This window comes from Somniosus microcephalus, chromosome 4 (genome assembly GCF_052327205.1).
Source record: "Somniosus microcephalus isolate GS21.2 chromosome 4, FLI_Smic_1.0, whole genome shotgun sequence".
In the NCBI taxonomy this organism is placed as follows: domain Eukaryota; kingdom Metazoa; phylum Chordata; class Chondrichthyes; order Squaliformes; family Somniosidae; genus Somniosus; species Somniosus microcephalus.
Genome location: NC_140990.1, coordinates 324,931,301 through 325,003,389, shown reverse-complemented (window position 1 = coordinate 325,003,389; position 72,089 = coordinate 324,931,301).

Here is a 72,089-nt window from a genome sequence, read left to right as displayed (position 1 = left end):
TACCGCAAGGATCGGTCCTTGGACCCCAGCTGTTCACAATATATATTAATGATCTGGACGAGGGAATTGGATGTAATATCTCCAAATTTGCAGACGACACAAAGCTGGGTGGGAGGGTAAGCTGTGAGGAGGATGTCGTGAAACTCCAGTACGATTTGGACAGGTTGGGTGATTGGGCAGAAACATGGCAAATGCACTATAATGTGGATAAATGTGAGGTTATCCACTTTGGTGGCAAAAACAGGAAGGCAGATTATTATTTGAATGGCAACAGATTGAGAGAAGGGGAAGTGCAAAGAGACCTGGGTGTTATTGTGCACCAGTCGCTGAAGGTAAGCATGCAGGTGCAGCAGGCAGTTAAGAAGGCAAATGGTATGTTGGCCTTCATAGCAAGAGGGTTCGAGTACAGGAACAAGGATGTCTTGCTGCAGTTGTACAGGGCCTTGGTGAGACCGCACCTTGAGTATTGTGTGCAGTTTTGGTCACCTTACCTGAGGAAGGATGTTCTTGCCATGGAGGGAGTGCAGCGAAGATTCACCAGGCTGATACCTGGGATGGCAGGAATGACGGATGAGGAGAGATTGTGTCGACTGGGCTTATACTCACTGGAGTTTAGAAGATTGAGAGGGGATCTCATCGAAACCTATAAAATTCTGGCAGGTCTGGACAGACTAGATGCAGGAAGGATGTTTCTGATGGCCGGGGAGTCCAGAACCAGGGGTCATAGTCTAAGGATAAGGGGTGAGCCATTTAGGACTGAAATGAGGAGGAATTTCTTCACCCAGAGAGTGGTGAACCTGTGGAATTCTTTGCCACAGAGGGCGGTGGAGGCCAGTTCATTAAATATATTCAAGAAAGAGTTGGATTTATTTCTTGAGGCTAAAGGGATCAAGGGATATGGGGAGAAGGCAGGGCCAGGGTACTGAAATTGGATGATCAGCCATGATCTCATTGAATGGCGGAGCAGGCTCGAGGGCCGAATGGCCTGCTCCTGCTCCTATCTTCTATGAATCTATGAATCTATGAAGGCCTGCAGTACCGCAGCACGACGTGCCGCAGCGTGTGGCGCTGCGGCACGTTGCGCTATGATATTCAGTGGCAGCGCCCCAAGAGGGATGCGGGGCGCCTCTAGTAGCGCCGCGCTTCCCTCTGGGGCGCTCCAACTGAATTTCCGGCGGGCGGCTGCGACTGCTTCCAAGGCGCTACTTTTAGCGCCCTGGCGAGGCTGGCGCCCCAAACGGGGCTATAGTGAATTTCTAGGCCAGAGTGTTGTATGATTTTTTTACCTTTGGGACCAGCCCAATGGGCTACAATGGTGTCCTCTGTTCTCTTTATGTTTCTGTACATCACTACCCAAGCTGTGATTAGCTAACTCAGTACAGACAATGGGTGGATTTAGTGCACTCATCAAATCCTACTTTTTTTTTCCCTTTCAGCTTTAGAAATTATGAAAAAGACTCCCATTACTCAAAAGGTAATACAGTAAAAGCATTAAGCAATTAGCTGCAATTTAACTTATAATGGCAGGTATGCCTTTCACAAGTTATATAAATAACATACCGAAAAGTATGACCATTATAGGCTAAGTGTCTTCTTTTGTTGCTGCACATATCACTACTTGTAACTGCCTGAGGGTATGTGCTATTTGCATAAGTAAGGGTTCTGTTTACTTGATATGGAGTGCACACTCTCTCCCCTTCGGAGAAATCCAGACTACACTGTCTAGAATCTATATCCTGGCTTTCTCTGCACACAACAACCACGCATTCTTGACCCTAGAAAATAGCAAAAGCACACTTGTGGCAGCTATTAAATCGATTAATAAACTTCTTGTAAGCAAAACCATAGATGCACACCTATGATTGCTGTTACTGGATAAAAGATTTCACTCCACTGAGGACAATTTGTTGCCATTTTAGGCATACCTACGTTCCATATCGCGGCGCTACGTGCAACAGCGCCACGGTACTACAGGTCTCCCTCCCCGCTGAGCAGGGTGCCGGGTAAACAGCCCGGCACTCAAGAGGAGTGCCGGGCTGACCGATTGCGGCCGGCAGCCCGCAGGAGGAAGCGAAAGGGGGCAGGTGCAGGCAGGCGGCCCAATAAAAAATGGCCGCCTGGCATCCACCCTTTAAATTGCGCCACTGCAGCAGCAGAAACGCCACCCTCACCCTGTCGGACATATCGTCTGGCGGTAGGTCAGGGGGCGCAACTGAGGTTTGCGGCCAGGGGCACGGGCGGGGCGCTGCGCAATGCGATGATGTCATCGCCGGAGGTGCAGCGCCATGGGGCGGTACCGGCTACCGCCGCCACTAGCCTCCTGCTGAATTTCACGGGAGGCGTTAGCGGTACTGCGCCCAAGCGCTAGGGGCTTTGCGCCCCGCAGCACTAACGGGAGGCGTAAAGCAACCCAATTTTTCCCCCATTATCTGGTCATTATCACACTGCTATTTATGGGATCTTGCTGTGTGCAAAATTGGCTGCCGCGCTTCCTACATTGCAACAGTGGCTACACTTCAAAAAGTACCTAATTGGATGTGAAGCGCTTTGAGATGCCCTGAGGTCGTGAAAGGTGCTGTATAAATGCAAGTCCTTTCTTTCTTTGCATTGTCTGAGGTGCCATAATTCAGATGAATCTTTACAGCAAGATTCCATCTACCTGCTCAGGTGGTCGTTGTAAAGATCCTGTGTCGAGCAGGCAGATCTCCTGGGTTCCGGGCCAATATTCCTCTCTCAACCGTCATCACCAAAAATCAAATTAACTGGCCATTCATCTGTTTTATAAATAAAGAGTAAGAGGATAACTAAAGAAAGGGTAGGGCCTATTAGAGATCATGAGGGTGATCTGTGTGTGGAGGTGGGAGACGTCAGTAGGGTTCTTAATGAATACTTTGCGTCTATTTTCACAAAGGAGAGGGGCGAAGCAGGCATTGCTATCAGGGGGTGGAGTGTGAAATATTAGATGAAATAAACATAGTGAGAGAGGAAGTATTAAGCGGTTTAGCAGCTTTAAAAGTGGATAAATATCCAGGCCCAGATGAAATGTATCCCAGGCTGTTAAGCGAAGCAAAAGAGGAAACTGCAGAGGCCCTGGCCATAATTTTTCAATCCTCTCTGGCTTCAGGTGTGGTGCCGGACGACTGCTAATGTGGTACCCTTGTTTAAAAAGGGAGAAAAGGATAGACCGAGTAATTACAGGCCAGTCAGCCTAACCTTGGTGGTGGGAAAATTATTGGAAAGAATTCTGAAGGACAGGATAAATCTTCATTTAGAAAGACACGGATTAATCAAGGATAGTCAGCACAGATTTGTTAAGGGAAGGTCGTGTCTGACAAACTTGATTGAATTTTTTGAGGAGGTAACAAGGAGGGTAGATCAGGGTAGTGTATTTGATGTAGTGTATATGGACTTTAGCAAGGCTTTTGATAAGGTTCTACATGGCAGACTGGTCACGCAGTTAAAAGCCCATGGGATCCAGGGCAAAGTGTCAAGTTGGATTCAAAACTGGCTTGGAGACAGGAAGCAGAGGGTAATGGTTGATGGGTATTTTTGTGACTGGAAGGCTGTTTCCAGTGGGGTTCCGCAGGGCTCAGTACTAGGTCCCTTGCTTTTTGTGGTATATATCAACGATCTAGACTTGAATATAGGGGTTATGATTAAGAAGTTTGCAGATGATACTAAAATCGGCTGTGTGGTTGATACTGAAGAAAGAAGCTGTAGACTGCAGGAAGATATCAATAAATTGGTCAGGTGGGCAGAACAGTGGCAAATGGAATTCAATCTGGAGAAGTGTGAGGTAATGCATTTGGAGAGGGGCTAACAAGGAAAGGGAATACACATTAAATGGTAGGACACTGAGTAGTGTAGAGGAACAAAGAGTGCATGTCCACAGATCCCTGAAGGTAGCAGGCCTGGTAGATAAGGTGGTTAAGAAGGCATTGCCTTTATTGGCCATGGCATAGAATACAAGAGCAGGGGGGTTATGTTTCAACTGTATAAAACACTAGTTAGGCCTCAGCTAGAGTACTGTGTGCAGTTCTGGTCACCACATTACAGGAAAGATGAGATTGCACTAGAGAGGGTACAGAGGAGATTTACAAGGATGTTGCCAGGAGTAGAGAATCTTAGCTATGAGGAAAGACTGGAAAGGCTGGGTTTGTTTTCCTTGGAACAGAGGAGGCTGAGGGGAGACCTTATTGAGGTGTATAAAATTATGAGGGGCATAGATAAAGTGGATAGAAAGGACCTATTTCCCTTAGCAGAGAGGTCACAAACCAGGGGGCACAGATTTAAAGTAATTGGTGGAAGGTTTAGAGGGGATTTGAGGGGAAATTTCTTCACCCAGAAGGTTGTGGGGGTCTGGAACTCACGGCCTGAAAGGGTGGTAGAGGCAGGAACCCTAACCACATTTAAAAAGTACTTGGATGTGCACTTGGGATGCTGTAACCTGCAGGGCTACGGACCAAGAGCTGGGAAGTGGGATTAGGCTGGATAGCTCTCTGTTGGTCGGCGCGGACACAATGGGCCGAAATGGCCTCCTTCCGTGCTGTAACTTTCTATGATTCTATGGTTTGCCAATTGTGCAATGTTGCTGGCAGAGAATGGCTGCTGTACTTGAAAAGTCATTTTCAGTGTCATGATAAGGAGCTATATCTAACGGAGGTATATCTATTCCATTTATATTAACCAAAGGTTTAGCTATTTTGAAGCCAGTCCTGTGTAAAAAGGCCAATAAAACTGTGATTGCTTATTCTCTTGTGGGCTAAGAATCATGACATCAGAAATGTTGGGCTGCGATTGTATGAAACAGGCCATAATAAAGGTTTTCTCACAAGTGAGCCAATACGCATGATATACCGTCAGTCTCCAATGAGCTATTCTAGTTATATAGTGGGTTTCGATTGTTTTGATAGATGGTCGTTCCCTCCAAAGAAGGCTTGAAGAGATGGTTTTTTTAACTGTTCTCAAATATTATGGTCAGCTGGCAGCCGTTCAGTGATAATTGAATTGAGCATATTATCATTTAATTTTTCATTCCAGTGAGTTATTTCTTGTCAGGACTGCCAAACAACATTCTTGCCCGGGCAAAGTAAAGCGCATCGAGGAAAGTCCTTAAGAATTCAACTATTGGATCTTTCAGCAAATGCCAAAGGAAATTCTTGTGTTGTAGCTTAGCTGATGCCCAACCCATCCTGTTAGAAACAGTCTCTTGCAATCTGTCATTTAGAGCATGTGTTTCTATTCAATGTTGGCGGTATCGCTCAATGGCTTATGGATTGCATTAAGATCTTCAATCAAGCAAGCCTGAAGGAATAATGATGAATACCTTTACATTCCTGAACCGAATACTAAACAGCAACGTCTTTATAAAGAGTTACCATATCACGAGTCTCTCAATTTAGAAGAAGGTGGTTATTTTCTCTTGTAAACCTCCAAACTTCTGAAAACGCATCTCATAGCATTGGCCTTGAAGCTGCGCTGTGCGATAACAATGTACCAACAATCTTTCCCTGATACTGTTCATTCATACAAATATATCGAAAGGAGGGCAGGAACAGGTCATCAGGATGTTCATGCTTCCCCCATTCAGACACAGAACAACCACTCTTCTTCTTAGGCAGTCCCTCGGAACCGAGGATGACTTTCTTCCACATTAAAAATGAGTTCTCAGGTGACTGATGAGTCCAATGCGGGACCTACAGTCTCTGTCACAGGTGGGGCAGACGGTGGTTGAAGGGGCGGGTGGGTGGGGTGCTTGGGTTGACGTGCGCTCCTTGCACTGCCTGCGCTTGGCTTCCGCTTACTCCCTGCGAAGAGACTCGAGGTGTTCGGCGCCTTCCCGGATGCTTCTCCTCCGCTTTGTGCGGTCTTGGGCCAGTGATCCCCAGGTGTCAGTGGGGATGTTACACTTTTTCAAGGAGCTTTGAGGGTGTCCTTGAAGCATTTCCTCTGCCCACCTGGGGCTCTCTTGCCGTGCCAGAGCTCTGAGCAGAGCGCTTGTTTTGGGAGTCTCGCATCGGGCATGCGGACAATGTGACCCGTCCATCGGAGCTGATTGAGCGTGGTCAAAGCTTCGATGCTGGGGATGTTGGCCTGAGCAAGAACACTGACGTTGGTGCGCCTATCCTGCCAATGGATTTGCAGGATCTTGCGGAGGCAGCGTTGGTGGCACCTCTCCAGTGCTTTGAGCTGCCTGCTGTACATGGTGCTGTGTTTCCTACAATACAACAGTGACTACACTTCAAAAATACTTCATTGGCTGAAAAGCTCTTTAGGATGATGTGAAAGGAACTATATGAGTGCAAATCTTTCTTTCTTTTTATAGTGAATCCATACTAACTGAAAATTTTGGTAGTCTCTAAACCAAATATTTGGTTATGGATTTTATAGCCATGACCTCAAGTCCTCAAATCCCTATCCATCTACCCAACTGGAAAGTATCCAATCTGCTCAATTCACCAAGGTTACTTTGACAGTACTGACCAACTCCACAACCTCTACCACCGAGAGGGCAAAAGCAACAATATCATTGAAATACCATCAGCTGCATGTTCCTCTCCAAGTCAAAAACTATCCTGACTTTGACATATACCACTGTTCCTTCATTGTAACTGGGTCAAAATCCTGGAATTCCCGACCCAACACTATCATGAGAGCACCATCATTATAAGGCCTACAGTGGTTGACGGGGAAGGCCCACCACCACCTTCTCAGGGCAACGGTGTTTGGGTATTAAATGCAGCCTCGTCAGCATGGCCCACGTCCTGAGAACGAGTAAAAAGAACTTTTTAAGAATGTTAATCCTGCAATACTGTAAATCGCCTTAATTCGAAGAGTCGATTCCTGATTAAGCAGGAGCTCCAAGATTTGGTATCATTTTGTATCCTCTCCACAGCCTCGATATCCTTCACTATGTGTACGAACCAAAACTGGGCATAATACTCCGGTGCAGGACTACTAAAACCTTATACAGCCCAAGTATGTTTGAATATCCTTGCAATACAACCAAAACTCTATTTGCTTTCCATTTGGCCACATCAAAGTGCTTGTGAAAAGAAAAGAAACAAAGACGTGTATTTATATAGCGCCTTTCTTCAGGACATAAGAACATAAGAAATAGGAGCAGGAGTAGACCATTCGGCCCTTCGAGCCTGCTCCACCATTCAATGAGATCATGGCTGATCTTCTGCCTCAACTCCATTCACCGGCCCTATCGCCATATCCCTTGATGCCTTTACTAGTCAGAAATCTATCGACTTCTGTTTTGAATATACCCAATGACTGAGCCTCCACAGCCCTCTGGGCATCTCAAAGTGCTTTACAGCCAATGAAGCACGTTTGAAGTGTAGGGACTTTTGTAATGTAGGAAACGCAGCAGCCAATTAATGCACAGCAAGCTCCCACAAACAGCAATATGATAATGACCAGAGAGTCTGCTTTTTTGTGATGTTGATTGAGGGTCGAATATTGGCCAGGACACCGAGGATAGTTCTGCTGCTCTTCTTCGAAATAGTGCCGCGGGATCTTTGACATCCATCTGAGAGAGCAGACGGGGCCTCGGTTTAACATCTCATCCGAAAGACCTTTAATAAATTATCAACTATTGTCCCTGGGTCTCCTCTTGATCCGTTACCTTTACCAGGTATGTTGTGTTCTTATTTCCTATCTTAATTTCTTCAAGAACATTTGGAATAACTTCAGGTTTTAGTCAAAAAAGCAAAAGATTTAGATAAATTCACCGGTCTGGTCAGTGAAAAAAACTCTTCTAACTACTCTCTTTGTTCTCCTAGTGATAATCATAATCTATGTCCCCTTGTGACAGATCCACCAACCAGTGGAATCAACCTTTCGCTATTTACCTTCTCAAATCCTTTCATAATTTTAAAAAACTCTATTAGGTGCTCGCTTAACCTTCTCTGTCCCAGTGAAATAAAAGACCCAATTCTTTTTTCTCTAAATTTTTCCATTGAAGAATATATGAATAAAATTAGGGTAAAATGAATAAGGTGATGTAACGGCACCAGGTCAAGTCATTGTGTGGCCCATTTAAAAACGTACTCTGAAATTGAAGCCAGCTCATGTAGTTGAGTGGGCCTTAAAGAAAAAGCACTCTGAAATTGCTGCTCCTACACAGTAAAACAGGCTCACAGCAGAGTTAATGCACTTCCTTCAATCTACAGCCCAAGATCGAGAACTACAGTAGCTGCATAGCATGGTGACTCCCATAAATCAACCCTCGCTTCACTTCAGGACGAGGACAGTGAGAAAGGTAATAATTCAACGGAATAAGACACAAGCTCAGTGCAGGGAAAGCACAGCGACTTTCTCCTGCACAAAATAATCTTCTTGTTTTGAGGTAATGCAGTCTGAATGAACAGTGGCAGCAATATATTTAAAAATAAATTCAAATCTATGTACGCTACATAAAAGCACTCCCTGTCAAATTAGTGCAGTCCATCTTCCTCTCTCTGGAATGAATGTTTTGTTTCTACATAGCAGCGACCACACTGTTTCCACATGTATCCAGATCAATCCAGCGACCTGCCTATTTAAACATATTTATCTGTACACAGCGGAAGAAAGCATATACTTTTGTAATATACACAAGAGCTTTGATGTATGTGTAATGGATGTTTTCGATGAAGAATTAGGAAATGTGCGGGATACGATTATGCTTTCTCCCCATTGTCCTGGCCGACATCTATCCCTCAACCAACATCACTAAAACAGATAATCTGATCATTATCTCAATGCTGTTTGTGGGACCTTGCTGTTTACAAATTGCCTGTCGTCTTTCCAACAGTGACTGCATTTCAAACATACTTCATTGGCTGTAAAACGCTTTGGGACATTGTGAGGTTGTTTTTTAAAAATTTATTTGTTCATGGGATGTGGGCGTCACTGGCAAGGCCAGCATTTATTGCCCACCCTAATTGCTCTTGAGAAGGTGGTGGTGAGTCGCCTTATACAACTGAGTGGCTTGCTAGGTCATTTCAGACAGCAGTTAAGAGTCAACCACATTACTGTGGGTCTGGAGTCACATATAGGCCAGACCGGGTAAGGACGGCAGATTTCCTTCCCTAAAGGACATTAGTGAACCAGATGGGTTTTTAACAACAATCCGATAGTTTCATGGTCACCATTACTGATACTAGTTTTTTATTCCAGATTTTTAAAAAAAATTAACTAACTGAATTTAACTTCCCCAGCTGTCGTGGTGGGATTTTTTTTTAAAATTCGTTTATGGGATGTGGGCGTCGCTGGCAAGGCCAGCATTTATTGCCCATCCCTAATTGCCCTTGAGAAGGTGGTGGTGAGCCACCTTCTTGAACCGCTGCAGTCCGTGTGGTGAAGGTGCTCCCACCGTGCTGTTAGGGAGGGAGTTCCAGGATTTTGACCCAGCGACGATGAAGGCGGTGACGATTTGAACTCATGTTTCCCCAGATCATTAAGTCCAGGCCTTTGGCTTACTAGTCCAGTAAAACAACCACTTTGCTACCGTACCCGAGTTGCGAAAGTCGCTATATAAATGCAAGTCTTTCTTTTCTGATTGGCAAGAAATTACGCAAGGCAATACTAGCATACAAATATTTGACAGGTTCATATGAAATCAATTTACAAATAGAATGTACTGGTGAGTCAAGTAGTGGAGATGAAGAGCCTGAAATTACTGGAATACTAATGGGAGGGCTGTGGAATGTTTCCAGCTGCATGAACTAAGATTGAACAAATTGTTCTTCTTCATCCAATTTACCTTGTGACCTTGTGAATGCCGGCCCAATTGTTTTATTAGATGTTAATGCCTATTAAAGTAGTGGATAGCACACTATACATTTATAACCTAACATCACATAGGGCCATTTCAAGCCCCAGATCGCTCGTTGTCCATATACACATCCAATTGCCTCTTGAGCCCATTTAGAAAATTTGCTTCAATATTCTTCCCTGGTAATTTATTTCAAATGTCTACACACACATTGTGCGAAATATTTCAGCCGGAATTCCCTCTTAAATTTGAACAGATGCATCCTAACTTTTATAACCATCGCACAAACCGATGAACATACAAAAAGGAGGATGCAAAAGGATCGTCAACTGTGTAATCTCCTGTCCCATTCAACCATTTCCTAACCATGATAACTCCAAGGAGAGACAGAAGAGAAATAAAATCTCTGAAAAACTCAGAAAAAAACTTAAGTACATAACAAATAGGAGCAGGAGTCGTCCATTCGGCCCTTCGAGCCTGCTCCACCATTCAATAAGATCATGGCTGATATTTTAGCTCAGCTCCACCTAGGTGGGGATAGACTGATTTTTGCAAGATAAGGGAGTGAAGGGTTATGGGGAGCGGGCAGGGAAGTGGCTTTGAGCCCAAGATCAGCCATGATCTTATTGAATGGCGGAGCAGGCTCGAGGGGCCAAGTGGTCTATTCCTGCTGCTATTTCTTATGTTGTTCCCGCACTATCCCCATACCCCTTGCTTCCCTTCGTATCCAAAAATCTATCATTCTCTGTCTTGAATATACTCAACGACTGAGCCTCCACAGCCGTCTGGGGTAGATAATTCCAAAGATTCACCACCCTCTGAGTGAAGAAATTTCTCCTCATCTCAGTCCTAAATGGCAGACCCCTTATCCTGAGACTATGACCCCTAGTTCTGGGCTCCCCAGCCAGGGGAAACATCCTCCCAGCATCCACCCTGTCACGCCCTTTAAGAATTTTATAAGTTTCAACGAGATCACATCTCATTCTTCTAAACTCTAGGGAATATAGGCCTAGTTGACTCAATCTTACCTCATGGGGAAATCCCCTCAAAGCAGGAATCAGTCGTGAAACTTTGTTGCTGTAATGTACTATCACATGGTTTATTACATAGGAGATACGGCACAGAAACAGGCCATTCGGCCCAACCAGTCCATGCCGGTGTTTATTCTCCACACGAGCCTCCTCCCATCTTTCCTCATCTAAATCTATCAGCATAACCCTCTATTCCCATTTCCTTCATATGCTTGTCTAGCTTCCCCTTAAATGCATCTGCACTATTCGCTTCAACCACTCCCTGCGGTAGCGAGTTCCACATTCTCACCACTCTCTGGGTAAAGAAGTTTCTTCTGAATTCCCTATTGGATTTCTTGGTGGCTATCTTATATTGATGGCCTCTAGTTATGCTCTTCCCCACAAGTGGAAACATTGGCCCCGATTTTCGGGCAGCTGTCGGGCGGCTTTTCATGCGGCCGTGGTCCGAAAATCGTGGAAAAAGCGGGTCGGGACCCCCCCTGCCTAATTCCCCGCCCCGTCCGACTTTCGGACCGCCGTTTCCACGCGCCCCGCTTCAGTCCCGCCCGCCGCTGGCGGGATTGCTCGTCAGCACACTAATCACCAATGATCACCTTGTTAAGGACGATTTTCCCGTGCTGTTGCGACTTTGGGGCTTTCCCCACCTGAAACCCGCCTGCGGGGAACCCCGCCGATAAGAGCTGGCGTGAAAACAGCTGGCTTGCTTGCTTGCAGCAGCAGGTCGCTGAGGGCTGAAGAGATTTAAAGAGGCAGCATTTGCAGGCTGCAGGACCTTGTTGATCAAGGCTTGGGGGAACTATTTGAAGCCTTAGGAGCAGCTGCAGAAAGTTGGAGCCTCACACACTTCTTCAGTGTGAGCTCCTGGGAAGCCCCTCTCACCACCCTAACTCAGGACCTCCTCAACCGAGGCATCTGCTAGAAGCATGGGAGGCCTTTGGCACCTTCCCTTCCTGGCATTAGAGGATCTCCAACAGCAGAGGTGGCAGCAGCAGAACCAGGAACAGCAGGATGATTACCAGGAGCACCAGGCTGCTGCTCACTCACCTGAAGCTGCACAAGCCAGAAGGGGCCAGCGCTTGGAAGTGGCTTGAGAGCACCTTGCTGCGCTTTAGGGGGCCAGTGGGACCCGTTTCTGCACTGGCAGTCCTACTCAGAAGGACTTCCATGAAGATCTGGTTTCTCTGTTCAACAGATGGCCAACGCTCCTCAAGAGATGTCATTCTCTTATGAGCACTCACCATGTTTTCCGTATGCTGGCGAGTTATCTCCTCCATGGAGGTTGCCAACCTTTCCATGGTGCTGCATTCATGCACCAATGACTCCACAGAGGCTCTGCTCATGGTCGCTATGGACTCCTCCATTCGCTCCACACTCGCAGCGATCCAGGAGACAAAACCTGCCAGAGACTCCTGCATCTGTGCATGGAGATCCATCACCTCTTCTCTTGCGGATGGACCCAGAGGCAGAGGGTCGAGATGCAGCGCAGCTGAGCTGAGCTGGCAGAGCCCTGCGCCCTCCGATGAGGACTCTCCACTGCTGTCCCTGTCTCCAGAATCTGCTGAGGCTCACTTGTCAGCTGTGAAACACCAGGTGACAACACTACTCTATGTCCCAAAGGTCCCCCCGAGGTGTGAGTGTCTGCGCTGGTGCTGGGTGCGCTTACTTCTGCTGACGCTGCACCCTCAGAGGTTGGAGCTTCCTCTGAGGAGTCTGGCTGCACAGCCTCTTCCTCCTCCACAGTGAGGACGGGGGCTCTGGATGGTACTGTGGGGGAGTAAAGGAAGGAGTTACAGATGTAATGCCAAGGTTCCTCTGGTGACTCCCAGCGAGTTGGCATCTGCTGACACCTGCATCCATGCAGCATTGGTCTCAGTGGGAGGCCTCTTCCTCCCTGACCTAGGGAAGAGGACATCCCTGTGGGCCCTAACCCCATCCAATAATGCCTGCAGTGAAGCCTCGTCGAATTTGAAGGCAGCTCGGGGTCTGGCACTGGCCACAGCTGCTGCAGGCTCCTCTGCCATCCTGTATGGTTCATTTGGAAGCCTTCAGAGGATGCAGTGCTTGCCATGGACCTTGAAAGCACCACGAATGATGACATCATACTGTGGGGATTTCTGACTCGATTTAGACAATTAGCAAGGCTTCCCACATGCTGGGAATTAATTGGCCAATTGAGGGAAAATTGCGCGGGGCTGGCTGACACTTTTTAACGTGTGTCAGAAACCCCACATTCGGGGAAATCCGACCATTTCCCACACAAGCCGAAAATCGGGGTGATTCTCTCTGTGTCCACTCTATCAAAACCTTTCATAATTTTAAACAGTGATAACCATAGTGTAACGATAGTGAACGATAAAAGTGGTTTACCACATTCACCCCTTGTTTAAATTTGAGTCCCGCGGGGTGAAGTGTACTACCAGTTCGGGTATATCAGTCTGTCCGGAGGCCTCGTAAGCCTTTCTGATCGGCGCAGCAGCGGCGGCGGTGGTGCAGTATCCGATGTTAATGCTGGTGTCTGCGTGGTCGGCGAAGGCTCGTGGGGTTCCGGCATGCCGTCTACCTGGGCTGGATTTGGGGGGGTGGTGGGGGGTAACGGTGGTGTCTCAGGGGTGCCCGAGGGTGCGAGGTCTCGTAAGGAGACTGTGTCCTCCCGCCCGTCTGGGTATGCCACATAGGCGTACTGGGGGTTGGCGTGCAGGAGGTCCACCCTCTCGACCAGGGGGTCCATTTTATGGGCCCTCACGTGCTTTCGCAGCAAGACGGGCCCCGGAGAAGTCAGCCATGTTGGTAGCGAGGTTCCCGTAGTCGACTTCCTGGGGAAAACAAACATTCGTTCATGGGGTGTGGCGTTAATGGCAGTGCAAAGCAGTGACCGGATGGAATGCAGCGCTGCCGGGAGGACTTCCTGCCAGCGAGAGGTTGGGAGGCCCTTAGACTTTAAGGCTAAGAGAACGGCCTTCCAGACAGTCGTGTTCTCTCTTTCCACCTGGCCGTTCCCTCGGGGGTTGTAGCTGGTGGTCCTGCTTGCAGCAATACCTCTCGCTAGTAGGAACTGGCGAAGTTCCTCGCTCATGAAGCTGTTACGACTTTAAAGTCACAGTCCCTGCTGAGTATTTGCAGCGCCCGTAAGAAATCATCAACCGACTCTCCTGGCTGTTGCGAGCGGGATCTTAGGAGATGCCTGGCGTACATTGAGTTTACAGGGCTCCGATACTGTTCTTTTAGCAGGTTGAGGGCGTCCTCGTATGTGGCAATGTCCCGGATGAGTGCAAATACTTTAGGGCTCACCTGAGCGGTCAGAACTCTTAGTTTGGATGCCGGAGGCACGCCGGATTCTCCCAGGTAGGCTTCGAAGCAGCTCAGCCAGTGTTCGAAGTCGAGGGCTGAATTCGCAGCCTGTGGGTTTAGATCCAGGTACGGCGGCCGGAGGGCTCGTAGCCAGGCCGGCTGCTGGGGCTGTTGTAGATGGCCATTTGGCTGGGGCTGTACGTCTGACTGGTCGTTTGGCTGCTCCGTTGTAGACATTTCAAAATTTAGCCAATAAAATTGATATACCTTGATGTGCCTCAATAATTCCGAGACTCGAAGGTAGCAGAACAAAACAAGGCTTTTATTAACTTAGAACGAAACACGTAAGCGAGAGAGATGTCATCCTTCTGGAGACTGGGGCTAGACTGAAGCTAGCTTACAAACGGGGCCAGGTATGGGCGGAGCCCTACACACAGCACATTCCAGCACATTCCAGTATACAATACAGCACATTCCAGTACACAATACAATGAGGTCTGGGGGAAGGGAAATGACACTGAAACCGATCTCAGTCACAGGCAGTGATGAATGGAAATATTTCATCACATACCTATCAATTCAGTTCATGAAAAGCGACGAGTTAAGTTAGTAACTATAGGTTGTTATTGGCAAAATAACAGAGCCCACCCTCGTGGGTGATTGGATCCAACAAGGAGGAATACCAGTCAGTCGACCTCCTTTATACCTGGGCAAGCAGGCGGAGCCATGGGCGGAGTCAGCTGTGGTCAGCCCAGGTATAACAGCGTGGCAAGAGGTGACCTTGTGTAGTGATACAACAGTGTAAACAGTGATAACCATAGTGTAACAATATAAACAGTGATAACCATAGTGTAACGATAGTGAACGATAAAAGTGGTTTACCACAGTCACCCCTCAGCCTTCTTTTTTCAAGAGAAAAGAGACCCAGCCTGTTCATCCTTTCCTGAAATGTATACCCTCGCATTTCTGGTATCATCCTTGTAAATCTTCTCTGCACCCTCTCCAGTGCCTCTATATCCTTTTTATAATATGGCAACCAGAACTGTACACAGTACTCTAAGTGTGGTCTAACCAACGTTCGATACAGGCTTAGCATAACTTCACTACTTTTCAATTCTATACCACTAGAAATAAACCCTAGTGCTTGGTTTGCATTTTTTATGGCCTTGCTAACCTGTGTCGCAACTTTTAGTGATTTGTGTATTTTTACTCCGAGATCCCTTTGTTCCTCTACCCCACCTAGACTCGCACCCTCCAAGTGATAAGTGACCTCCATATTCTTCCTACCAAAATGTAATACCTCACATTTATCTGTGTTGCACTTCATTTGCCAATTATATGCCCATTCTGCAAGTTTATTAATGTCCTCCTGTAACTTGTTGCAGTCCTCCTCAGTATTGACTACCCCCCCCCCAATTTAGTGTTATCCACAAATTTAGAAATTGTGTTTTTGATTCCAAAGTCTAAATCGTTAATATCAATTATGAACAGCAGTGGTCCCAGCACTGATCCTTGTGGAACACCACTACCCACCTTCTGCCACTGTGAATAGCTACCCTTTACTCCTACTCTCTGCTTTCTGTCCTGAAGCCAGCTAGCTATCCATTCTGCTACTTGTCCCCTGACTCCACATTCTCTGACCTTGTTCATCAGTCTATTATGGGGTACCTTATCAAAGTCCTTTTGAAAATCTAGATAAATTACATCTACTACACTACCATTGTCTACACTCTCTGGTACCTCTTCAAAAAATTCAATGAGATTTGTCATTAAGACTTTCCCTTTTGAAATCCATGCGGACTATTCATTACTATGTTATTGGTTTCTAGATGTTCTTCCATTTCTCCTTTAGTAGGGATTCCATTATTTTTCCTACCACCGATGTTAAGCTGACTGGTCTATAATTCCCTGGACATGTTCTATCCCCCTATAGGTATTATGTTAGCTATCCGCCAGTCCTCTGGCACCATACCTTTTCCTAATGAATTATTAAATATGTGTAGTCACATGGTTTGTCACATGGTTTACTATGAGCATGCTCAATTTGCTCTGGCCTCGTAAAGCAAGCACATGGATGAGCAACTCATCCTGTCTCTCTTTCATTTGTTCTACTCACATATATTGCTGTTGGGGAGGGTTTAAACTAATTTGGCAGGGGGATGGGCATCAGGATGTAAAATTAGAAAGGGGAAATAAAGTGCACAAAGGATTGGGAGAGGCAGAGAGCACTAAATTAAGAAATAGTAAGGTATTAGGTGGGGTCAAACTAAGAGAGAACACAGGACAGTCTAAGATGGGTTTACAGTGTATGTATGTGAATGCGCGAAGCGTAGTAAACAAGGTAAGTGAGCTGCAGGCACAAATAGCCACATGGGAATATGATGTTGAGACCTGACTCAAAAAAGAGCAGGATTGGGTATTAAATATTCATGGTTATAAAGTGTTCAGGAAAGATAGGAAAGGAAAGATAGAAGGTGGTGTGGCAGTATTTGCCAAGGAGAATATTACAGTACTGGAGAGGAAGGATGTCCTGGAGGGGTCAAGGACAGAATCTATATGGCTAGAGTTAAGAAATAATAGAGGTGCCATTACAGTACTAGGTGTATTCTATAGACCACCCAATAGTGGGAAAGGTATAGAGGAGCAAATTTGCAGAGAAATTACAAAGAGGTGCAAGTACTATAGAGTAGTAATAATGGGGGACTTCAACTATCCTAATATAGACTGAGATCGTAATAGTGTAAAGGGCAGAGAAGGGGAAGAATTTCTGAGGTGTGCTCAGGAGAACTTTCTTGATCAGTACGTTGCCAGCTCAACAAGGGAGGAGGCATTGCTGGATCTGGTTCTGGGGAATGAGGTAGGTCAAGTGGAGCAAGTGTCAGTAGGTGAACATTTAGGGAACAGTGATCATAGTATCATAAGGTTTAGATTCGCTATGGAAAAGGACAGAGAGCAATCTAGAGTAAACATGTTTAACTGGGGGAAGGCCAATTTCAGTGGGATGAGAATGGATCTGGCCCGGGTAAACTGGAATCAAAGATTGGCATTCAAATTGGAAGAATGGTCTGCCTTTAAAGAGGAAATAGTTCAGGTACAGTCGACGTGCATTCCCACCAGGGGAAAGGCAGGGCAACTAAATTCAGGGCTCCCTGGATGACGAAAGAGATAGAGAATACGATGAAGCAGAAAAAGAGCGTGTATGACAGATGACAGGTGGCAAATACATCTGAGAATCAGGCTAAATATAGAAAGGTCAGAGGAGAAGTGAAAAAGAAAATTAGAGGGGCAAAGAGAGGGTATGAGTATAGAATGGAAGCCAACATAAAAGGTAATCCAAAAGTCTTCTATATAGGCATATAAATAGTAAACGGGTAGTAGGAGGAGGGGTGGGGCTAATTAGGGACCAAAAAGGAGACCTTCGCATGGAGGCAGATGGCATGGCTGAGGACTAAATGAGTGCTTTGCATCTGTCTTCACCAAGGAAGAGGATGCTGCCATAGACATAATGAAGGAGGAAGTAGTGGAGATACTTGATAGGTTAAAAATTGATAAAGAGGAAGTATTAGAAAGGCTGGCTGTACTTAAAGTAGATAAATCACCAGGAGCGTATGGGATGCATCCTTGGATGCTGAGGGAATTGAGGGAGGAGATCGCGGAGGTACTGACTTAAATCTTCCAATCCTCCTTAGATACGGGGGCGGTGCCAGTGTGCTAGAGAAGTGCAAATGCTAACCCATTGTTCAAAAAAGGGGGTAAAGATAAACCCAGCAACTATAGGCCAGTCAGTTTGACCTCGGTAGTGGGTAAGTTTTTATAAACAGTAATCAGGGATAAAATAAACAGTCACTTGGAAAGGTGTGGATTAATTAAGGAAAGCCAGCATCGATTTGTTAAAGGGAAATCGTGTTTAACTAACTTGATTTGAGTTCTTTGATGAGGTAACAGAGAGGGTTGATGAGGGTAATGCAGTTGACATAGTGTACATGGATTTTCAAAAGGTGTTCGACAAAGTGCCACATAATAAGGTTGCCAGCAAAGTTGAAGCCCATGGAATAAAAGGGACAGAGGCAGCATGGATACGGAATTAGCGAAGTGATAGGAAACAGAGGAGTGGTGGACGGTTGTTTTTCGGACTGGCGGAAGATATACAGTGGTGTTCCCCAAGGGTCAATTCTAGGACCACTTTCTTGATATATATTAATGACTTGGACGTGGGTGTACAGGGCACAATTTCAAAATTTGCAGATGACACAAAACTTGGAAATATAGTGAACAGTGAGGAGGAGAGTGATAGACTTCAGGAATACATAGACAGGCTGGTAAAATGGGCAGGCGTGTCGCAAATGAAATTTAATGCCGAAAAGTGTGAAGTGATACATTTCGGAAGAAAGAATGAGGAGAGGACATATAAACTAAATGGTACAATTCTGAAGGAGGTGCACAAACAGAGAGACCTGGGGGTATGTGTGCACAAATCGTTGAAGGTGGCAGGGCAGGTTTAGAAAGCAGTTAAAAAGGCTTATGGGATCCTGGGCTTCATAAATAGAGGTATAGGCCCAGAACTTGGTGTCGGGGGTTTGCCGCGCGTGCAAGCCCCCGATGTGCACTCACCCTGCGCGCCGACATCTGAAACCTGGCCCGCAGTGGATTTCCTGTCAGTGGCCAGGTTCTGGTGTCGGCGCGCTGTGCTAACCTGACCCAGCGGCGTAGTTAGTGCGATGTGCCGGCTGGGATCAGGTGAGCACTGTTCAGCCAATCAGGGGAGGGGAAACTTCATTCATAAGTTTGAGAGTAAGAACTGTCAAACTCATGAGAAGTACTGCACCCCAAAACACTACTTAAACTTTAAATAAAATTTAAAAAAACATCCCAATCATTAAATTAAGTATAAATAAGTTTAAAAAAAATTTAAACAATAATTTTTTTTTTGAAAAAAATATATTTTTAATAAAAAGGGTCTAAAACTAAACTTACCTTATTGTAGATTCTTTAAAATAATAAACCTGTGGGAAAATTTTTTCTAAATTGCACTAAAACACCACTTACCTGTAAAAATAAATACTTACGTGTAGTTTTTACAAGCGTAAAGACCGGAGGCCTTTACACATGCGCAAATCCCCCAAAACAGAGGAAATCCAAGACGCACGCGCTGCCCCCTACAGCGCACGCGCTAGCCTCTTCAACTCTTGGGTTAGAGGAGAGGAAATGCCGGTTTTCAGCGCATGCGCTGTGCATGCTGAAAACCGGCATTTCCTCTGGCCAGACGCGTGAGTACCCCTTCCGTACTCACGCGTTTGGGGAGGAATTACTGCCCCATAGAGTACAAAAGTGTGGAAATTATGATGAACCTTTATAAAACACTGGTTCGGCCCCAACTGTGCCTGGGCACCACGCTTTAGGAAGGATGTGAAGGCCTTAGAGAGGGTGCAGAAACTATTTACGAGAATGATTCCAGGAATGAAGGACTTCAGTTACATTGATAGACTGGAGAAGCTGGGGTTGTTCTCCTTGGAGCAGAGAAGGTTGAGAGGAGATTTGATAGAGATGTTCAAAATCATGAGGGGTCTAGACAGAATAGATAGAGAGAAACTGTTCCCATTGGCAGGAGGGTTGAGAACCAGAGGACACAGATTTAAGGTGATTGGCAGAAGAACCAAAGGCGACTTAAGAAAAAAATATTTTACACAGCGAGTGATTAGGACCTGGAATGCACTGCCTGAACGGGTGGTGGAGGCGGACTCAATCACAGCTTTCAAAAGGGAGTTGGATAAGTACCTGAAGGAAAGAAATTTGCAGGGCTACGGGGAAAGGGCAGGGGAGTGGGACTAGCTGAAGCGCTCTTGCAGAGAGCTGGCACAGGCTCGACAGGCCGAATGGCCTTCTTCCGTGCTGTAACCATTCTATGATTCTATGACTAATGGCTGGATAATCTCTTTTAGTAATGTTGGTTGAGGGGCAAATATTGGCCAGGGCACCAGGGAGAACGCCCCTGCTCTTCTTCCAAATAGTGCCGTGGGATTTTTAATATCCACCCGAGAGGGCAGACTGGGTTTGGATTTAACATCTCATCCGTAAGACGGTACCTCCGGCAGTGCAGCGCTCCCTATGTACTGCACCAGAGTGTCAGCCTAGATTTTCTGCTCAAGTCGCTGGAGTGGGACTGTGAAGCTGCAACCTACTGATTCAGAGGCGAGAGTGCTACAGACTGAGCCATGGCTGACACCATGGGCCTCTTCAAAGGATTTCCAGGTGCAGCCCAGACAATGACTTACGATGAAGTGCAGTGTCCTTTGCTATACAGGAAAACCAGTCAATGAACTGAAAGATAAAAACAGGAGCAAAAAATAGAAAGCAGAGTGAAAAGAAGTAAAGAAGGAATGAAAGACAAAAGAAGGAAAAAAGTCAAGAGTAGGCACCTCCATAGAACATCAGGCCTTTGAAATCATTCCCTCAGATGTAGCCATACAAATCTAGACTACAGTGGCGAAGTGTTGGGTCCCTTGTTACAGAAGGTTTGACAGAGCTCAGGGAGAGCACATTAGTAGATGGCACCCTAGTCCACTCCTCTACCACCCCCAGCACCCCTTCCCCTTCGCCCGGCACCTTCCCGTGCAAGCGCAGGAGATGCAACGCCTGCCCTTATACCTCCCCCCTTCCCACTGTCCAGGGTCCCAAACACCCCTTCCAGGTGAAACAGCAATTTACTTGTACTTCTTGCAATCTAGTATACTGTATTCGCTGCTCACGATGTGGTCTCCTCTACATTGGGGAGACCAAACGCAGATTGGGTGACCGCTTTGCGGAACACCTCCGTTCAGTCCGTAAGGATGATCCCGAGCTTCCGGTCACCTGTCATTTTAATTCACCGCCCCATTCCCACTCGGACCTCACCGTCCTTGGCCTCTTGTATTGTTCCACAGAAGCTCAGCGTAAGCTCGAGGAACAGCACCTCATCTTCCGATTAGGCACTTTACAGCCTCCCGGACTCAATATCGAGTTCAACAATTTCAGATCATAACCTCGGCCCCCATTTCATTTTTACTTATTTTTTATCCACACCTTTGTTTTGGCCCTTACCCCCACCTTTTTTTTCTCTCCCACATGGCAGCTGTCTCCCATTCTGCCAGCGCAATTCACACCTAATCTGGAGCCGTCTTTTGTCTCCATTAGTCCTATCACCATCTCATCTTGTTTTGAATACCTCTTAATGTCTCTTCACTTCTCTTTTGTTCTCTCCCAGCCTGGCCTTTTAATCTATTTCATTTCCTGTGCTTTTCCAGTCTTGACAAAGGGTTTGACCTGAAACATTGACTCTATTTTCTCTCCACGGATGTTGCCTGGCCTGCTGAGTTTTTCCAGCATGTTCTGTTGTTAGTTCGGATTTCCAGCATCTGCAGTATTTTGCTATTGCACATTAGTAGATAGCTGATCGTGACCTGGATTTTCCTCCACTACACTACCCCAAATCAGGCAAGACAATGGCAAAAGCACTGGGAAGATTGGAAGATGAGGCTTATCACCACCTCTTCACGGTCCCTTTGTTACCTTTCCTAATCTCACCACCCACCCCGCCTCCCCCGCCAAGAAGGCTGGCAGACAGCCCTTCAGCGTCCAATGCAGGTAAATGCCTTTGCCACATGCTGAGCAACACTGGTAGGACTTTGCCAGGTACCATTCTGCCTCCATGGTTGGTGGCACAGGGCAGATCAGGCAATTCCATGGTCTGTACCTCCCAGTAAAGAAAGAAAGAATTTGCATTTATATAGCGACTTTCACGACCTCAGGATGTCCCAAAGTGGTTTACAGCCAATGAAGCACTTTTTTAAGTGCAGTCACTGTTCTAATGTTGGGAAACTCGGTAGCCAATTTGCACACAGCGAGATCCCACAAACAGCAGCGAGATAAATGACAAGATGATCTGTTTCTAGTGATGTTGGTTGAGGGATAAATATTGGCCAGGTCACCAGGGAGTACTCCCCTGCTCTTCTTCGAAATAAAATCATAGGATCTTTTACATCCAACTGAGAGGGTAGACGTCCCATCCGAGAGATGGCACATAGAAACATAGAAACATAGAAGATAGATAGGAGCAGGAGTAGGCCATTCGGCCCCTCGATCCTGCTCCGCCATTCAATGAGATCATGGCTGATCATCCGAATTCAGTACCCCGTCCCTGCCTTCTCCCCATATCCCTTGATCCCTTTAGCCTTAAGAAATATATCCAACTCCTTCTTGAATATATTTAATGAACTGGCCTCCACCGCCCTCTGTGGCAGAGAATTCCACAGGTTCACCACTCGCTGGGTGAAGAAATTCCTCCTCATCTCAGTCCTAAATGGTTTACCCCTTATCCTTAGACTATGACCCCTAGTTCTGGACTCCCCGGCCATCGGGAACATCCTTCCTGCATCTAGTCTGCCCAGGCCTGACAGAATTTTATAGGTTTCGATGAGATCCCCTCTCAATCTTCTAAACTCCAGTGAGTACAAGCCCAATCGACACAATCTCTCCTCATACGTCATTCCTGCCATCCCAGGTATCAGCCTGGTGAATCTTCGCTGCACTCCTTCCATGGCAAGAACGTCCTTCCTCAGGTAAGGCGACCAAAACTGCACACAATACTCAAGGTGCGGTCTCACCAAGGCCCTGTACAACTGCAGCAAGACGTCCTTGTTCCTGTACTCGAACTCTCTTGTTACGAAGGCCAATGTTAAGTATGTGTATTGTATTGAACAATTAACACAAAGACTTAAACGTATAACTCAAACAGGTCTTTACTGGTTGGAGGTAGGGACTATACATAGGTCTTTACTTCATGCCCACAGGCGGGAACTGAGGGGAGATCAGTACCCACAGTACTATTTATACCCCTATGGCCAGGAGTGGTACTGCGTATCACTACGCCCAACAAGTAGTGCAGTCCTGTCCATAGGTTCAAAGTAGCACACATATTACATACACAACATTCCTCCCTTCCTAGCTTTACAGTCATCTCCCCATTTAACATAACGTAATAACATATATACATATATAACTTCAGGTTTACATAACAGAATAACATAGATGCATAGATAACTTCATGTCAAAACAGATCACAGATTCAGTCTCTGCGGAAAACAGTTCACAGATTCAATCTCTGTGGTGGAGTCGGTTCACGTTGCTGGAGTGACTCATTCAATAGTCCTTCCATGGATTTAACAGTTTGAACTTCCGAACTGAATTGGCTCCGTTCGGAGGGACCACGTGTGTGATCTGGTAGAGGTAATAATGGTTCAGATGGGTCATCTTCTGTTTCGACTTTTCCTTTTCTGCTTCTTGGAGACTCTCTGGGCTCCACTGTCAGCTGCCAGCTGCATGCGCAGTTCCTCCTTCTCTCCCTCCTTTTTCCGTAGTAGAGCCACCTTCTCCCGATGTTCCGTAGACTTTCGGTGCTCCTCCATGATTTCTGTATGGTGGGAGTCGAAGTTACAAGTTGGGCAGGACAGGACATAGTAATATTCGGTGTCATCCTGATCTAGGCCAGCGAGAGGGTCTTCTATTTCCTCCATACCCAGCTGGGCGTTAGCCAGCTTTTGTTCCAAGTCCAGACATCTTTCCTGAAGAGACTTCTTCATGCGTACCTCTTCATCCAGCTTTTTCTGGGCTTTCAGCAAGTCGTTTACTAATGACCTCATTTGAGATTTTACTACTTCAACTTCTTTTGGAGATTGATTGATCGGACTATTCAACCCTTCTACCGGAGCAGCTGTTTCAGCGGTCTGTTGTTCTACGTTGACGTGAGTCAGCGTACTTTTGGCATCCAAGGGCTGCTCTGTTGCAGTCATCTCAGTCTGTGTTGCCACCTCAGCTCTTCCAATAACCTTTGAGAGCTCCGAACCCCTTTCGTTTGAATATTGAAGTTCGTGTTCAAGTTTTTCCCATTTCAGAGTCCTGTCCTTCAGCATATGCAGGAGTTGGCGGACCGTTAACTCCTCTGACATCAGACGTTTTGTGTGCTCCTGCTCCATTTTCTCCATCAGCTGCTTCTGTTGTCTTTCCAGATTCTCCAACTCTATATCAAAGAACTCTTTCGTTGCATTCAACTCTTGCTCACAACGGCGAAGCATTTGTTCTAATTGCTGTTGTAGTTTGAAATGGAGTTGAGTTCGAGCCCGGTGTCCCTCAGAAATGGGCACATCAGTAGACTTGCCAGACTCAGAATCCACAGTTAAACTATGTTGTTGTTGCTCAGTGGAATTCTGTGCTGAAACTTTGTCTTTTGCACCTGAGTTGGGCTTACCATCATCCGTTCCAGAGTCTGGGCCGACTATCTTCACCGAGTTCTCACTCGTTATTGTTTGCAGGAAATGCCAGTCCATATTCATTTTCCTAATCCACTCCCGTCCTAGTAGTGGAGAACCTCCTTCAGATATCACATATAAGTCCATTATTTGACTGTCTTCGCCCTTGTGGACCACTGCAACCTCTATTTTCCCGATGGGGTACACTCTTTGCCCCATGTATGTTTTCAATATAATCCCCGTATCCTGTAGGGGAATATGTTGGAATAACTTTCCGTAATCTTTCTTATTTATGACCGTCAATGCCGATCCAGTGTCCAATTCCAGTTTTACTTGGACTCCTTCTATCTGAAGAGTGACCCAAATTGTCTGGAGGTCTGCACCCTTACCAGCGTTGAGTACTCTTAAGCTAGCCAGTTCATTACAGCTTAAGCTAGCCAGTTCATTACTGCTAGCGTCTGAATCGGACTCCTGTTCGGTCACCTTGTGTACCTTTGCGTATTTTCCTTGCAGTGACTTCTTGTTGCTGGTCTTCTTCCCTGACCTGCATACTCTAGCTATATGTCCAAGCCTACCACAAGTTCTACATTCTTGGTTTTTAAACCAACACTGGTTCTGATCATGCGTTGTCTTTCCACAACGATAACATTTGCCAGAACTCACACCCAATTTGTGTGCACTGAGCTCCGGTGACCGTAGCTGCATTACTGCCGTGCCTCTCGCTGCGGCTTCGTGTGCTGCTGCCATAGTGACCGCCTTCTCAAGCGTCAGCTCATTCTCCTCGAGCAGTCGCTTTTGTGTATCCTGTTTAAATAAACCACACACAAATTTGTCTCGAAGTGCCTCTGTCAGTCCCGTTCCAAACTGGCAATATTTCGCTAATTTACGCAATTCCAGCAAATAATCAGCATTGCTTTCATGCTGTAGCTGCCTTCTGTCGTAAAATTTAAATTGTTCCGCTAGCATCAGCGGCGTGGGGTTTAGATGATCTTTCAGGACAGTAACAATCTCATCGAACGTCTTATCCGCCGGTTCATCTGGTGATAACAGGTGTTTCAATTGCCCGTATGTCTTCGCACCCATTAAATTTAATAATGTTAAAGCTTTATCTTGGTCATGAATTTTATTGGCCTTACAATAATTTTTTACTCTTTCAACATATATGGCCCAATCTTCGAGGTCACTATCAAAGGTGCTAATATTCCCGTGTTTAGGCATTGTAGATTTGCAATTTCTCAGATTTTATTTTGTTTACTTGTTATCAAAGATGGCGGCTTCCCGCTCTTGCCGTCGTCCTCCGCCCACAAAATGGCGGTTTTCCCGCGCTTGGCGGTCTTCACCCGTCCCCCGACGCCGTCTCCCTTCAGCCCCCGAGTGCGGCCCTTATCTTTGGTTCCGATCGCTGGCCCGCGCTGCGCCTCGCACTTGAAGCGGCTCCCGGCCTCTGGCTCACCCGCTCGCGCGGCTCTTGCTTGCTCGCTCCCTCCCGGGCTCTGGCTTACCCGCTCGCGCGTTTCACCGCGGCTCTTATCAGGGATTGCGATCGCCCTTATCTTCTCCAACTTCCCCAGCCCTGTCTTTGCAGCCAACACTGCACGGCTTACCCCACCACCTAGGTTGAACAAGGAAACTGCAGAAAGACTTCTGTCAGTCGCTGGAAGCTGTCAGGATGTTTGCTGCACTCCAGTGCTCAGTCGCTGATGGAGGCTTCAGAGTCCTAAAGCCTGTCGCTTCTAGTGGGGTGGTGATGTTTGAAACCTCTCTTCAACTGCCGCAGGGTAAGAACCTGACTCGTCGCCAGTGTTAAGTATGTGTATTGTATTGAACAATTAACACAAAGACTTAAACGTATAACTCAAACAGGTCTTTACTGGTTGGAGGTAGGGACTATACATAGGTCTTTACTTCATGCCCACAGGCGGGAACTGAGGGGAGATCAGTACCCACAGTACTATTTATACCCCTATGGCCAGGAGTGGTACTGCGTATCACTACGCCCAACAAGTAGTGCAGTCCTGTCCATAGGTTCAAAGTAGCACACATATTACATACACAACAGCCAACATACCATTTGCCTTCTTAACCGCCTGCTGCACCTGCATGCTTACCTTCAGCGACTGGTGCACAAGAACACCCAGGTCTCTTTGCACTTCCCCTTCTCCCAATCTATTGCCATTCAAATAATAATCTGCCTTCCTGTTTTTGCCACCAAAGTGGATAACCTCACATTTATCCACATTATAGTGCATTTGCCATGTTTCTGCCCAATCACCCAACCTGTCCAAATCGTACTGGAGTTTCACGACATCCTCCTCACAGCATACCCTCCCACCCAGCTTTGTGTCATCTGCAAATTTGGAGATACTACATCCAATTCCCTCGTCCAGATCATTAATATATATTGTGAACAGCTGGGGTCCTAGGATCGATCCTTGCGGTACCCCACTAGTCACTGCCTGCCACTCGGAAAATGACCCATTTAATCCAACTCTTTGCTTTCTATCTGCCAGCCAGTTCTCTATCCAAGTCAATACCTTGCCCCCAATCCCATGTGCCTTAATTTTGCAAGCTAATCTCTTATGCGGGACCTTATCGAAAGCCTTCTGAAAGTCCAAATACACCTCTGACAGTGCAGCGCTCCCTCAGTACTGCGCTGATGTGTCTGCCTAGATATCTGTGCTCAAGTCCCTGGAGTACCACACTACGCAGCACATTTAGCCTCTGGACATCGCGCGAACTATGCAAATGTCTTTCCGCAACTTTCAAATGGAAGGATATGCAAACAGCGGCATTATTAGTGAAAACAGTGCGCAATATTCACTTTGGTCATTTGTTAAACTAATGAAGCAATTCCCAGGCTGGAATGCAACCTTCGATAACGTACCAACAAGTTAATTCTCTCAATAAACACAATGGCAGTAACTGCACTCAGTAGCGCATGAGAAGAGTACCAGCAAAGTCGTGCAGAAGTTTAAAAAGTAATTCAACCGCTGCCAGTGTTTTAATTGCCTTCCTGACTGAGACTGGCAAATATTATATAGCAAATATTCAGATAACACGCTGTGCTTATTATTGTTAATACTGCTTGTGTGTATCCTACCTCCATTAGCAAAATGATACATTTTCAACGAGCGCTTTTAAAAACGATTGTTATTACAAATGCACGCTGCAGTTAATTACAATCACAGCTCCATAAAACAGCTTAGCTCAGAGCAACTAAAACAATGCTTTTCGGGTTAAAGATATTTCTTCTCGTCACAAAGCCATGTATAGAGGTGGAATTAAATATGTGTACTTATCTATATATATAAATCGGTACTTCTGTCTGTCTGTCTGTCTGTCATCGCGTGTGCGTCTGTCGGGTATGCGCTCGAAGGTTACAGGGCGTACCTACGCGCACGTTACCTCCAAAGAAAGCTTACGCTTCCGAGACGGTTTTAAGCATATTTACGTTTCGGCCGGGCTAAAATCGCGCCCGCGGTATCCCAAAAACCTTAACATTCCGCTCATTAGCATCTCATTATCCGCTCATTAGCGACAGAGTGACCTCGAGCTCGACCAATCGTACGCCGGGTTGCTGGCGTGTGCCGCCGGGCCAATCGGTGTGTGTGTGGCCGGGCCTTATCCTTCTGAACCGAGGTGAGTCGCCGCCATCTTGATTCCAAACTTTTCCTTTCTTTTTCCCGCTTTCTGCGACTTAAAAAAAAACGTTGCTTTTAAAACACATATTGTTTTTAAAAAAATGATTTAGAAAGTAATTAACTTATCTAATCTCATTAATTTTCCTACCTTTCCCTGTTTTTCCAGGTAGGCCTAGAAGCCTCGGCGTCTCCTCTGCACCCACGCCCGAGCTAGGCACCTCCCGGCCCCACTCGAAGGCTGGAGGGCCGAGCCTCAGCCCAGCGCCGCTAGGGTGCGCGCACAGCAGGAGCTGAGACGCGGCGTCTCTCTCTGGCTCGGCCGGGGGACGGGGCTTGCTGAGCGTCCAGTGTTACCCTGGCAACCGGGTCCGCTGGCCGTCTCGCACAGCCGCAATCGGCGGTCTTCCTCTCGGGGGGGGGCCGCGACCCTCGGGGGGGGCGCGACCCTCGGGAGGGGCCGCGCTCGCAGAAGGAGCAGCTGAGACGGCGTCTCTCTCTCTGGCTCGGCCGAGGGGCGGGGCTTGGTCAGCATCACAGTTACCCTGGCAACCGGGCCCGCCGGCCGAGCCAGAGAGAGACGCCGCGTCTCAGCTCCTGCTGCGCGCGCAATCGGCGGTCTTCACCTGGGGGGGGGGGGCGCGACCCTCGGGGGGGGGCCGCGACCCTCGGGGGGGCCCCCTGCCCTCCCTTCCCCCCCCGTCAGCCCTCCCTTCCCCCCCTGCCCTCCCCCCCGCCCTCCCCCCCTCCCATCCCCCCCGCCCTCCCTTCCACCCCTCCCTTCCCCCCCTCCCTTCCCCCCTGCCCTCCCATCCCCCCCGCCCTCCCTTCCCCGCCCTCCCTCCCCCCCCGCCTTCCCCCCCCGCCCTCCCATCCCCCCCGCCCTCCCTTCCCCGCCCTCCCTCCCCCCCCGCCTTCCCCCCCCGCCCTCCCCCCCTCCCCTCCCCTCCCCCTCCCCCCCTCCCCTCCCTCCCCCTCCCCCTCCCTCCCCCTCCCTTCCCCTCCCCCCTCCCCTCCCCCCTCCCCTCCCCCTCCCCCCCTCCCTTCCCTCCTGCCCTCCCTTCCCCCCCGCCCTCCCTTCCCCGCCCTCCCTCCCCCCCGCCTTCCCCCCCCGCCCTCCCCCCGCCTTCCCCCCCGCCCTCCCCCTCCCCTCCCAATTCACAATTCACAATTCAAATTGCTTCCCTCCCCCTCCCTTCCCCCCTGCCCTCTCTTCCCCCCCGCCCTCCCTTCCCCTCCCCCTCTCCCCTCCCCCTCCCCTCCCCCCTCCCCTCCCCTCCCCTCCCCTCCTCTCCCTCTCTTCCCCCCCAGTCGCTCTCTCTCTTCCCTCCAGTCGCTCTCTCTCTTCCCCCCAGTCGCTCTCTCTCTTCCCCCCAGTCGCTCTCTCTCTTCCCCCCAGTCGCTCTCTCTCTCTCTTCCAACAACAACATGTCCTCGAAAAAGCCTCGGCACCGCCGGGCACTTCAGCTAGTTGTATATGTATGTGCGCAGGAAGACAAATTGCAAGGCCAGGTGGTAAAAGGGAACTTCATTTTAGGTGTGGGCCGTGACTCTTGGTAGCACTCTCATTACTGAGGTTGGAGGTCGTGGGTTCAAATTCAAATCCCTCCATGGCCGTGCCCCTCCCTATCTCTGTAACCTCCTCCAGCCCCACAGCCCTCCGAGAACTCTGCACTCCTCCAATTCTGGCCTCTTGCACATCCCCTATTTTCTTCGCTCCACTATTGGCAGCCATGCCTTCAGCTCTCCAGGCCCGAAGCTCTGGAATTCCCTCCCTAAACCTCTTCGCCTCTCCAACTCTCTCTCTCTTCCTTTAAGACGCTCCTTAAAACCTATCTCTTTGAACCCCTGTCATAATATCTCTTTAAGTGGCTCGGTGTCAAATGTTGTTTGGTAATGATTCCTGTGACACACCTTGGGGCATTTTGCTAAGTTACAGGCACAATATAAAGGTAAGCTGTTGTTATTGTTGTTCCAGGCCCACTATAGACCTAAGCACATAATCTAGACCGACAGTTCAGTGCAGTACTGAGGGAGTGCTGCACTGTCGGAGGTGCCGTCTTTCTGATGCGTTTTTTAGACAGAAGCCCCGTCTGCCCTCTCAGGTGGATGTTAAAGCTCCCATGGCACTATTTCGAAGAGGAGCAGGGAAGTTCTCCCAATATTGATCCCTCAATCAGCATCACTGAAACAGATGGGCCCAGAAATTCGGGTCGGGGGCTTCCCGCGGGTGCAAGCCCCCGACCTGCACTTACTTAGCGCGCCCGGCCATTGAGCTGTGGGCCCGCGTGGGATTCCGATCCTGGGCCTCCTCCAACTGCCGGCGTGCAGTGCTTGTGTATCCCAGGGGCGCAGTTAGTTTGATGCATACCCTGGGATCACATGGGCCATGGAGAGCTAATGGTAGCAGGGAAATGCCCATTCATAAAATTGACAGGAAAAGCTGTCAAAACCATAAATACTATAAGCCTCAAAAATCACTAAAACTTCAAATAATTTTTTTTTAAATCATATTTTTAAAATAACTATAAATTATATAAAATAACTATTTTAAACAATAATTTAAATTTTTGAAAAAAATAATTACATTTTCTAACGGGGCTGAAGATAAACTTACCTTTCTTTAAAGTATTTAAAAATAATAAACTTGTGGAAAAAATGTTTTAATTTTAATTAATTCACCACTTACCTTGTTAAAAGCACGCCTTGCGCCTACTTTTTATATGTGTAACTTCTGGAGACTCACCCTCCCGGAAAAACCTGGAATAAAAATGGAAGTTCAATGCGCACGCGCTGCCTCTCCGGCGCACGCGTTCCACCTCTGAACCCCTTCTTTCAAGGGAACGGAAGTGCCGGTTTCCCACGCAGCACAGTGCATGCACGAAACCGGCACTTCCATTGGGCCTACGGGTGAGTACTTTGCCAATTGGCTGCTCTTAACGTGTGCGCATGAACAGTGGACTGTTAAAAGGCTGTTTAGCCACAGAATGCGTCACAGTCGAGTCTGATCCTATATTCGTACAATGTCCAGCCACGTGCACATTCTAGCAGGGGTCACTAGATAACAATCCAGTCTGATCTTTCCTCTCCTTAGCCCAGACCAACTGAAGCATCCCCCACTGCATTAGACCATCTAACGCAGCATTGGGAAGGATCAAAGTGGGGACCTTCCTGGCCTTGTTAGTGTAAGGTTTTCAAGAAGGCTCTTCAACATTGAAATCAGATGTCATAGGTACTTAAAACATAAACATAAAAGGTCGTATTTACGATCACACCTGATGATGGTTGGTTGGGGATTCAAACGTGTTACAGTTCTGAGCTCAGTATCTGTGGCCTTTATGAATCTAAATATTCATTACAAACAGCCAGTCAACTGACCCCCCAGCCTCAACAACTTTTTGAATCATAGAAAGTTACAGCACGGAAGCAGGCCATTTCAGCCCATTTGTGTCCGCGCCGGCCAACAAAGAGCTATCCAGCCTAATCCCACTTCCCAGCTCTTGGTCCGTAGCCCTGCAGGTTAGAGCATCCCAAGTGCACACCCAAGTACTTTTTAAATGTGGTTAGGCTTTCTGCCTCTACCACCCTTTCAGGCAGTGAGTTCCAGACCCCCACCACCCTCTGGGTGAAGAAATTTCCCCTCAAGTCTCCTCTAAACCATCCACCAATTACTTTAAATCTGTGCCCCCTGGTTTTTGATCCCTCTGCTAAGGAAAATAGGTCCTTTCTATTCACTTTATCTAGGCCCCTCATAATTTTATACACCTCAATAAGGTCTCCCCTCAGCCTCCTCTGTTCCAAGGAAAACAAACCCAGCCTATCCAGTCTTTCCTCATAGCTAAGATTCTCTACACCCGGCAACATCTTTGTAAATCTCCTCTGCACCCTCTCCAGTGCAATCACATCTTTCCTGTAATGTCGTGACCAGAACTGCACGCAGTACTCTAGCTGAGGCCTAACTAGTGTTTTATACAGTTGAAGCATAACCCCCCTGCTCTTGTATTCTATGCCACGGCTAATAAAGGCAAGCATTCCATATGCCTTCTTAACCACCTTATCTGGCCTGCTACCTTCAGGGATCTGTGGACATGCACTTCAAGGTCCCTTTGCTCCTCTACACTACTCAGTGTCCTACCATTTAATGTGTATTCCCTTTCCTTGTTAGCCCTCCCCAAATGCATTACCTCACACTTCTCCAGATTGAATTCCATCTGCCACTGATCTGCCCACCTGACCAATTTATTGATATATTCCTGTGTGAAGGAATGAGCCATAAAACCTATTCAGAAAAATATACCATACTATGAAAGAATTCTGGTCTTATTAAAACATGACAAACTGGGTTTAGAAATCTAGAAACCTAACTATGGAAAAGCTGTGATAGCATTCTGGCTATAGAGATAAGATAGAGTTGTTGACACTGAATCAATAACCTTATTGAAACAGAAGGTTAAAGGCTCCAAACAGTCTGAACCTTTCAGAAACAAACAATGGTTCACCCTGTACAAGGTGTTCTAATTTACACTTCGTAAAGAAGCACAAATAAAACGCACCTGCTGTTACACTGTTTTTATGGTAAACTTAGAACACCTAGAGGAGAGATATAATTCTGTAATGTTACCAGCTGAGGTGACTGTAAGAATTGCAGGGGTCAGCAGAAAAATGATGAGATAATTAGCTTACATCAGCAGAAAACCTTAAAGGAAATACCACTGGAAAAGGGTATAAATATTGATCTCTCAAATGGGATAATAGACTCGCTGTAAAGGGACAAAGCGATTCTTGGCTTCAGAGGCAGCTTTGTAAGTCTCCAACTCTTTGTACCTCAGGAATCAAAGGTACTGTATTTGATTTTGGTGGATATCCTGTAGAAAACTAAGAACTGTAAAACTGTAGCGAAGTTAAGATTTGAGAGTAGGTTCTCTGATAATAGAATTGTAAGCTTTCTCTTTTTGGAACTGTTAATGTTGTGATTGACTCACCAACTGTAAATTACATGTCAGTTCTTCAATTAATCTATAAATTTTTAGAATTATCTCACATAATACTTCTGTATCAAACTCGCGAACTCAATTTTTGTACACTCTTTGGTGAGGAGTTGCAGAATTCTGGGGGAGTTTTCCAGACCCTCATAATATCCGGCACATTACAGTCTAGCTAAACTTATTAAAAGTGCAATCTGGAGGACAGTAACATTTTCAGGTTGTTCCTTTCCTTTAGGGAGATATTAGTCCGGACCTTTAGACCCAATTAAGTGTCTTTAGGATTCGGCTACCTCAAAATTTAGTTGAAAGTGAACCTCTGAGGAATATGCCTGATCTGGGGTAGCCCTAAAGGGGCTAGGGCTAGTAATTATCCCTTCACCTGCAGTCTACAGCTTCCTTCTTCAGTATCAACCACACAGCCGATTTTATTATCATCTGCAAACTTCTTAATCATACCCCCTATATTCAAGTCAGAGCATTGATATATATCACAAAAAGCAAGGGACCTAGTACTGAGCCCTGCGGAACCCCACTGGAAACAGCCTTCCAGTCACAAAAACACCCATCAACCATTTCCCTCTGCTTCCTGCCTCCAAGCCAGTTTTGAATCCAACTTGAAACTTTGTCCTGGATCCCATGGGCTTTTAACTTCGTGACCAGTCTGCCATGTGGAACCTTATCAAAAGCCTTGCTAAAGTCCATATACTCTGACCTCTCCATCCTCGGCCTCTTACACTGTTCCAATGAAGCTCAACGTAAGATCGAGGAACAGCAACTCATCTTTCGATTAGGCACTTTACAGCCTTCTGGACTCAACATCAAGTTCAACAATTTCAGACCATAACCTCGGCCCCTATCATTTTTTTTCTCTCTCTCACATGGCAGCTGTCGATCATTCTGCCATTGCCATTCACACTTCATCTAGAGTCATCTTTTGTTTCTTAGCTTGTCCCGTTACCATCTCCTTTTGCCTTGCACCATCATCCCGTTTGTCTGTTAATCTCTCCTGCCTTCCAGCCTATCACAGACCTTCCCCTTTGTTCTTTCCTCCCCTCCCCCTTTTCCCTGCCCCTACACTTGCTTAAAAACCTGTTCCATCTCCACCTTTATTCCAGTTCTGACGAAGGGTCATCGACCTGAAACGTTAACTCTGTTTCTCTCTCCACAGATGTTGCCTGACCTGCTGAGTATTTCCAACATTTTCTGTTTTCAGTTCAGTCTGATTAACCCTTTCCTTACCAACTGAAGCATCAGGGAAGCTTGGGCTCTCATTTCTAATGCACGTCGGTGAATCTGTTGCCTACATACATAGAAACATAGAAGATAGGAGCAGGAGTAGGTCATTCAGACCCTCGAGCCTGCTCCGCCATTCAATGCGATCATGGCTGATCATCCAAATTCAGTACCCTGTCCCTGCTTTCTCCCCATATTCCTTGATCCCTTTAGCCTTAAGAAATATATCCAACTCCTTCTTGAATATATTTAATGAATTGGCCTCTACTGCCTTCTGTGGTAGAGAATTCCACAGGTTCACCACTCTCTGGGTGAAGAAATTCCTCCTCATCTCAGTCCTAAATGGCTTACCCCTTATCCTTAGACTGTGACCCCTGGTTCTGGACTCCCCCGCCAACGGGAACATCCTTCCTGCATCTAGTCTGTCCAGCCCTGTCAGAATTTTATAAGTTTCAATGAGATCCCCTCTCATTCTTCTAAACTCCAGCGAGTACAAGCCCAATCGACCCAATCTCTCCTCATACGTCATTCCTGCCATCCCAGGTATCAGTCTGGTGAATCTTCGCTGCACTCCCTCCATGGCAAGAACATCCTTCCTCAGATAAGGTGACCAAAACTGCACACAATACTCAAGATACTGCACACAATGCTCAAGATGGATACGACTGAGTGACAATACACAATCAAATGTATGGCATACGGCAAAATTGAAAATCGCTGTGACAATGCTCCTCTGTGGCCTTGCAGAGTTTTCCAGCTCCACTACTTGCCTCTACAGTGTCATTCAGTGTCTCAGATGAGGCCTGAGGTCAGCACTAGATATTAGCTATGCTGCTCTGGGGAATCCAGCAATCTTGACGTTCCCTTCAGTCATCCTCCCGCTGTGGGATTTTCACACACAGCAGGGAGCAAGGTCACCTCTGCAAGATCGCCGTGTGGCAGAGATGTGAATTCCAATAGCTCGCACGGAAAATACTGAGGGGGAAAAATTCAGTAAATCCCCGTTTGGGGTGCCATTATCGGCCGTGCGCAAAGTTAAGCGCCTGGCACTAATTATCGCCTCCGACAGCAAACTTGGCTTTTATCGCCCCTGGAGGTGATTGCAGCGCTAAATCAGGCGCTGCACACCTGTCTTAAGGCGCAAAGGCTGAGGAGCGAGGCGCTACCTCAGAGCGCTGGCGAAGCAAGGAAGGGCAAATCAAAATAAACTTGCAAAGTGCTGCTCAGTACTCAAAACTCCTTCACACAGCGTTGAATCTCTCCAGAAATCTCTCTCTCTTTCTCTCAGAATGCGTGGTGCAAAAATGTCACCGACAAAAAAAAGGCAGGAAGCGGTCGCCTTTAAATAGCGCTCCCCCAGTCCCTTTCGGACAGCATAATGCTCCCCTCAACCTGTCGTTGCTAGTGGCAGGCGGTAAGACAGGGGGCGCCACTCAATATCTGGTCCGGGGTGCTAACGGGGCGTTGCGCACTCGACTGACGTCACGATCTGCCGGCGCAGGAGATCGTGGCGGTAGTGTTTAGCACCGCTGCAAAATGTCTAGTTAATTTCGCGAGCGGCGCAAACATCGCCGCGCCCGGGCGCTAGTTGCTTTGCGCCCCATTAGTGCCCTCTTAAGGTGTTAACGGGAGGCGCAAACAACTGAATTTTTCCCCCTGAGAGTCAGAATTTATTCGGTAACAATATTAAAATGAGCAGAGGTGGAAGGACAAGTTGTGACGGTAAGAAATCTGGAGTTAGAGAAACCAAAAATGTACAGCAGACTAGTCAACCTGTGCGAGAGAAAAAGTTGGTTAGTGGTTAAGATGGGATCCTTCAGTTCTGATGTAGGGTCTGAAACATCAGAGCAGCATAGGAACAGGAATCAGCCATTCAGCCCCTCGAGCCTGTTCCGCCATTCAATTAGTTCATGGCTGATATGTATCTTAACTCCATCTACCTTGGTTCCATATCCCTTTAAACCCTTCCCTAACAAAAATCTATCAATCTCAGTTGTTGAAATTTTCAACTGACCCCCCAGCCTCATCAACATTTTGAGGGAGAGAATTCCAGATTCGCACTACCTTTTGTGTGAAGTAATGCTTCCACATATCACATCCCTGAACGGCCTGGCTCTAATTTTAAGGTTCTGTCCCCTTGTTCTGGACTCCCCCATCACTCCTTTAATCATCTTAAAGAACTCAATTAGTCTTCTTAACCTTCTAATCTTCTAATCTCACAGGAATAAAAGCCTAGTCTGTGCAACCTGTCCTCATAATTTGACCCTTTTACCCCAGTATTTTTTTTTTTGTGGCCTTGGAGACGGGGTTTACCCCAGTATTATTCTGGTGAATCTGCGCTGCACCCCCTCCCAGGTCAATATATCCTTCCTGAGGTGCGGTGCCCAGAACTGAACACAATACTCTAAATGGGGTCTAGCCAGAGCTTTACAGAAACATAGGTGCAGGAGTAGGCCATTCAATATGATCATGGCTGATCCTCTATCTCAATACCATATTCCCGCACTCTCCCCATACCCCTTGATGCCTTATATAACTGTAACGTTAACCTGTTTTTTTATATTCGTTCACGGGATGTGGGCATCGCTGGCAAGGTTAGCATTTATTGCCCATCCCTAATTGCCCTTGAGTGGCTTGCTAGGCCATTTCAGAGGGCTGTTAAGAGTCAACCACATTGCTGTGGGTCTAGAGTCACATATAGGCCAGACCAGGTAAGGACAACAGATTTCCTTCCCTAATGGACATTAGTGAACCAGATGGGTTTTTATGACAATCCAGTAGTTTCATGGTCACCATTACTGATACTAGCTTTTTATTCCAGATTTATTTAATTAACTGAATTTAAATTCCCCAGCTGCCGTGGTGGGATTATGAACTCACGTCTCTGGATCATTAGTCCAGGCCTCTGGATTACTAGTCCAGTAACATTATCACTATGCTACCATTCCCTTAACCTGCTTCAAGCACTGCTCCATTTGTTATGAATATCCTATAAATTCTGTTTTTATAATATTACAGTTCATTTCTAAAGTAGACTCAAAGGGATATAAATTTGTCTCTGGCGGAGGCACAACGCGGGTGGTGGCGAATCGACAGCCCGCTTACACTCCGCCTGATTTTCTTGTCCATTGACTGACAGAAACAAATTTCTACTTCAAAATGTGCTGATTGCAGCAGTTGTCTCTCCTTAATTTTCAGTATTAGAAATAGAAAGAGAACATGCCAACACCTGAGCTGGTCAAAGTAGTGATCAGTTGAGCAATTCAATTCAGGAAGGTACCAGGGAGCGCCCCTAGTTAGGCAGGTGCGCATGCTCCTATGAGCCTGAGAGCTATGCTGGCCAGAGTAGAGCTCCTGGTAGGGCCACCCAAGCCTAACAAGGACAAAAGGTAAGAGCGAGAGTAAAGGCAATCCACCAGTCATTCTGGTAGGGGGGGAGGGCTTTGTGAATCAGGCTAATGACCTGTCCACGTAAAATGCTTTACATTGCGGGAATAACCCAGGGACAAGATGAGTCTGCAAAAAAATAAACTTCAGCTGTGGAGAACTAAGATCTGCTGGAGGTAAAATGATACTCTGATGGAGTTACATATCTTGCTCTGGATAGACAGCATTAGAAGAAATGGGTTGCCTCATGTGCCACTAGCGCACAGGATACTCTAACCAGCTAACTAACAGGTACAATCCCTAGTCAGCGTTGAGTTAGCTGACTTTAGCCAAGGGTAGAAGTAAAATTGGCCTCACTGTCCCCAGGTTACAGAGAGCCAGTGTCTTTATGCAATTAATTTAACAGTGACCAAATATCAATGAAAACTAATGATGGTCTTAGGCCTGAACACAGAGGCTGTTGTGGAGTTGAGTCAATCTGTTCAACTCCCAACCTCTCACAATCTTCCCTTCTTCCTATAATCTGTAGACTGTTAAAATACACTCAAGGTATCACCTAGAAACTACGGCCGCCATTTTCTCGATCGATGCGGCTTGGGAGCGGGTCAGCTGGTTTCCGGGTTCCAGTCCTGCCCCCAACTTCATCCGGCCCACGGACATGATTTTACACCGATTGGCCTTGTTAAGCCCGCCCTGCGGGCTTGCCTGCCATTTAAGAGGAAGCCGGTCAGATGATGTCATTTGATGATGTGTCATCTGCCGGTTTTCTTAAAGGGACCATGCACAATTTTTTTGACAGCTGATTTTTCAGTGTTTGACAGCATTGAGGCGCTGCAAACACTGACAATCACTGTTCACAGGTGAGCTCTTGCATCCAGTGACTCCCCCCTTAAGCTAGAACAGGTGGCAGCTGCAGGTGATGTTACAGAAGCAATCTGTAACTGGTGAGAGAGGTTCTCCCAATGAGGTGGGACATTTCAAAAGTTGTTACCTACAGAAAATTCTAAATGCATGAAAAATGAATTTCCCTACATTTTCTTACCCCTGAAAGTCACCAGTGCATCATTGGATCCTTCACACCACTTCTGCAGCTGTCATCAATGCAGAAACATTACAGCAGACTCACAACATGCCACACTTAACTGGCGTGGTGTCTGGACATCGGGAAGCCTGAAGCTGAAGTGTCAAAATTGAAAAAGAGCCTGTTAACTGCTGTTAACAGGCAGTTAACTGGCTATAATCCTCCTCCCGCTGCTAGGTGTTGGGTCAAAGCGCAAATCGGGGACCCAACACTTGAGAAGATTGATTGGAGGCGGGTTGACAGCGGGTTTCCAGCCCGCTGTCAATATTTGCAATTTTGCCAGCAGTCCCGCCTCCAAACCCGCCCCCTGAGCGCTGGCAAAATTCCGGCCTACTTATTTGGCAAATCATCCTCTGATTTTAATTGAGCATAAAGCAGAACCTGGGCACAGCACACAGAAGAAAATCAGGCAGATTCCATTAAGGCCGTGGGATGCTTTCTGCCTGATTTTCCTTTGTGCTGTCAGGCAGTCATTTGCACCCAAGCACTAAAGAGAATATTCTGTCATCTTGATTGACCTTGTCTTCTCTCCTACTTGTTCAGTTCTGGTGGTGTAGGCACTGTTTGCAATTTCTTTTGTCTTTTTGAAGGACTTTTCAATCTTAACAGGGGTTTTGCAAGTAGACTCAACCCATGGAATGATCACAAACTACACCTGGCATTTGGGACTTGAGTAAAGTTTGAAGGTCTACCTGCCGCCAGGCTATTTTACTTTATGACTAAGTTTAAAATCAATCCAACTCAATAGGCTTGAGTTATCTTGTGATATTAGATACTCAATCACGATATGGCTGATGGCACATTTAGAAATCAGGCAAGTTCTCTGAAGTTCATGCTTTAAAGTGGCAAATCATTAAGAGAAAAAGAAAGCACTTGCATTTATATAGCTCCTTTCATGACCTCAAGACATCCCAAAGAGCTTCACAGCCAATGAAGTACTTTTGAAGTGTTTTAATGTAGGCACATGTGAAGATGTGAAGGAATAGCCATGACTCAGAAAAATGCACCATAATATGAACAGAATACTGATATTATTAATGCAGAATGTACTGGGTTTAAAAATCTAAAGATCGGAGACACAGGGTGTAAACAGAATACAGGCTCCTGAGATAAAGATCAGTTGATAACAAAGTTGTAAACAAGCTTTGAAATGGGAATTTGTTAAATATACTAAAACAATGAAAGATTGAAGCAAACCATTGGTGCTTCCAAAAGGTCTAAAGTTTGGAGGTAACACAATGAGAAGATCCAGTATAAAGTGTTAAGAGCTAACACGTAAAACAGAAACACAAACATTAAAAGAACCACGAGCCTTTGAAACATGACATCAAGTAAAAGAAACACCTGCTGGTCAAATAGTTTTTATGTTAAACTTGGATGACAGGAAGCATGATTAAATATGCAACCAATTGAGATAGCTAGAAATGCATGAAACACTCTGGTCAAAGTGTCTTTATTTTATAGTAAATATGATACCAACAAGGACACTTTGAAGATATAACTTCAATAGATGACACCAATCAATTACATTGGCCTAGAAATTCAGTTTTGCCAGTTTTGGGGCGCTAACGTTAGCGCCCGCCCGACTTTAGCGCCCGCCCCAAAGTTGCGCCCCCTTCGCCGAAATTCAGTCGCTTCGCCCTAAGAGGTTGCTGGAGCGCTAAAAGAGGCGTTACACGACTATCTTTAGGCGCTAAGCTGGCGGTGCAGAGGGATAGTGCCGAGGCGGGGCGCAGCGCGGGTGCGGTCATTTTTTGATTGACAGCAGACCCCGTGGCACCGGCCAGCTCTTAAAGGGGGAAGGGACGATTTGGTCTGCTGCCACGCCCTGCACACTGCCGCTTTCAAACTAGGCCTCAACACTGCTGCTGAGCCCAAGGAGCCATGGCAACGCATGAGAAGGCCCGTGAGCGTGCCCTGCGCTTCTCAGAGCGTGATCTGGATATCATGCTGACAGCATTGGAGAAGAGGCGCAGGATCTTGTTCCCAGACACTGGCAGGAATCCCACCCACCGCGTCTACACCAAAGCCTGGAGGGAGATCGCCACCAGGGTGACGTCCTACGGCGATGCCCCCAGGGACAAGGTGCAATGTCGGAAGAAATACAATGACCTGACCAGGATTGTCAGGGTGAGTACCCTTTCCACTCTCCTCCTCATTCTTGCATGTACACCTGACATGATGGGCAAAGGGACCTGAAAGGCCTAATGGGCAGCCCTCAGCCAGCAGCTTTGGGACAGTCATGAGCATCAATTGCACATTCTGCACTTTACACACTGGCCAAGCTATTCCACCATGGGAGGCAGTGCACACTAGATCAGGGCTACACTCTGGCCAAGCTATTCCACCATGGGAGGCAGTGCACACTAGATCAGGGCTACACTCTGGCCAAGCTATTCCACCATGGGAGGCAGTGCACACTACGTCACGGCTACACACCATACTTAGAGCCCGTCCTTTCTCTTGCAGGCTAAACTTGCGAATAATCGCAAGCGCCGCGACATCACCGGGGGAGGCCGCGCCAAGTTCCAGAAGCTCACTCCCCTGGAGGAGCGCGTGAGTGGCCTCATGGGAGGCCGGGTGATTGTGCCCAGAGCGTGCGGAGAAGCCGACCCTCCGCTGCCCGGCAATGGTAAGGACCTCGCCTTTTGGCCCTCTCTCATCGCACTTGCGCATCCGAGCTACCTCCTTTGCCACTGTGCCACCAATGCGCTGAATGCCACCAGTCATGACTCCCTCGCTGACGCCCTCTCCTCACTCTGAAGCTACTCTTGTGCCTTCCTGCTTTCAGCTGGTGACGAAGAGCTCCCTGAAGCTGCCAGTGACAGCCCCTCTGAACAGGAGGAGGAGGAGGAGGAGGAGGAGGAGGAGGAGGAAGAGCAACCCGGACCATCAGGGGAGGACTCAGGTCCCGCAGCAGAGGGCGAAGTGTTGGACACGTCTTCCCTGGACGAGAGCCTGGAGCAACTTTCGGAGGGGAGTGCAGCTGCTGGGACCAGTGGCGTCCAGCCACCCAGGAGGGCTGCGGGTGGGCCGCGGCCTTCCCCCCAGAGGGGGGAAGGATCGGAGGGGAGTGCAGTTGCTGCGGACATTCGGCGCCAGCAACGTGCCAAGGGTCGCCTAGCTCGGACCCCTGCTCCCCAGCGGGAGAGTCCCGCCTCCAGTCCGGCCACCTTCACCTCGGAGGAGGCGCGCCAGCTGGACAAAATGGCCGAGGATTCGGACCGCCGCCACACAGAGCTCATGCAGGTGGTGGGACGGACGCCTGAGGCCATCGAGTCGCTGGCGACCAGTGTGCGGGAGTTTGGGGCATCAAATGCCGAAAGTGGCCGGATGATGATGGAGGTAGTGGAACGGATGCCTCCGGCGATGGAGTCGCTGGCTGATGCCGTCAAGTCAGTGGCGGATGTGATGCGGGCGCAGACCAGGGCAACAGGGGCACTCACTGCTGCCACACGCGCTGCCTCAGCCAGGCATCGCCAGGACACCCGCCGCGCTGCAGCAGCACAGCGATCCGCCCTTTGGCTGATTGGTGCGGATCCTGCAGTGCGGGCCCGGGCGAGTGCCAGCGTGCGACATCACCAGCCAGCGCCTCCAATACGCCAGCTTGCCCACATTGCGTCATCCGTCGCCGCCACTCCCCCAGTGGAGCGTCAACGGCAAGCGGCTGGAGCTGATGGTGGGCAGGCACATGTGCGCCAATCAACAGCCGGCCCCTCGAGGCCCAAAGCCCGTGTAGGCCGCCCCCCAAGGCCATCTGGCAGAAGGACATCTGACCCTCAGGCGCCTTCCCCCAGCCTCGCAGCAGCCACTGGGCAGAGCTTGCGGAGGAGCAGCAGGCCGGGCAGGGGCGCCAAAAGGCTGGACAAGGTCTCGCCCTCGCGGGCCAATAAGTAGAGGGTGTGGCCAGCTTTCATTTTATATGGTGGTGGACATCTTTATTTTGGCCATGGTTGTTTTGTTCATGGGTATGTTTTTCGCGTTAAGGCCGAGGTTGAGGCCTGGTTTGTTCAAATGTGGAGTTACTCCTCCCCAGGTTGTGGGAGTGAGTCGTTTGTTGCACTTTTTGTGGGGGCCGTTGATTGTTTTTGGGATTCATGTGGGAAGGGGTTTCATTTTTGTCAAATATAAATTTATCTTTATTCAGACAGTGTCCATGGTTGTTCTTGTTGGTCTTTGTTGCCTTCGCCGGCTGAGGGCTTGCGGAGCGGCTGCATTCATCTTCCTTCATGGCCACAAGGCATTCCCTGACAGGGGGCTTAGAAGTTACGTTCAATAAGCTGGCGACGGACGACCCTTGGACCTTGTCGCTCCCTCCTGGGAAGGTACTCCTCCTCCTCCTCCTCCTCCTCCTGCTCCTCCTGCTCCTCCTCCTGAGGTGGTGGTCCAACGTCAGGTGGCAGTGCCTGAATCCTGCGGAGAGCCAGGTTGTGTAGCATGCAGCAAACTACGACAAATTGGGAGACCCGGTGCGGCGAATACTGCAGAGATCCGCCGGAACGATCAAGGCAGCGGAACCGCTGCTTGAGGACCCCAATAGTTTGCTCGATGATGTTTCTGCTCCTTTGATGGCTCTCGTTGTATGCCTCTTCAGCAGCAGTCCTGGGCGCGCGGAGCGGGGTCATGAGCCAGGTACACAAAGGATAGCCTTTGTCCCCGAGTAGCCATCCTCTTGGGGGAGGCTGTGCCTCGAACATGTCATGCACAGTACTCTGCCGCAGGATAAAGGCATCGTGGCAGCTGCCTGGAAAGCGGGCATTGACAGCCAGGATGCGCTGCTTGTGGTCACACACCAGCTGCACATTGAGAGAATGGTAGCCCTTCCGGTTGCGATACTGCTCGCCATGCTCCAGAGGTGCCCGCAAAGCCACATGCGTACAGTCAATGGCGCCCTGCACCAAGGGGAAGGCCGCGAGTCTTGCAAATCCCACTGCACGCTGATGCTGGCTCTCCAGGGCCATGGGGAAGGAGATGAATTGGCGTCTCCTTCTGAAAAGGGCATCGGTCACCTGGCGGATGCAGCGATGCACGCCGAACTGGGATATGTTAGCTATGTCCCCAGCAGCGGATTGGAAGGAGCCGGTGGCATAGAAGTTCAATGCCACCGTCACCTTCACTTCCACCGACAGAGACGTCCTGCACCTGAGCTTTGGACGCAGATCTCTGCGAAGCAGGTGGCAGATCTCTGCAACCACCTCCTTTCGGAATCTCAGCCTTCTTACACATCGCGCGCCACTCATGGTGAGGTAGAAGCGCTGCTGGCGGTATACCCTGACTGGGTAAGGCCTATGTTGCCGACGCCTGTTGCCCCCTCTGCCTCTAGCCAGGGCTGCCCCTCTGACCCCGCGTCTGCGAGCCCTACGCATATGGCGCTGAAACTCCGCGTTGGCACCCCATGCAACCCCCATCAAATGCTGGCAAACAGTCAAATTTCCAACAGGGCACTTGCAGCGCTTTGGCCTGAGTCCAAAAATACCTGAGCTATTGCTGCGCGAAACTAGTTAGCTCTCCTCCTTGTTGTGTGTCCAGAAATCCGTTGCACAAGAGTGTTTGCTGCAAAATGGCTGCCCTTTATACTGCAGGGTACGTGCCCTTTAATTTGCGCTCCCCGGGGCCCGCGTCGGCTGTGTTGCGTTCCATTTTACAAATGCTCTGGCCGCCAGCCGCACAATGGGGCGGTCCGACTGAAGTTTGGAATCGGGGCGCGCAAAGGGCGTTGCACGAGGATGTGACGTCATTTTCTGCGCGCGCAGCCGGGCGGGCGCTAAACTTTGCACCGGCGCTAAGGGTCAACTTAATTTGGGGCGAGGCGCAAACTGCGCTGCGCCCGGGCGCTACACGCATAGCGCCCGAAATTCACTTCTCTTAAGGCGCTAACTGCTGGCGCAACCAACTGAATTTCTAGGCCATTGTGTTTGTATTAAACTTGGAGCAGCATGGAGTCAAAAAAATGTCTGCTAAAAACCAGTAAAGCCAATATTAAGAATTGAATGAAAGCATTTTGTAGGAATGGCATCAAACAGAAACCATAGCTGTCATCGTTTTTATGATGGTTTTTGAAACACTTAAAGGTAGAGAAATAATTATGCATGCAATAGTTGAATTGATAGTAAGATAGAAAGCCTTCAAACAGATGTCTCAATAAAGACAATTAGCTGACATCAGCAGAGAACATCAAAGAAGAAACCATTGCAAAAAGACCTTTTCAACAGAAAGGCAGAACTCACTGAACGGGCAAAGCGTTTCTCAACTCTTCAGAGGCATCTCTGTAAGTCTTTAACTATGAGTCTCGGGAAGTCAAAGTAATTGATTTTGGTGGATGTTCTGGATTTAGAAATAAGTAAGAAACGTAGAAAAGTAACAAAGTAAAGATTTGAAAATAAGGATCTCTGAGAAATATGAAATGTAAGTTATCTGTATTTTGAATTGTTAATGTTGCGACTGATTCAACAGATGTTAACTGAATGTCGGCTCTTAAATAAAACTATATGGGGGAAAAATTGGGTGAGCAGCACCACCTGTTAGCGCCTAAAGAGGCAGTCAGTGGCTGTAGCGCCACTGGCTGCGCCTCCCACGATATTCAGCAGGGGCGCTAATGCTGGCGTTAGCCATTTGTGCTGCGCCGCCACCGATGATGTCATCGGTGTGCGCAGCGCCCCATTCGCACCCCGTTCGTGATATTTGGTAGCGAACGCCGCAGTTGCGCTGTTCGCTACCCGCGCCCGGTTCACGGGGCCTTGCTGTGCCGGCAGCGGCGCAAGTTAAGGGGGAGGTGCGGGGCGGCCACCTTTTTTGGCGGCTGCCTGCCAGCACCTCCGTCCCCAGCCTCCTGACCGCCCCCCCCGCGGCATTGCCGGCTGTTTCCCGAGAGCCCGGCACTTCTCCTTGGTGCCGGGCTCATTTGCCGGCACTCGCGAGCGGGGATCGCGCTGTTGCAGGCCCCTCCCCCTTAACAATGGGAAGAAGGCCTGCAGTGCCGCAGCGTGCTGTGCCGCAGCATGTGGCGCTGCAGCACGTTGCGCTGCGATATTCAGTTTCAGCGCCCTAAGAAGGATGCGGAGCACCTCGAGCCTCGCCCCATCTCCCTCTAGGGGCAATGAAACTGAATATCTGACGATCGCTAAAGCCTCGAACGCTGCGCTAAATCCTGCGCTCAGGCAACTTTGGCACCACTTTGGCACCCCAACCCAATTTCTAGGCCTATATTTTTAGAATTGTCTCAAAGAGTAATTATGTATAAACTCGCGAACCCAAATGCTGTACACTCTTTTGTAAGGAGTTGCAGAATTCTGGGGGGTATTCCGGACCCTCATAATATCCGGAAGGTTACAGTCTAGTTTAAATTATTAAAAGTACTATCTGGAGGATGGTAACATCTTCAGTCATTCCGTTCCTTTAGGGAGAGATATCCTGAACCTTTAGACCCATTTAAGCGTCTTATGGAATTTGGCTATCTCTAACTTAAGTTGAAGGTGAACGTCTGGGGAATACGCCTGATCTGGAGTAGCCCGAAAAGGGCTAGGACTGTAATTATCCCTTCAAAGAAGGAAGGACGTGCATTTATATAGGGCCTTTCACGACCACCAGATGTACCAAAGTTCCTTACAGCCAATGAAGTACTTTTTTTGAAGTGTAGTCACTGTTCTAATGTAGGAAATGCAGCAGCCAATTTGTACACAGCAAGCTCCCACAAACAGCAATGTGATAATGACCAGATAATCTGTTTCAGTGAGGTTGGTTGAGGGGTAAATATTGGCCAGGACACTGGGGATATCTCCCCTGCTCTTCTTCGAAATAGTGCCATGTGATCTTTTATGGCCACCTGGGAGAGCAGACGGGGCCTCGGTTTAACGCCTCATGCTGAAAGATGGCACCTCCGTCAGTGCAGCACTCCCTTATTACTGCACTGGAGTGTCAGCCTAGATGTTTGTGCTCAAGTCCCTGGAGTAGGACTCAAGCCCACAACCTTCTGACTCAGAGGTGAGGGTGCCGCCCACTGAGCCACGGCTGACAGTTTGCAAGCAGCATGGTCCCACGAAGAGCAATGAGATAAATGACCGGCTAATCCAGCTAGGATTGCAAAATCAGGGCTATCCTATTTGGCCAGTTTTTTTTTGTTCCCAGAATGTGGGCATCGTTGGCAATATCACATTTATTGCCCTTCGCTAGTTGCCCTAAGAATGTGGGAGTGGTGAGCTTTCACATTGAACTGCTTCAGTCCTTCCGGGGCTGCTGCTCCCACAAAAATGTTGGGTAGGGAATTCAAGGATACTGAGTATGAAGGAAAAAGAAAGACTTGCATTCATATAGCGCCTTTCACGACCACCGGACATCTCAAAGCGCTTTATAGCCAATGAAATATTTTTGAAGTGGAGTCACTGTTGTAATGTGGGAAACACGGCAGCCAATTTGCGCACAGCAAGATCCCACAAACAGCAATGTGAGAATGATCAGATAATCTGTTTCTGTTATGTTGGTTGAGGGAGAAATATTGGCCCAGGACACCGGCAATAACTCCCCTGCTCTTCTTTGAAATAGCGCCATGGGATCTTTTACGGCCACCTGAGAGAGCAGACGGGGCCTCGGTTTAACATCTCATCCGAAAGACGGCGCCTCCAACAGTGCAGCCCTCCCTCAGCACTGCACCGCGAGTGTCAGCCTAGCTTTATGTGCTCAAGTCCCTGGGATGAGGACTTGAACCCACAACCTTCTGACTCAGAGACTAATATATGTCCAAGTTAGGATGGTTTGTGACTTGGAGGGAAACTTGGAAATGATGTTGTTCCCACAACATTGCTGCTCTTGTCCAGCTGCAGCAGGCAAAAGGCTGAAGCGATGATGATCAGGTTTCAGCCTTGGCTCAGTGATCGCTTTCTCACCTCGGAGTCAGAATGTGACGAGTACAAGTCCAACTCCAGAGACTTGAGCACATAATCTAGGCTGACACTTCAGTGCAGCACCAAGGGAGCGCTGCAACATCAGAGGTGCTGTCTTTCAGATGAGACTTTAAACCGAGATCTTCTTTGCCCTCTCAGGTGCATGACACTATTCAATGAACAGGGGAGTTCTCCTGGTGTCCTGCACAATGTATATCCCTCAACCAGCATCACTAAAAACAGTGTGGCCCAAGCTAGCCCACAACATACTGAGGTCAACAACAACAACTTGTATTTATATAGCACCTTTAACGTAGTAAAATGTCCCAAGGCGCTGCACAGGAGTATTATAAAACAAAATTTGACACTGGGCCATAAATTAGGGCAGGTGACCAAAAGCTTGGTCAAAGAGGTAGGTTTTAAGGAGTGTCTTAAAGGAGGAAAAAGAGATAGAAAGGCAGAGAGGTTTAGGCAGGGAATTCTAGAGCTTAGGGCCTAAGCAGCTGAAGGCATGGCCGCCAATGGTTGAGCAATTAAAATCGGGGATGCTCGAGAGGGCAGAATTAGAGGAGCGCAGATATCTCGAGGGGTTGTGGGCTGGAGGAGATTACAGAGATAAGGAGGGGCGAGGCCATGGAGGGATTTGAAAACATGGATGAGAATTTTTAAATCGAGGCGTTGCTTAACCGGGAGCCAATGTAGGTCAGCGAGCACTGGGGCGAATGGGACTTGATGCGAGTTAGGACACGGGGCATCTGAGTTTTGGATGAGCTCAAGTTTACGTAGGGTAGAACGTGGGAGGCCAGCCAGGAGTGAGTTGGAATAGTCAAGTCTGGAGGTAACAAAGGTATGGATGAGGGTTTCAGCAGCAGATGAGCTGAGGCAAAGGTGGAGTCGGGCGATGTTAGGGAGGTGGAAATAGGCATCCTTAGTTATTGCGCGGATATGTGGTTAGAAGCTCATTTCAGGGTCAAATATGAAACAAATGCACCCAATTATGTGGAATCAACTCGTTCATTTGAAAAATTAGCATAAGCCCTTAGCACAGCTTTGGCTTTGCAGGTAGTCTAATGGGGGATACTCACAATCTGGTCAGCAGCTCAAATTGAATAGGGCGCATGCACTTGAAGGTAAGCTGTGGGATATGGAAACAGATGTTGTTTCAGCCTTTATAAAGCTTTAGTGTGATTTTTTAGCAAGCTCTCGAAGCTGGAGGGGAGAAGAAAAAGTAAAGTAAAAGCAAAAGTAAAGTGAAAGGAAACCTAATGTGGGGACACAGATTTAAGGTGATTGGGAGAAGTACCAGAGGTGCCATGGGGAAACATTTCTTTACTCAGCGAGTTGTTGTGATCTGCAACACGCTGCCTGAAAGGGCGGTGGAAGCAGATTCAATAGTAACATTCAAAGGAGAATTGGATAAATACTTGAAAGGAAATAAATTACAGGGCTATGGAGAAAGAGCAGGGGGGAGTGGGATTAATTGGATAGCTCTACCAAAGAGCCGGCACAGGTGCGATGGGCCGAGTAGCCTCCTTCTGTGCCATATCATTCTATGATTCTATAAAAGTCTGTGGGCAAGTGACGGAGTAATTCTTGTTCTACGTCTCAGAAAGCAGACGTGGTGCTGCACGAGGTGTATGCGAGGAGCAACAGCCGTTTGGTTTCTCAGGGCACCATCCCCAGACGACAGCGGTGCATCTTGCCTGTTAGGAGATGGCGATCAGGCTCAACAGCCTCACAACAGTCGCCAACACATCCAGTAGGGAATTCAGGAGAAGCTTCTTTGCCAAGAGAGAGTGGTGAAATGTGGAACTCGCTACCACGGGGAGTAGTTGAGGCAAATATCATAGATGCATTCAAGGGGAGGCTAAATAAGTACATGAAGGAGAAAGGAATAAAGGCCTAGAAATTCATTGACGCCACTTTTGGGCCGCTAAAGTTTGCGGCCGCCGCCAAATCGATGCCACTTCTCCGATATTCATTAGCTTCGCCCTAGGAGTTCGGGCGAGCGCTAAAACTGCTGCTGGACGCCTCTCTTTGGGCGCTAAGCCGGAGGTGGTGATCGATAGCGCCGAGGCCCGGCGCAGCGCAGGTGCGGCCATCTCGTGATTGACAGCAGACACCCTGGCGCCGGCCAGCTCTTAAGGGGGAAGGGTCGACTGTGTCTGCTGCCACGCCCTGGATAGTGGAGCCCTCCAGCTAGGCCTGAACACTGCTGCTGGACCCAAATAGCGCCTGAAGACATGGAGAAGGCCCGTGAACGTGCGCAGCGCTTCTCAGAGCGTGATCTGAGTGTGCTGATTGCTGCTGTGGAGAAGAGGTGCCATGTTTTGTACCCGGACAATGGCAAGAAGGCGACGGTCCGCGTCTACAGGAGAGCCTGGAGGCATGTCGCCAGCAAGCTGTCAGCCAACAGCGACGTCCCCAGGACCGGTGCCCAATGCCGCAAAAAGTTAAATGACCTCACACGCATTGTCAGGGTGAGTACCCTTTCCAGTGACCTCCTCATCCTTGCATGTGCACCTCACATTATGGGCAAAGGGACCTGAAAGCTCTAATGGCCAGCCTTCATCCAGCAGCTATGGGACAGGCATGAGCATCAATTGCACATTCTGCACTTAACACACTGGCCAAGTTATTCCAGCATGGGAGGCATTGCACACCAGATCATGGCGACACACTGGCCAGGCTATTCCACCATGGGAGGCAGTGCACACCAGATCATGGCGACACACTGGCCAGGCTATTCCACCATGGGAGGCAGTGCACACCAGATCATGGCGACACACTGGCCAGGCTATTCCACCATGGGAGGCAGTGCACACCAGATCATGGCGACACACTGGCCAAGCTATTCCACCATGGGAGGCAGTGCACACAAGATCACGGCGACACACTGTACTTAGAGGCCATCCTTTCTCTTGCAGGCCAAGCTGGCGAATAATCGCAAGAGCCGGACTGCGACCGGGGGAGGCCGACCCCATATCCAGCCACTCACCGACCTGCAACATCGCGTGGAGCGCCTCATGGGTGGCCGGGTGATTGGGCCCGTTGCATGTGGAGATGCTGACCCTGTTCTGGGCAGCAATGGTAAGGACATCACCTTTTGCACCTCTCTCGTCCCACTTCCACATCAGATCTACATCCTTTGCCACTGTCCGACCAATGCGCTGAATGCCACCACTCATGCATCCCGCACTGATGCCCTCTCCTCACTCTAAAGCTACTCTTGTGCCTTCCTGCTTTCAGATGGTGAAGAGGAGGTCCCTGAACTTGCCAGTGCCAGACCCTCCGAAGAGGAGCAGGAGGAGGAGCAAGAGGAAGGCGGCCCATCAGGGGAACCCTCAGCCGCGGCCACCCAGGCCAATGTAGGGGACACGTCTTCCCTGGAGGGCAGCGTGGCGGAAGCGTCGAAGGGGAGGGGAGCTCCTGGGACCTGCGGGCTGCAGAAAGGCGGGAGGGGGGTGGAAGCTCGGTGGCCTTCTCCCCAGAGGGAGGAAGCGTCGGAGGGGAGTCCAATTGCTGGGCCCAGTGGCCTCCAGCAACGCAGGAAGGGTCGGCCAGCTCGGCGGCCTTCTCCCCAGAGGGAGAGTCCGGCCTCCAGTCAGGAGATGCTCTTCGCCGAGGAGATAGAACGCCTCGAAGACTTGTCCGCGGATTCGGAGCGCCGGCACACGTAGCTCATGGCGGCAGTGGCACGGTTGCCTGAGTCCATCGATTCCCCCTCTCGGAGTGTGGCCGAGTTCGGGCCCTCAGAGGCCACCAGTCGGGCGGAATACCGGGCAGATCAGGCAGCGAGTCGGGCGGAATTCGGGGCAGCTCTGTCAGCGACTGGCCAGGTGATCAGTGGTGCCGTCCAGTCACTGGCTGCTCTGATGCGGTCAGTGAACAGGTCAACACGGGCACTCACGGCTGCCACACTCGCTGTGTCAGCCAGGCATCGCCAGGGCACCCGGCGCGCTGCAGCAGCACAGCGGTCTGTCCCTCGGCAGATTGGTGCGCATGCTGCAGTGCTGGCCCGGGCGAGTGCCAGTGTCTCAGGTGACCAGCGAGCGCCTGCCATCCGCCAGCTTGCCGCCATTCCTCCAGCCGCCACTGCCAGTCCCCCAGTGGAGCTGCCAGGAGCTGCTGCAGCGACTGATGCTGGCCAGCCACAGCTGCAGCAATCAACAGCCGCCCGCTCGACGGCCAGACCTCGACTAGGCCGACCCCCAAGGGCATCTGCCGTCACGACATGTGCCCCTCAGGAGCCTGCCCCCAGCCTTGCAGCAGCCAATGGCCTTACTTTGAGGCGGAGCAGCAGGGCGGGCAGGGGCCACCCAAAGATGGCCAAGGCATCGCCCTAGCGGGCCAAATAGTCGAATGTGTGGCCATTTGTGTTTGTTTCTTGAGGCCGAGAATTGGATGTTTGTTTTTTGAAGGCCGATGATGTGATGTTTGTTTTTGACGAAGGCCGAGAATGACGGCCATTTTAGTTGCCCTATTTTGTTAATCCTCTCCAGGTTGTGGGAGCGAGTAATGTGTTTGAGTGTTTTTTGGGGGTTTCATCTGTTTTTGGTTTTCATGTGGGAAGGGCCCAGAGTTTGTACAATAAAGCATTTTATTTATTCACATTGTCCATGTTTGATCTTTGAAGTGTTTGTTGCCTTAACCGGCTGAGGGCTTGCGGAGCGGCTGCAATCATGTTCTATCATTGGCACAAGCCATTCCCTGACAGGGGGCCTAGAAGTGACGTTCAATAAGCCGCCGACGGGCGGGCCTTGGACCTTGTGCCTCCCTCCTGGGCTGGTACTCCTCGTCCTCGTCGCCCTCATGCTCCTCCTGCTCCTCCTCCTGAGGTGGTGGTCCAACGTGAGGTGGCAGTGCCTGAGTCCTGCAGATAGCCAGGTTGTGCAGCATGCAGCAAATGACGACGAATTGGGAGACTCGATCCTGCGAATACTGGAGGGCTCCCCCGGAGCGATCAAGACAGCGGAACCGTTGCTTGAGCATGCCGATTGTTTGTTCTATGAGGTTCCTCGTCGCTTGATGGCTCTCGTTGTATGCCTCTTCAGCAGGGGTCATGGGCGCGCGGAGCGGGGTCATGAGCCAGGTACACAAAGGATAGCCTTTGTCCCCGATAAGCCATCCTCTTGCGGGAGGCTGTGCCTGGAACATGTCAGCCACAGTTGTCTGTCGCAGGATAAAGGCATCGTGGCTGCTGCCTGGAAAGCGGGCATTGACAGCTAGGATGCGCTGCCTGTGGTCACACACCAGCTGTACATTGAGGGAATGGTAGCCCTTCCGGTTGCGGTAATCCTCGACATGCTCAAGAGGTGCCCGCAAAGCCACATGCGTGCAGTCAATGGCGCCCTGCACCATGGGGAAGCCCGCTATTCTTGCAAACCCCACTGCACGCTGCTGCTGCTTGTCCAGGGTCATGGGGAAGGAGATGAATTGATGTCTCCTTCTGAAAAGGGCTTCGGTCACCTGGCGGATGCAGCAATGCACGGCGAACTGGGAGATGTTAGCGATGTCCCCAGTAGCGGATTGGAAGGAGCCGGAGGCATAGAAGTTGAGAGCCACCGTCACCTTCACTGCCACCGACAGAGACGTCCTGCGCATCAGCTGTGGCTGCAGATCTCTCTGAAGCAGCCGGCAGATGTCTGCAACCACCTCCCTTCGGAATCGCAGCCTCCTAACACACATCGCGGCAGACATGGTCAGATAGGAGGTCTGCTGGCGGTATACCCTGCGTGGGTAAGGCCTCAGTTGGCGACGCCTGTTGCCCCCTCTGCGTCTAGCCAGGGCTGCCACTCTCTCACGGCGTCTGTAAGCCCTTCTGGCATAAGGCTGAAATTCAGCGTTGCCACCCAATGCAGCCCCCATTATATGCTGGCAAACACTGAGCTCTGAATGAAGGCAAAGATAATTGGTAAGCTCTGGCCTGAGCCAAAAATACCTGTCCAAGTGTTGGTCCAAAGCAGTAAACTCTCCTCCTTGGTTTCTGTCCAAAAAACCGTTGCACAAGAGTGAATGCTGCAAAATGGCTGGCCTTTATACTGCTGGGTAAGTGCCCTTTAATTTGCGCTCCCCGTGGCCTGGCTGGGCTGTGTACCGTTCCACTTCACAGTCGCTCGGGCCGCCCGGCGCACAATGGGCCGGCGCGAGTGAAGTTCCGGTTCGGGGCGCACAAAAGGCATTGCACTAGCAAATGACGTCATGATGTGCAGGGCGCGCGCTAAGACTTTGCGCCGGCGCTAAATGTGTACTGAAGTTGGGGCGAGGCGCAGATCGCGCTGCGCCCGGCCGCTAAGCGCCTAGCACTCGAAATCTACTCCTCCTAAGGCATTAACGGCTGCCGCGCCCAACTGAATTTCTAGGCCAAAAGGTTTTGCTGAAGGGCTGAGGTGAAGAAGGGTGATGTAAGAAAACTACTAGGCACTTGGTCTAAGCGTTAAACAAAGCTTTAATCAACTGTTTTACAACATGGAGGTCTAGTTGTGTCCTTCACTAGTTCCTGTAAAAGAATATCCTGAGCAAGCTGGGCCCATGCCCGAGTATTTATACTCTCCCTGGACAGCGCCACCAGCAGGCCGCCCAGTATTATTTCATAAGTCATTTCCACATGAATGACAAGATTCATGTCAAAGGGTATGAGGAGACTCGTGTGGAGCATAAACACCGGCACAGACCGGTTGTACCGAATGGCCTGTTTCTGTGCTGTAAATTCTGTGTAATTCTATGTAACAGGCTTTACAATTGCCCGTGCACCTCAAAATACTGATGGCCATTAAGTTGCTGGAAGTGTGAGTTGCTAATGGCGCAGCGAGGGGAACAGGGCATCTGGGATCTGAGTGAACAGGGCAACCAACCTGGTATCTCCTCAACCAATGAGATTTAAGGATTGAACTGAGAGGGAGGGTGAATTAAAGGAGGGTGAATTCGATGTCAAATCAGGTAGAGAAATATAAATAAAGAGAGTGATATAAAGATTGGATTAAGAGAGAGAGAGAAAAAAGAGACAGGAAGGAAAAGTAGGAAAAAAAATAGTTACATTTAAAATTTGATAGTTTTAAAGTCTCCCCGAAAAATTCCAAAACCTGAAGGAATGAGAATCCACAGTTGTAATAGCTAATTTTCGGTGCCAGAGAGGTTGATCGGCAGGCATTAACACAAATCACATCGTTAAAAGGGTACTTGCATTTATAATGACAAGACTTACCTTTCTGCGGCAAGTTTAATGGGCAAATACAGCAAGTTAAGGAAGCGGGGAGGCTAAGGGCGAGACCCTGGGTTTCGCGAAGCTAACGGCGGAGCGGGGGAACTTGGACAGCATCTTTTGGATATTCACATCAAACCGCTAATCTGCCCCTCACCTGAAGTTGCAGTGCCCTTTTACCCAGAAATGACGGTGAGCGCCATCGGCCTTGCCGTTATTTTTGACAGCAGATTCTGGCCCATGATTATGAAGTAAAGGCCCAATAAGATTAATGTAACGTTGGCAGCTTCGCAAGTTGAATGCTGCATTTGGAACAAACACTCAAATTACTCCCACATCGCAAGGGGCAAGAATGTGCTGCGCAATACGAGCATACAAAGTGATGTAAGAAAAAGGAGGCTTACCATCAAGTAACTTTAAAGTAAGCTTTAAGTAACTTATAAACACACTATATACAAGAGAGGTCTTTACCATGCCTCTGGTAGAAGCCTCTTACAATACTGAACAGACCAGTATTTATACCAGTCCAACAGGAAGTGACACATGACAGGAAGTGAGGTATGTACACAGTTCATAGTTCATAGTTCACAGTTCACAGGAAGTGATGACATAACTTCCCGGAAGTTATTATTTTTATCACATTCTTCCCTCCTGCAGGTTTAGGAGGCTGTGGTCTACCTTTTGGTCCGCAGCCACCGAACAAGGAAGAGTCGCACCCGTTTGGATTCCCGTCGTAGAGGGTCGCTGGTCCGCTTACATGCGGTTGGCCATTGGCCAGAGTCCGTGTGGCCTGGATTGCCCTGTGAAGGGTCGGGGAGATCATGGCTTCGAGTGCGAGCCCCAATAGGTTCAAAGTCAGACTGCCTCTGTTCAGAGGGAGGTGCAGAGCTGGTCTGTGGCGGACCAGTACTTTCATGCGTGGTACTGGGAGGGTCGCAACCTTGAGCACGGGGTTCTACCGGCACCAAGCTAGTTGGTGTCCGATCAGGATCCTGGAGAGGGGTACCCGATAGGTCCCAAGAGTTTCCTGGTGAAATGCCATCACCCGATGTCCCACTAGGTCCTGGTGGGCAGGGAGCCAGATCCCGTAATGATACGGTAGATTCTCGGCCGTCGGAATATCGTATGTTTGCATAGGTGGGGTTGGCATCGGTTAGTTCGACCTCATCTACAAGAGGGTCATTTTTAGACGTCCGAACGTATCTTCGGAGTAATACAGGTCCAGGAGTAGTTAGCCATGACGGGAGTGATGTCCCATGAGATGAGCGACGCTGGAATCCAAAGAACCGCTCATGAGGTGTAGTATTTGTGGCTGTAGAAAGCAGGGACCGTATAGAGTGCAATGCATCCGGAAGCACTGTTTCCCATTGCTGGTCTGGTAGGCCCCGAGATCTTAAAGCGAGACGTACGGAATTCCAGATGATACCGTTATACCTCTCTACCTGCCCATTTCCGATGGGATGGTATGGTGTTGTTTTGCTTGTAGCAATTCCCCGTTCTGAGAGGTAGTCCTTGAGTTCCCTCGACATAAAGGATGGACCCCGATCTGAGTGAATATAAGCCGGCATGCCACAGAGAGAAAATACCTGCTCAAGGCAGCAGATTACTGTGGACGCCAGCATATTGGAGCAGGGGAAGGCAAACGGAAAACGTGAATATTCGTCGATCATGGTGAGCAAATATGTGTTCCGAGTTGAAGAGGGCACTGGGCCCTTAAAATCGATGCTAAGTCGTTGCATCGGTTGGGTTGCATGTATGAGTATACCATCTGAGGGGCGGAAGAACTGAGGTTTTAATTCCGCACAAAGCCGGCATTCTGAGCATATTTTCTTTACATCTCCAGTGGAAAAAGGGAGATTCCGTGATCGTACGAAATGTAGCATGCGCGTAACGCCAGGATGGCACAAACCATTGTGGACATCCATGAGAGTGGAGGATGACATAGTGGAGCAGAATGCCCGTGTGAGGGTGTCCGGGGCCACATTCTCCTTGCCAGGCCGATAGAGAATGGTATAACCAAAAGAGGCCAGTTCCATCCTCCAAAGTTGTATTTTATTATTCTTAATTTTGGTTCGTTTTCGATTATCGAGCATGGAGGCGACTGATCGTTGGTCCGTGATCAATGTAAAGTGCTGGCGAGCTAGAAAATGGTTCCACTTCCGTACTGCCTCTATGATGGCTGTGGCTTCTTTCTCAACCGGAGGATAATGTAGCTCAGCACCTTGTAAGGTCCTGGACATAAATGCTACAGGACGACCTTCCTGATTCAGAGTAGCCGAGATCGCCACCTCCGAGGCATCACATTCAACCACGAAAGGGAGATTCTCATCAATGGAGTGAAGAGCCGCTTTCTCCAACTGTTTTTTGAGAAGGTTAAAGGCTGCAACAGCCGCTGTTCCCAGTGGAAATGATCTAGCATGCAGCAAGGGTTGGATTTTGTCCGAAAAATGAGGAATCCATTTAGCGTAGTATGCAAACAGACCGAGAGCCCGACGTAAAGAAGCCGGATTCTTAGGTGACGGGAGCTCTTGGAGCGGGCGAAGTCTTTCTGGGTCTGGCTTAATGATACCATTGCCTACGCAGTAGCCAAGGATGTTGATGGTCGGTTGCGACTCAACAGATTTGGATTCATTCAGGGTCAAATTACGGCGATGGAGGGCATCCCGAAATTTTTGGAGGTTGGAGTCGTGTTCCTGTTGATCGTGACCTGCAATGGTAATGTTATCAAGATAGGGAAAAGTGTCCCTTAAGTTTTCCTGCTTAACCAGGCCATCCATTGCCCGTTGAAAGACAGCCACTCCATTAGTAACCCCGAATGGGAGGCGACGAAATTGGTACAGCCGTCCATTAGCCTCAAAGGCTGTGTACTGCTTATCTGAGACCTTCAAGGGTAACTGATGATAGGCACTTTTTAAATCGTAAGTTGAGAACACTTTGTATTCGGCCAGTTTATTAACCATATCATCAATGCGTGGCAATGGGTAGGCGTCCAAGTCGGTATATTGATTGATGGTTTGCGAATAATCGATGCATAGTCGCTGTTTGTGAGGTTTTAGAGGGTTCTTGACAATGACGACTTGAGCCCGCCAGGGCGACGAACATGGTTCAATGATATCCTCTGCTAGAAGTCGAGAGATTTCAGCTGCAATAAAAGATTGGTCTTCCTGATTAAAGCGCCGCGATTTCGTTATTATCGGTTGGCATTGAGGCGGAATACTGGCAAATAATGAGGGTTCATCAAGTGAAGCTGCTGATAATGCACAAAATGGTAATTTAGACGGTATATTAGAAATAGTAAGTCCGGGTTTGGATCCACCAAACTCAATGGTGAGTTTCTTATGCTGTTTTTGGAAGTCCAGTCCTAAGAGGAGATCACTACATAAGTCCTTGAGCACCGAAAGTCGGGTGGAGGGATACATATGACCATGAAGTGTCATATCAACAACACAAAAGCCGGAGATTCTGGTATTAAGTGATGACTGGGCCATCGCAATTGCCTGGTCCGATGGGAAGACATGTAGTTTCAATTTCGCAACAATCTGTTCCTTAATGAAACTATCAGTACTTCCTGAGTCAATTAAGGCATCTAAGGTATGCCCTTTAATTGAAATTTTTGTGGCAGCATGAGACAGGTTCTGTGGGCAAGCAGCTGTAATTGGTGTCGTTGCACAGAGAGTGGCTAAAACTCTTGGTGTGCTTCTTCGGGAGAGAGCTCGAGAGGAAGCTTGATAGGTCCTAGCTGGAGCATCTTGATAGGCCCTAATTGGGGCAGTTCGGTAGGCCTTAGCTGGATTGGCCCTCGTAGAGGCCCTTGATAGGCAAACTTTAGCAAAGTGTCCTTTTTTCCCGCAATAACTGCAGATTGCATTGCGAGCAGGGCAGGTTTTCCTAGGGTGAAAAGCATCTCCACAAAAGAAGCATTCCTTCCTAGATTGCCAAGAGGCTGCTAAAGTGGGGTCGTCCTCCTCTTCTTCATCAGAATTATCAGAATTAGATTCCCCCATGATAGGGTTCACCTGAGACCGCTTGAATTGTCTGGTTGCAGCTACAGCAGCAGATCGAGATCTGGGCAGCTGATAGAGGTCTGCATTTCTCTTTGCCAAATCCAGTGAACAAGCTAGGTCAAAAGCTTTTTGTAGCTCAAGTGTTTTACTTTCTAGTAGACGCTGGCGTATAAATGGAGAGGCAATCCCGCAGATGAAAGCATCACGAATCATTTCTTGGCGGTACAGCTCAGCTGAGGCTGCCTGAAAGTTACAATCTACGCTGAGCCTGCGAAGTTCTTGCAGGAATTCGTCAATTGATTCCCCTGGCCCTTGTCGGGCTGTGGCCAGTAGATGTCTAGCATAGACCTCATTTGGGGTCTTGGCATACAGTTTCTTAAGTGCCCGAATCACCTCATCGTAATTATCCCATTCATCAACATATTCGAACACTTTTGGGGTCACATAATTGATAAGTATCTTCAATCTAGCAGGAGCATCCGCTTCACATTCATCCAGAAAATTCTCAAAAGTACGGTACCAATGCTTCCATACCCTGCCAGCTGCTGGTGCATTCGGGTCCAAGTCCAGACGAATAGGTCTAAGGATTTTCTCCATGATGGGTGGTTCCCTGGATCCTTAATTCCGAGTTTGTCCGAAGGTCTAGTATTCGTGAGTGTAAATATTAAGTTACTTAAATTGATGTAAGAAAAAGGAGGCTTACCATCAAGTAACTTTAAAGTAAGCTTTAAGTAACTTATAAACACACTATATACAAGAGAGGTCTTTACCATGCCTCTGGTAGAAGCCTCTTACAATACTGAACAGACCAGTATTTATACCAGTCCAACAGGAAGTGACACATGACAGGAAGTGAGGTATGTACACAGTTCATAGTTCATAGTTCACAGTTCACATGAAGTGATGACATAACTTCCCGGAAGTTATTATTTTTATCACACAAAGGAAATAAACGCTTGCACGATAGCAAAATACTGCGGATGCTGGAAATCCGAAATAACAACAGAAAATGCTGGAAAAACTCAACAGGCCAGGCAACGTCCGTGGAGAGAGAAATAGAGTCAACGTTTCAGGTCGAAACCCTTAGTCAAGACGACAACACTCAAGAAGCTCGACACCATCCAGGACATAGCACCCCATCCACCACCTACCGTGCCTACAGTGTGTACCATCTACAAGATGCACTGCGGCAACTCGCCAAAGCTACTTCAGCAGCACCTCCCAAACCCGCGACCTCTACCACCTAGAAGGACAAGGGCAGTAGATGCATGGGAACACCACCACCTCCAAGTTCCCCTCCAAGTCACATGCCATTCTGACTTGGAAAAAATCGGCATTCTTTCCTTGTCGCTGGGTCAAAATCCTGGAACTCCCTCCCCAACAGCACTGTGTGGGAGTACCTTCACCGCACGGACTGCAGCGGTTCAAGAAGGCGGCTCACCACCACCTTCTCAAGGGCAATTAGGGATGGGCAATAAATGCTGGCATTTCCAGCGATGCCCAGATCCCATGAACAAATAAAAAAAAAAGTTTGCTGTAGTTTGGTATTTAAGTAGACTCTGTTTGCTGAGTAAAGAGACTGTGCTGCAGCGTAGAGACTGTGTTTAAATAGGCTCTGTTTGCTTTAAGTTCTTCTGTAAATCTTGCCCTACCGCCAACTCACTGGTGTCAATTGTATGTCCAACCTTCCAGTAGTATTTTTTTTACTCCCCTTAGCAGTCTGAAACTGTAGCTTTTTGCAGGTAAAAATTAAAATACCTAATCAAGATACATAATTCACAACATTGGGCTATGGATCTATCCGTGAAAGTGCTGTACCAGTGAACAAAATGCATCAAAGAGTGGCATTTATAGCTTGGATTGCAGTGTGGAAAATAAATTATTTACTTATGTGACAGAAAACCACCGACTCCTAAAGGATAATTGGCGGTAAAATCTTGGATTATTGGAGCCTACTGAACTGCTAACCGCACTGCCCCACATATTATAGTTATATGTTTATGTAAATATATATATTATACTTATATTACCATATATTTATCATATTACATTACTATTATTTCCAGTGGTAATTGAGGCTTTTTTGCACTATTCATCATATCCTGCAACTTGGACTGTTATTGCTATACTTTCTGCTTATTTGCTTATTGTTTTTATTTATACTTGTTTTTATTTTTTGCTTTTATATTTATATGCTTGTATTGTGGGAGTGAGTGGGGAGTAAGCATTCCATTGTACTAGTTACATATGGCAATAAAATGATCTTGAATCTTGAATCTTGAATCTGTCAGTCCCGTCTCTACCTGTGACGTATGACCTGATGTGATTATCCCCTTCTTCACCCGTCGTGTGCTACTTTTTAATCCCTGGGGCTAACAGAGTTCTGCTCATTTCATTGATCACAGACAGGGCAAACTAGATCAGACCAAGTCTCAAATCTGTGTTACTCACACTGCAGTAGTCCATGTTACTTTCCTTCCCCTTTCAGTAAATCTTTCATGAGCTGTCATTAATATACGTAGCGATGTGATAAGACCCACATCCTGCAGCGAAGTCCAGTCTCCTAGAGGCTGAACGATAGTTTCAAAGGACAAATTGCCACGTCAATTAATGCCAGAACACTCCTTAACTTCTCCAGGCTCCCAAAACACTCCTTAACTTCTCCAGGCTCCCAGAACAATCCTAGGGGGAAAATTCAGTTGTTTGCGCCTCCCGTTAGCACCTTAAGAGGGCACTAATGGGGCGCAAAGCAACTAGCGCCCGGGCGCGGCGATGGGTGCGCCGCTCGCGAAATTAACTAGACATTTTGCGGCAGCACTAAACACTACCGCCATGATCTCCTGCGCCGGCAGATTGTGACGTCAGTCGAGTGCGCAACGCCCCGGTAGCGCCCCGGACCGGATATTGAGTGGCGCCCCCTGTCTTACCGCCTGCCGCTAGCAACGACAGGTTGAGGGGAGCGTTTTGCAATCAAAAAGGGACTGGGGGAGCACTATTTAAAGGCGACCGCTTCCTGCCTTTTTTCGTTGGTGACATTTGTGCACCACGCATTCAGAGAGAGAGAGAGAGAGACTTCTGGAGAGATTCAACGCTGTGTGAAGGAGTTTTGAGTACTGAGCAGCACTTTGCAGGTTCATTTTGAGATGCACTTCCTTGCTTCGCCAGCGCTGTGAGGTAGTGCCTCGCTCCTCGGCCTTTGCGCCTTAAGACAGGTGTGAAGCGCCTGATTTAGTGCTCCAATCACCTCCAGGGGCGATAAAAGCCAAGTTTGCCGTCGGAGGCGATAATTAGCGCCAGGCGCTAAACTTTGCGCACGGCCGATAATGGCGCCCCAAACGGGGCGATACTGAATTTTTTCCCACTTAACTTCTCCAGACTCCCAAAACACTCCTTAACTTCTCCAGGCTCCCAGAACACTCCTTAACCTCTCCAGGCTCCCAAAACACTCCTTAACTTCTCCAGGCTCCCAGAACACTCCTTAACCTCTCCAGGCTCCCAAAACACTCCTTAACTTCTCCAGGCTCCCAGAACACTGCTTAACCTCTCCAGGCTCCCAGTCACATTGCACTAAAATCCATTTTGGATTCACTCTGAACAAGTGGAGTTTCTAATTGGAGTGTCAACTAGAATATTGTCACCAGGCTTCACAGTTATGGGCAGCGTTCCAGCACCTCATCCAAGTGGCAGCGCTTCATGTGCAAGTCTTGACTGTGAGTGTTGGCAGGCAGTTCAACTATCGAAGGAAACATAGCCAAGCTCAATCGTGTCCTCATAGCATACATCATCCATACTTGCAACTTTCAGCAGGAGTCACTGGATCAGGACCAGGAATCCGAGGCTACTTTTTTCCCTTTCTAGCTGAGGGATACGGAGTAGAGCCTCTATCACTGAAAAGAAGGCTTGCATTTATATAGCGCCTTTCACTACCTCAGGATGTCCCAAAGTGCTTTACAGCCAATGACGTGCAACAGTGTTGTAATTTAGGAAACACGGTGGTCAATTTGCGCTCAGCAAGGCTACAACAACAATGTGATAATGGCCAGATAATCTGTTTTAGTCATGTTGGTTGAGGGATAAATATTTGCCAGGACACCGGGGATAACTCTCCTGCTCTTCTACGAAATACAGGAAACTTTGTTATATCTGGCACCGACGGGACCGCGCTGTTGCCGATCTATCAAAACTGCCGGATATACCAGCGTTAATGTTGAAGCATACGGATCTGACAACAAACACTGTTGCTTAGCAACAGCTTCAAACAGTCGGCCCGAACCTTGGAAGTGTCTCTGTAGCTTAGCAACAACTTCAGAAAGACTTTCCAAAGCCTGACTGTTGGAAAAAAAAGCTACGAGAAGAAAAAAAACCTAACAGAATGGCTCCTCATTTCTGCCGGTAGATCGAGGTTTCCGGACATACAACCTCCAGATAAACCAAAGTCTCCTGTAGTGCCATTCACCTGAGAAGGCAGACAGGGCCTGGGTTTAAAGTCTCATCTGATAGACTGCATCTCCAACAGAGCAGCCTTCCCTCAGAACTGCACCAAAGTGTCGGCCTGGATCCTGTGCTCACGTCTCTGGAGTGAGGCTTAGAATCCACAACCATCTGGGTCAGAGGCCAAGAGTGCTACCACGGAGCCACAGGTGACACAGGGATAAACTAGTACAGCACAGACCAGGAATCAAACCGGGGATCCATCCCAGTTTGTATAGCTCGGTTCCACATGGGGCTAGTGCACTTTCCAAATGAATCATCTTGAGAGCCCAGATTAAGGAAGGAGGCAGAGGAGATTGGACTCAGATCGCAAGTAGCACAGGGTTTTGGACAAGCACCACAATTTTACGTTTGAAAGAAAACGGTCTAGAAGTGCATGGGTAAGATCCGCATGTGACATATAATGGCCCTGAAATTCCACAGGGGTGCTACCAGTCTGGCGGAACCCCCAGGGAAATGCCGGAATTATGGTGGTAGATCAGTAAAACCCCCCACAGAATTTCAAGGCCAACACCGTCCAGCTGAGTGGGACTCCCCTCGCCTCGTTCCAATCTTATCTATCCAGTCATGGCCAGAGAATCTCCTGCAATGACTTCTCTTCCTGCTCCAGCTCCGTTACCTCTGGAGTCCCCCAAGGATCTATCCTTGGCCCTCCTCCTATTTCTCATTTACTTGCTGCCCCTCAGTGACATCATCCGAAAACACGGCGTCAGTTTGCACATGTCCGCTGACGACACCCAGCTCTGCCTCACCACGACCTAGAAGTGCCACGGTTGAGGGAGGGGCAAGACTGGCAGCTCAATATTCCGGGGTACAGAATCTTCAGGCGAGACAGAGGGGGAGGTATAAGAGGAGGGGGTGTCGCAATATTAATTAAGGAGTCAATTACTGCAGTAAGGAGGGATGATATATTAGCAGGTTCCTCTAATGAGGCCATATGGGTGGAGCTTAAAAACAAAAAGGGGGCAAGCACTTTGCTGGGAGTGTACTATAGGCCTCCAAACAGTCAGGGGGAGATAGAGGAACAGATATGTGGCAAATCTCAGAGAAATGTGCAAATAATAGGGTAATAATAATGGGGGATTTCAACTTCCCCAATATTAACTGGGATAGTCAGAGTGTGAAAGGCTCAGAGCATGTTGAATTCTTAAAGTGTGTGATAAAAATAATAACTTCCGGGAAGTTATGTCATCACTTCCTGTGAACTGTGAACTGTGAACTATGAACTATGAACTGTGTACATACCTCACTTCCTGTCATATGTCACTTCCTGTTGGACTGGTATAAATACTGGTCTGTTCAGTATTGTAAGAGGCTTCTACCAGAGGCATGGTAAAGACCTCTCTTGTATATAGTGTGTTTATAAGTTACTTAAAGCTTACTTTAAAGTTACTTGATGGTAAGTCTCCTTTTTCTTACATCAATTTAAGTAACTTAGTATTTACACTGACAAATACTAGACCTTCAGACAAACTCGGAAATTAAGGATCCAGGGAAGCACCCATCATGGAGAAAATCCTTAGACCTATTCGTCTGGACTTGGACCCGAATACACCAGCAGCTGGCAGGGTATGGAAGCATTGGTATCGTACTTTTGAGAATTTTCTGGATGAATGTAAAGCGGATGCTCCTGCTAAATTGAAGAAACTTGTCAATTATGTGACCCCAAAAGTGTTTGAATATGTTGATGAATGGGATAATTACGAAGAGGTGATTCGGGCACTTAAGAAACTGTATGCGAAGACCCCAAATGAGGTCTATGCTAGACATCTACTGGCCACAGCCCGACAAGGGCCAGGGGAATCAATTGACGAATTCCTGCAAGAACTTCGCAGGCTCAGCGTAGATTGTAACTTTCAGGCAGCCTCAGCTGAGCTGTACCGCCAAGAAATGATTCGTGATGCTTTCATCTGCGGGATTGCCTCTCCATTTATACGCCAGCGTCTACTAGAAAGTAAAACACTTGAGCTACAAAAAGCTTTTGACCTAGCTTGTTCACTGGATTTGGCAAAGAGAAATGCAGACCTCTATCAGCTGCCCAGATCTCGATCTGCTGCTGTAGCTGCAACCAGACAATTCAAGCGGTCTCAGGTGAACCCTATCATGGGGGAATCTAATTCTGATAATTCTGATGAAGAAGAGGAGGACGACCCCACTTTAGCAGCCTCTTGGCAATCTAGGAAGGAATGCTTCTTTTGTGGAGATGCTTTTCACCCTAGGAAAACCTGCCCTGCTCGCAATGCAATCTGCAGTTATTGCGGGAAAAAAGGACACTTTGCTAAAGTTTGCCTATCAAGGGCCTCTACGAGGGCCAATCCAGCTAAGGCCTACCGAACTGCCCCAATTAGGGCCTATCAAGATGCTCCAGCTAGGACCTATCAAGCTTCCTCTCGAGCTCTCTCCCGAAGAAGCACACCGAGAGTTTTAGCCACTCTCTGTGCAACGACACCAATTACAGCTGCTTGCCCACAGAACCTGTCTCATGCTGCCACAAAAATTTCAATTAAAGGGCATACCTTAGATGCCTTAATTGACTCAGGAAGTACTGATAGTTTCATTAAGGAACAGATTGTTGCGAAATTGAAACTACATGTCTTCCCATCGGACCAGGCAATTGCGATGGCCCAGTCATCACTTAATACCAGAATCTCCGGCTTTTGTGTTGTTGATATGACACTTCATGGTCATATGTATCCCTCCACCCGACTTTCGGTGCTCAAGGACTTATGTAGTGATCTCCTCTTAGGACTGGACTTCCAAAAACAGCATAAGAAACTCACCATTGAGTTTGGTGGATCCAAACCCGGACTTACTATTTCTAATATACCATCTAAATTACCATTTTGTGCATTATCAGCAGCTTCACTTGATGAACCCTCATTATTTGCCAGTATTCCGCCTCAATGCCAACCGATAATAACGAAATCGCGGCGCTTTAATCAGGAAGACCAATCTTTTATTGCGGCTGAAATCTCTCGACTTCTAGCAGAGGATATCATTGAACCATGTTCGTCGCCCTGGCGGGCTCAAGTCGTCATTGTCAAGAACCCTCTAAAACCTCACAAACAGCGACTATGCATCGATTATTCGCAAACCATCAATCAATATACCGACTTGGACGCCTACCCATTGCCACGCATTGATGATATGGTTAATAAACTGGCCGAATACAAAGTGTTCTCAACTTACGATTTAAAAAGTGCCTATCATCAGTTACCCCTTGAAGGTCTCAGATAAGCAGTACACAGCCTTTGAGGCTAATGGACGGCTGTACCAATTTCGTCGCCTCCCATTCGGGGTTACTAATGGAGTGGCTGTCTTTCAACGGGCAATGGATGGCCTGGTTAAGCAGGAAAACCTAAGGGACACTTTTCCCTATCTTGATAACATTACCATTGCAGGTCATGATCAACAGGAACATGACTCCAACCTCCAAAAATTTCGGGATGCCCTCCATCGCCGTAATTTGACCCTGAATGAATCCAAATCTGTTGAGTCGCGACCGACCATCAACATCCTTGGCTACTGCATAGGCAATGGTATCATTAAGCCAGACCCAGAAAGACTTCGCCCGCTCCAAGAGCTCCCGTCACCTAAGAATCCGGCTTCTTTACGTCGGGCTCTCGGTCTGTTTGCATACTACGCTAAATGGATTCCTCATTTTTCGGACAAAATCCAACCCTTGCTGCATGCTAGATCATTTCCACTGGGAACAGCGGCTGTTGCAGCCTTTAACCTTCTCAAAAAACAGTTGGAGAAAGCGGCTCTTCACTCCATTGATGAGAATCTCCCTTTCGTGGTTGAATGTGATGCCTCGGAGGTGGCGATCTCGGCTACTCTGAATCAGGAAGGTCGTCCTGTAGCATTTATGTCCAGGACCTTACAAGGTGCCGAGCTACATTATCCTCCGGTTGAGAAAGAAGCCACAGCCATCATAGAGGCAGTACGGAAGTGGAACCATTTTCTAGCTCGCCAGCACTTTACATTGATCACGGACCAACGATCAGTCGCCTTCATGCTCGATAATCGAAAACGAACCAAAATTAAGAATAATAAAATACAACTTTGGAGGATGGAACTGGCCTCTTTTGGTTATACCATTCTCTATCGGCCTGGCAAGGAGAATGTGGCCCCGGACACCCTCACACGGGCATTCTGCTCCACTATGTCATCCTCCACTCTCATGGATGTCCACAATGGTTTGTGTCATCCTGGCGTTACGCGCATGCTACATTTCGTACGATCACGGAATCTCCCTTTTTCCACTGGAGATGTAAAGAAAATATGCTCAGAATGCCGGCTTTGTGCGGAATTAAAACCTCAGTTCTTCCGCCCCTCAGATGGTATACTCATACATGCAACCCAACCGATGCAACGACTTAGCATCGATTTTAAGGGCCCAGTGCCCTCTTCAACTCGGAACACATATTTGCTCACCATGATCGACGAATATTCACGTTTTCCGTTTGCCTTCCCCTGCTCCAATATGCTGGCGTCCACAGTAATCTGCTGCCTTGAGCAGGTATTTTCTCTCTGTGGCATGCCGGCTTATATTCACTCAGATCGGGGTCCATCCTTTATGTCGAGGGAACTCAAGGACTACCTCTCAGAACGGGGAATTGCTACAAGCAAAACAACACCATACCATCCCATCGGAAATGGGCAGGTAGAGAGGTATAACGGTATCATCTGGAATTCCGTACGTCTCGCTTTAAGATCTCGGGGCCTACCAGACCAGCAATGGGAAACAGTGCTTCCGGATGCATTGCACTCTATACGGTCCCTGCTTTCTACAGCCACAAATACTACACCTCATGAGCGGTTCTTTGGATTCCAGCGTCGCTCATCTCATGGGACATCACTCCCGTCATGGCTAACTACTCCTGGACCTGTATTACTCCGAAGATACGTTCGGACGTCTAAAAATGACCCTCTTGTAGATGAGGTCGAACTAACCGATGCCAACCCCACCTATGCAAACATACGATATTCCGACGGCCGAGAATCTACCGTATCATTACGGGATCTGGCTCCCTGCCCACCAGGACCTAGTGGGACATCGGGTGATGGCATTTCACCAGGAAACTCTTGGGACCTATCGGGTACCCCTCTCCAGGATCCTGATCGGACACCAACTAGCTTGGTGCCGGTAGAACCCCGTGCTCAAGGTTGCGACCCTCCCAGTACCGTGCATGAAAGTACTGATCCGCCACAGACCAGCTCTGCACCTCCCTCTGAACAGAGGCAGTCCGACTTTGAACCTATTGGGGCTCGTACTCGAAGCCATGATCTCCCCGACCCTTCACAGGGCAATCCAGGCCACACAGACTCTGACCTATGGCCAACCGCATGTAAGCGGACCAGCGGCCCTCTACGATGGGAATCCAAACGGGTGCGACTCTTCCTTGTTCGGCGGCTGCGGACCAAAAGGTAGACCACAGCCTCCTAATCCTGCAGGAGGGAAGAATGTGATAAAAATAATAACTTCCGGGAAGTTATGTCATCACTTCCTGTGAACTGTGAACTGTGAACTATGAACTATGAACTGTGTACATACCTCACTTCCTGTCATATGTCACTTCCTGTTGGACTGGTATAAATACTGGTCTGTTCAGTATTGTAAGAGGCTTCTACCAGAGGCATGGTAAAGACCTCTCTTGTATATAGTGTGTTTATAAGTTACTTAAAGCTTACTTTAAAGTTACTTGATGGTAAGTCTCCTTTTTCTTACATCAAAGTGCATCCAGGAGAGCTTTTTGAGCCAGCATGTAGAAAGTCCTACAAGAGAGGGGGCGGTACTGGACCTAATTCTAGGGAATGTGGCTGGCCAAGTGGAAAAAGTGCTAGTAGGTGAGCACTTTGGTGACAGTGACCATAATATGGTAAGATTTAAGGTGGTCATGGAAAAGGACATGGATGGGCCGGAAATAAAGGTTCTAATTTGGGGGAAGGCCGATTTTCATAGGATAAGGCAGGATCTGGCCAAAATGGACTGGGATCAGCTACTTGTAGGAAAATCCGCATCGGAGCAATGGGAGGCTTTCAGAAGGGAGATTGAGATCATACAATGGCAACATGTTCCCGTAAAGGTCAAGGGTGGTTCCAAAAGCCACAGGGAACCTTGGATGTCAGGGGATATACGAGAATGGATTAGGAAAAAAAGGAGGGCTTTTGGCAGATACAAAAGGCTAAAGACGGAGGAAGCCCTAGAGGAGTACAAAAAGTGCAGGGGGATACTTAAAAAAGAAATTAGGAGATCAAGGAGGGGCCATGAAATAGCACTGGCGAGCAAAATAAAGGAAAATCCGAAGATGTTTTATAAGTATATTAAGGGTAAGAGGATAACTAGGGAAAAAATAGGGCCCATTAGGGACAAAAGTGGCAATCTGTGTGTGGAGCCGAAAGATGTAGGAGGGGTTCTAAATGAATTTTTTGCATCTGTTTTCACGATGGAGAAGGACGATGTAGACATAGAAATAGGGCAGGGGGACTGTGATATGCTCGAACATATTAACATCGAGAGGGAGGAGGTATTGGCGGTTTTAGCTGGCCTAAAAATGGATAAATCCCCAGGCCCGGATGAAATGTATCCCAGGCTGCTGGGTGAGGCAAAGGAAGAGATTGCGGGGGCTCTAACACATATATTCAGGACCTCTCTGGCCACAGGGGATGTGCCAGAGGACTGGAGAACCGCTAATGTAGTACCATTATTCAAGAAGGGAAGTAGGGAAAAACCAGGGAACTACAGGCCAGTGAGCCTAACATCAGTGGTAGGAAAATTATTGGAAAAAATTCTGAGGGACAAAATTTGTCTCCACTTGGAGAGGCAAGGATTAATCAGGGATAGTCAACATGGCTTTGTCAAGGGAAGATCATGTCTAACTAATTTGATTGAAATTTTTGAGGGGGTGACTAGGTGTGTGGATGAGGGTAACGCAGTGGATGTGGTATACATGGATTTCAGTAAGGCCTTCGATAAAGTCCCGCACAGGAGACTGGTCAAGAAGGTAAGAGCCCATGGAATCCAGGGTGCCTTGGCACATTGGATACAAAACTGGCTTAGTGGCAGAAGGCAGAGGGTGATGGTCGAAGGTTGTTTTTGTGACTGGAAGCCTGTGGCCAGTGGGGTACCACAGGGATCGGTGCTGGGTCCCTTGCTGTTTGTGGTCTACATTAATGACTTGGATATGAATGTAAAAGGTATGATCAGTAAGTTCGCGGATGATACAAAAATTGGTAGGGTGGTAAATAGCGAGGAGGGTAGCCTCAGTCTGCAGGATGATATAGATGGGTTGGTCAGATGGGCGGAACAGTGGCAAATGGAATTTAACCCGGAAAAGTGCGAGGTGATGCACTTTGGGAGGACTAACAAGGCAAGGGAATATACAATGAATGGTAAGACCCTAGGCAAGACGAAGGGTCAGAGGGATCTGGGTGTGCAAGTACACAGATCCCTGAAGGCGGCGGAACAGGTGGATAAGGTGGTAAAAAAGGCATATGGGATACTTGCCTTCATTAGCCGAGGCATTGAATATAAGAGCAAGGAGGTTATGATGGAGCTGTATAAAACATTGGTTGGGCCACAGCTGGAATACTGTGTGCAGTTCTGGTCGTCACACTACAGGAAGGATGTGATCGCGTTGGAGAGGGTGCAGAGGAGGTTCACCAGGATGTTACCAGGGCTGGAGCGCTTCAGCTATGAAGAGAGACTGGGCAGATTGGGTTTGTTTTCCTTGGAGCAGAGGAGGCTGAGGGGGGACATGATTGAGGTGTACAAAATTATGAGGGGCATAGATAGGATGGATGCTGAGGAGCTTTTTCCCTTAGTAGAGGGGTCAATAACTAGGGGGCATAGATTCAAGGTAAAGGGCGGGAGGTTTAGAGGGGATTTGAGAAAGAACTTTTTCACCCAGAGGGTGGTTGGAGTCTGGAACTCACTGCCTGAAAGGGTTGTGGAGGCAGGAACCCTCACAACATTTAAGAAGCATTTGGATGAGCACTTGAAATGCCACAGCATACAAGGCTACGGACCAAATGCTGGAATATGGGATTAGATTAGACAGGGCTTGATGGCCGGCGCGGACACGATGGGCCGAAGGGCCTCTATCCGTGCTGTATAACTCTATGACTCTATGACCTCTCTCAACCCCTGCACTGCCTCTGGTTTGTCACACTACTTGTCTGACATCAAGTACTGGATGAGCAGAAATGTCCTTTACAAACTCCATTCCCTAACAATCGATTCCATCCCCCTCCCTGGCCATTGTCTGAGGCTGGAACAGACCGTTTTCAACCTTGGCGCCCTATGTGACCCTTAGCTGTGTATCCATTCTAACACTAAGACCGCCTACTTCCACCTCTGTAATATCGCCCATCTCCGCCCATCTGTTCATGAAACACTCCGTGCCTTTTGTTACCTCCAGACTGGACTATTCCAACGCTCTCCTGGTCGGCCTCCCATCCCCGCCCTCCATAAACTTCAGCTCATCCGAAACAAAGTTGCTCGTATCCCAACTCGCACCAAGTCCCATTCACCCATCACCCTTGTGCTCGCTGACCTACATTGTCGAACAGTTGGGCAACGCCTCAATTTTAGAATTCTCACCCATGCTTTCAAATCCCTCCATCACCTCACCTCTCCCTACCGTTGTAACCTCCTCCAGCCTAACAAACCTCCGAGAGCTCTGTGTTCTTCCAATTCTGGCCCCTTGATTTCCACCTTCCCACCTTTGGCGGCCGTGCCTACAGCTGCCTGGGGCCCTAAGCTCTGCAATTCCCTCCCTAAACCTCTCCACCTCTCTCTCACCTCCTTTAAGACGTTCCTCATA